At 48.9% G+C, this 69816-nt stretch overlaps 4 protein-coding genes across 6 annotated transcripts in view; 2 read left to right on the top strand and 2 right to left on the bottom strand.

Moving 5' to 3' along the window:
* The window catches only part of LOC125427957 (tetratricopeptide repeat protein 39A-like), a 27725-nt gene extending 6989 nt beyond the window's left edge, over positions 1-20736 (top strand). The window contains exons 3-8 of the mRNA XM_048487525.1: positions 8426-8557; positions 10359-10426; positions 11658-11725; positions 16951-17015; positions 17477-17576; positions 20647-20736. Coding sequence (XP_048343482.1) covers positions 8426-8557; positions 10359-10426; positions 11658-11725; positions 16951-17015; positions 17477-17576; positions 20647-20736 — 523 coding nt within the window. The remainder of the gene's footprint in view (positions 1-8425; positions 8558-10358; positions 10427-11657; positions 11726-16950; positions 17016-17476; positions 17577-20646) is intronic.
* A 2490-nt stretch (positions 20737-23226) lies between these two features.
* On the top strand, positions 23227-31838 carry LOC125430337 (UV excision repair protein RAD23 homolog A-like). 3 transcript variants are annotated; one of them, XM_048492281.1, is made up of 6 exons: positions 23227-23746; positions 24504-24538; positions 25887-26014; positions 29860-29935; positions 30185-30315; positions 31120-31838. In XM_048492281.1, the coding sequence occupies exons 1-6, from the start codon at positions 23715-23717 to the stop codon at positions 31642-31644; spliced, it is 927 nt and encodes a 308-aa protein (XP_048348238.1). In that variant the 5' UTR covers positions 23227-23714; the 3' UTR covers positions 31645-31838. The 3 variants fall into 3 exon arrangements, with proteins under 3 accessions (XP_048348238.1, XP_048348239.1, XP_048348237.1); XM_048492282.1 differs by having other exon boundaries at positions 24500-24538; positions 31120-31834; XM_048492280.1 differs by having other exon boundaries at positions 23230-23746; positions 24483-24538; positions 31120-31802.
* A 928-nt stretch (positions 31839-32766) lies between these two features.
* LOC125427956 (UV excision repair protein RAD23 homolog A-like) lies at positions 32767-43074 on the bottom strand. The gene is made up of 3 exons (XM_048487524.1): positions 42868-43074; positions 36060-36406; positions 32767-32770 (listed from the first exon to the last, which is right to left on the bottom strand). The coding sequence occupies exons 1-3, from the start codon at positions 42937-42939 to the stop codon at positions 32767-32769; spliced, it is 423 nt and encodes a 140-aa protein (XP_048343481.1). The 5' UTR covers positions 42940-43074.
* Positions 43075-44185: 1111 nt separating this feature from the next.
* On the bottom strand, positions 44186-58419 carry CALR (calreticulin). The gene is made up of 9 exons (XM_048490061.1): positions 58242-58419; positions 55323-55424; positions 53828-54031; positions 53079-53173; positions 52760-52969; positions 51628-51741; positions 49738-49881; positions 45706-45798; positions 44186-45268 (listed from the first exon to the last, which is right to left on the bottom strand). The coding sequence occupies exons 1-9, from the start codon at positions 58330-58332 to the stop codon at positions 45071-45073; spliced, it is 1251 nt and encodes a 416-aa protein (XP_048346018.1). The 5' UTR covers positions 58333-58419; the 3' UTR covers positions 44186-45070.
* Positions 58420-69816: the final 11397 nt, after the last annotated feature.

Below are 69816 nucleotides of genomic sequence, written 5' to 3'. Positions count from 1 at the left end.
TTGTTACCCAAATTAGTGGTCTGCTACCAAGTGAATTATTGTGGGGAATTTTCATTTAACCCAAAGGGCGGGTGGGGTGTAACAGCGAGATCTCCCCACCAATTTATACCAAGATCCTTCTATAGGAGTTTGGACGTTTGGAATATTGAGAACCATTTTGACAATAAAAGAGTTTTTATACTGAGTCTTCAAGAGAAATAATAAAAGATTATTACAATCATCTTAGAGGGATTAATTCATACAGAATCGAAGAAAATGATGTGTTGAATGGGGTTTGGAAAAGGAATAGTGATACTATCAGCGTAATATATGACCTATCCAAAAGTCAAGAAGCAACAGAGCTATGTGTGACCAGCGCACATAAGCTTGAAGGGGAGAGTGACGTTGGGTGAGAGCAGTGGAACCGCACAGGTGCGAGTCATTCTTATTTGAAGGGGAAAAAATGTAGCTGAAGTGATGCTGAACAATGCGTAGATTTCACGAGAACAATAGTTGTGTATTCTCATGAATACAGAATGTTCCATCAACTGTTTGTTCCCAGGAATTGATGGCCAGTTTCATTAGCCTTGATGAAAAGACACATGAAGCAGGTCATGAGTTTGTTAGAGTGTAATAGGAGACTCATGAGGTACATAGCAATGTATACCATTAAAGGGGTGTGTGTGTGGGGGGGGGTTGGGTTGGGTTAATGTTCTTTTTTTAAATTAATTTTTATTGTATCATTTGAATATTCCATTTTATATTAATACACTTCTTCATTCGTTTTCAAACAATACATTTTCCCCTTTTTCCCCTCCCCCCTGTATTTTCTTCATAGTTTTGTCAAACAAACAGCAGTAAGTTCATTCTTTGTAATCTCTTCTCCCATATCTCCTCATTGACTCCAGCTTCTTTCATCCAGTCCGCATATATAGTCCATATCTTCAAAATTTCGCTCTGTTTATCTTGCCACAGTTTATTTTTTTGTTATTATTTTGAAAATGTCCAGTGTCACTTGTTCCCAGATATATTCCAACCATTTCTGGATTGTCCATTTTTTCTTTTCTTTCCAGCCTAAAGCTATTGTTGCATGTGCTGCTTTGATCATTATTTTATACATATAGCTATATATTTTTATCTACCCTTCTATCCTCCATTACACCCATGAATATTAAATCATTATTTATCCCAATATTAATCTTCACCAGTTTCTCGATATATAACATTACAGTTGTCCAAAATTTTTTCACTTCTGGGTTAATGTTCTATGTCAGCCCTCCTTAACTGTCAAGCATCTGTCCAAACTCCACTTCTCTCTGATGTTGTCAAGTGAGACCACACATAGCCTTGTAGAGAGGTATAGCCATTATTGTGTACAGTTGTGGGCGCCACAATTCAAGAAGGATATTGACAAGCTGGAACGGGTCCAGAGGAGGGCGACCAAAATGATAAAAGGTCTGGAGTCCATGCCCTGTGACAGTGGTGGCGAACCTTTGGCACTCCAGATGTTGTGGACTACAATTCCCATCAGCCCCATCCCATCTCCAATTGGCCATGCTGGCAGGGGCTGATGGGAATTGTAGTCCATAACATCTGGAGTGCCAAAGGTTCGTCACCATGGCCCTATGAGGAGAGACTTAGGGAGCTGGGGATGTTTACAGTGGTGGGATTCAGCAGGTTCGCACCACTTCGGCAGAACCAGTTGTTAAAATGGTGCTTGTAAACAACCAGTTGTTAATGTATTGATGAAGACTTTCACGGCTGGATTCAACTGGTTGTGGTGGGTACAGATTTCCCTCTGTGATATACCTCTGAAGACACCAGCCACAGATACAGGCGAAACGTTAGGAACAAGATCCACCAGACATTGGCCACACAGTCCGGAAAACCCACCACAACCAACCAGTTGTTAATTTGTTGGAATCCCACCACCAGAACCAGTTGTTAAATTATTTGAATCCCACCACTGGATGTTTAGTCTGGAGAAGAAAAAGTTAAGAGGTGACATGATAGCCACGTTTAGATATTTGAAGGGATGTCATGTCGGGGAGCAAGCAAGCTTGTTTTCTGTTGCTCCAGAGACTAGGACCATGAGTAACGGGTTTAAGATGCAGGAAAAGAGATTCCACCTCTCTATTGTACCTCTCTATTCTGCATTAGTTAGACCTCACCTGGAATACTGTGTACAATTCTGGATACCGCAGTTCAAGAAGGATATTGACAAGCTGGAACAGGTCCAGAGGAGGGCGACCAAAATGGTCAAAGGTCTGGGATCCATGCCTTACGAAGAGAGTCTTAGGGAGCTGGGGATGTTTAGTTTGGTGAAGAGAAGGTTAAAAGGTGACATGATAGCGATGTTTAGATATTTGAAGGGATGTTGGTGAGGGAGCAAGCTTGTTTTCTGCTGCTCCAGAGACTAGGACCAGGAATAATAGGCTCAAGGTGAAGGAAAAGAGATTCCACCTGAACATCAGGAAAAACATCCTGACAGTCAGGGCTGTTCAGCAGTGGAACGCACTACCTCGGAGGGTGGTGGAGTCTCCTTCTTGGGAGGTTTTTGGAAGAGAGGGGGGATGGCCATCTGTCAGGAGTGCTTTGATGATGTGTTCCTGCATTGCAGGGGGTTGGATTTGATGGCCCTTGAGGTCTCTTCCAAGATTCTATTATTATAATCACAACTTAGGATCATGGGAGTTATCTGACCCACTAACACATTGCTGGAGTTCAGTGGAGTTCAGTCACTGTGATGCTGGCTTGTAACATCACAGTGATCCCTCAGCCAGGCTGGCCCCCGGAGCTGTTTTCACTGGCTAGACTTCTGCGTAGGAGGTTAAGAGCTCGTGTATCTAATCTGGAGGAACTGGGTTTGATTCCCAGCTCTGCCGCTTGAGTTGTGGAGGCTTATCTGGGGAATTCAGATTACCCTGCACACTCCCACACACGCCAGCTGGGTGACCTTGGGCTAGTCACAGCTTCTCGGAGCTCTCTCAGCCTCACCTATCTCACAGGGTGTTTGTTGTGAGGGGGGAAGGGCAAGGAGATTTTCAGCCCCTTTGAGTCTCCTGCAGGAGAGAAAGGGGGGATATAAATCCAAACTCCTCCTCCTCCTCCTCCTCCTCCTCCTCCTCCTCCTCCTCCTCCTCCTCCTCCTCCTCCTCTTCTTCTTCTTCTTCTTCTTCTTCTTCTTCTTCTTTATATTGTAGCTCCGATCCCTTTATTAAAATGTCCTCCTTTTGCAAACTCATGAAGAAGTGCATGAGCCTTCCTGAGCACATCAGGCTGGCCATCCCTAAGAGAGAATGCCCATGAATGGGCTATTACTGATCGTGCCCGTTTGCAGGATGGCACCCTATGAAGATACTGCTGAAAAGCAACTAACAGTCTGGAGAGCTTATTGGTGGACTATAGGGTTTTTAATTGACTTTGTTGAAACAGTATGGTTAATTATTGTGTGTTTACATTGATGTGATTCAAAAATATTGTTTTATGTATTGTCAAAGCCTTTCATGGTCAGAATCACTAGAATGTTGTGGGTTGTATGGGTTGTATGGTCGTGTTTCAGTAGTATTTTTGCCTGACATTTCGCCTGCATCCACAGATGCAGGCGAAACATCAGGAGAAAATAGTACAGTGGAATCTTGGATTTTGCCGATAATCCGCCGGGTGATTATTGCCGAAATCCGAAATCAGCGATTTCTGAAACTGCTCTGTTTGCGCATGCGCAAACAACGTAGCAAATTGGGTAAATTACACAATTTACGCCGGCGAAATCCGAGACTGCTGACGAAATCCGAGATGTTCTAATGGCCAGCGGCGATTGGCGAAAACCGAAACCAGCGATTTCCGAAGGTGCCGATTTCTGAGGTTCCACTGTACTGGAACATGGCCATACAACCCTGAAAAAAACACAACATTCTAAATGTTGGGGTGCTGTGTGGTTTCTGGGCTAATTCTCAACATTGTTTTGTTGTTTTGCATTAGCTGCTTTGAACTTAGGGAAAGCCCTGCGCAAGTGCCTGAAGTGCTATGCAGAGCGGAAGATAGATGGTGTGCTGTTTTGTTTTCATGTGCAAGTCGGCAAATCACTGCTCATGAACCCTCCTTGTGAGTGGGTAGTGGCAGGCAAAGTCCTGATCAAAGGCAGAGGATGAAAATGGGAGAAAGAAAAGAGCATTCTGTTGTTCCTGGAAGCGAGAGAACATTTAATACTGTTGCCATGGTTCCGCACAATAGAGAAAAAAACATTAAAAGCATGCAAATTTGCATCCTGGTTTGGTTTGGTCTTTTCAGAAGGCCTTTGACTGGGATATGTTTAATGCCTGGATTGATTTAGGCTTACCATATATGCTTGCATATAAGTCAACTTTTTCAGCACATTTTTGTGCTGAAAAAGCCCCCCTCGACTTATATGCGAGTGAGGTGTATTTTGAAAAATATTTTAGGGTTTTTACTTTGTTGGCCTCCAGGGGGCGCAGTTTTTAGGCTAGACTGCTTCAAGTTCTGCGTGCTACTGCTGAGAGGAGGGGCGTAACTAAGGCAAAAATCACGTGGCAAAATCACCAATTAGTAACCCCCTCTCGGCACACACAAATAATTAGTAACCTACTCTCGGGAACCTGTGAGAACCTGCTGGATCCCACCTCTGATTTAATTTGTTTTAAATGATGAGAACATCATTGAAAATTGTTGCTATGGCTTCATATGATTGTTAGGTGGCACAGCTGACATCAAACAGGGTCCAGGTTTCTGTCATGATAATGGGTTTTCTCTACTTTCAGTTTCCAGCCGCCTTTGTACTCCAGGGGTAGGGAACCTGCGGCTCTCCAGATGTTCAGGAACTACAATTCCCATCAGCCCCTACCAGCATGGCCAATTGGCCATGCTGACAGAGGCTGATGGGAATTGTAGTTCCTGAACATCTGGAGAGCCGCAGGTTCCCTACCCCTGCAACCTGTAGTAATGTGGATTGCACCCAAGCACCAGTTGGGCTGACAGCCCTTCTGATGGTCTTGAGAACTAACGGCTTTCACATTCCTGTTCTATAATGTCTCACTTTGATATTTCTGGGGAAGGAAAGGGGGTCACCTTGGTGGCATAAAAAGGGCTTGAGAAGTCTGGCTTCTTCTAAGGCCCTAGTGGTGAACCTTTGGCACTCCAGATGTTATGGACTACAATTCCCATTAGCCCCTGTCAGCATGGCCAATTGTAGGGGCTGATGGGAATTGTAGTCCATAACATCTGGAGTGCCAAAAGTTCGCCACCACTGCTCTAAGGCCATGCTGTCGTCTGTCAATAAAGGCTTTTGATTGAAATCACTGAGTCCAGTGTTGGCTACAGATCTGGGGCTTGACAATGATGTAGAAAGACGCTAAAAGCAGACTTCCCCTCAGTATTCTTCCATAACTACGTTAAGCTGTGGAATGTAGATATCAACCAGCATCTTCAGCGAAACAAAGCTGGTTTGGACCCACATTTATTTCTTATCTAAGAAGAGCCCTGCTGGATCAGTGAGGGCCTGTCTCGTTTAGCATTTTCATACAATGGCCAAGCCGTTCCTCTGGACATCCAACTACAGGGCATAGAAGCCAAGGCCTTCCTTGATCATGTCTCCTGGCATTAGGATTTGGAGGTTGACTACCTCTGAACATGGAAGTTCCATTTGGTCATCATAGCTACTGTTACTGCGCTGCTCTGGGTAACACTTTCCTTACTCAGAAGTGTCCCGCTCTCGGCAGCGCCCAGGAACCCAAGCAAGACCCGACACGGCTCGGATAAATAAAAGTGATTTATTGAGATGCTGACCTAATGTCAGCACCTCCGTTCCACACGACAACTGCGCTGCCTAGCAGCCTTACAACCCCTTAAGTACACTTTCTCCCGTCGGGAGCCCGGGAGAATGAAAGACAACCCACCACCATTCATTAACAGAATTCAAAACAACCAATCATTCATTTGCAACATGCAGGAACCAATCAGGGTCCGATAGGCATCCCCTCCTTGAGTTTCGCGCCAGAGTAGGGCGAGGCGATGATGCGTCCACTGGCGGGAAAACACAAAGGCTTCCCCAGATGTCCGAAGTCAGGAAGCGGAGAGAGATGACGAAAACCTCCTTATCTGCCGCTGACGGGATTAGGCAGGGCGAGGCGCTTCAGCTGAGGTCTCCTTTTGTCCGCGTGTATCAGGAACCTTTACACGTGAATAGGATGGGCCCAGGTGGAGCAAAGATGGCTTTCTGCCTTGGGCCAAGGAGGTTCCATACAGTCATAAATACAAAGAAAACTTACAAATCCTATCTTCCTATCTAATACAGTTGGTTTCTACCTAGCTAACACAGAGAATAAGACAACTTTAACCTTTAATTCGAACGCAATCCAGAAGTGGGGGAATTTCACTTCTGGCTCCGCTATCACTAGTAGCCACTGATAAATTTCTCCTCCAATCACATCATCAAGTTCTTTGTCTCAGTGAGGCAGATCGTCCAGGGCTGGAGGTAGAAAGTGGGCCTTCCCAGTAGCAGGTATTGTCTTTAGGAAGGGAGCAACAGGCTATTTTGCAAGGCAGATATGGGTGAAGGCAAGTCCAGACAAGATTTCTGTCTTTGTGGGTACACCAGTCAAGGATTGGCAGGATTGTTACCGCTGCTGCCCTTTGCATAATTTCACAAATCTCTTTACTATCTATATTCTAGACTGAAATCTCCAAAACTCTTAAGCCTTTCTTCATAGGAAAAGAGCCACAACCCCTTAATCTGTAATTTTCCCAATGTCTGTTTTGATAGCCTGAAGGGCACACAGTATTCCAAATGAGGCTGCACCATCGAATCTGTGCAAGGGTGTTCTAAATATTGGCATTTATACTTTCAGTCTCTCTCATCACTTCCAGCATAGCGTTTGCCTTTTACACTGTTGCTGCGCCCTGGATCAACGTTTTTGTGGAGCGGTCCACTCCAACCCAAAGGTCTCTTTCCCTCTGGGTTACTAGCTGGGGTATACAGTTTCAGCTAGGGGTCTGCCACTTGCGGCTCTCCAGATGTTCACGGACAATTCCCATCAGCCCCTGCCACCATGGCCAATTGCAGTCCATGAACATCTGGAGAGCCGCAGGTTGCAGACCCCTGACTAGGGGATTCTTTGCTTGGCCAAGGACAACCCAAAATCTTTTAACAACTCTTAATCTTTTCCAGCTTCATCAAAAAGACTCCCTTAGTTTGCAGCTGGGAATCTTTCCCTGCCCTGAAGATGAAATTCCAACATATTGGGATCAAACTGTTTAAAAAGCGCATGAAAAACGTTCCTGGTACATAGACTTCTGTAGGGTGGCAGTGGATGAGAAGAGCCATCTCCCCGACCATACATTGCTGGATTCTGTTTCTTTAATAATTTCTTTCGTACCTTCTGCTGGGGCGGCTTGGAGACAAGCAAGGCAAAGAAAGGGCTGAAGTGTGGGATCTTGGCAAAGTCTTGGGTTCAAATTCCCCTTCAGCATTGTTTTTCAGACTCAAAGGCATTGATTACAAAAAGGACATTATCTTTCACACGTCTCTTAGGAGCAAATCCTTTCTGTCTGATCTGCATGAATGAATTTCATTATATGTCTCAATCTTTTCACCATTATTGACGTGAAAGGTTTGTAACCCACATTTAATAGCGAGATAGGTCTTTATGATTGCAGCTGTGATTTCCCACTTTGTGAATCAATGTTGTATCAGCATTTTGCCACAAAGGTGGTCATGCTTTTTTACACCCTGCTGTTCCCTACCTTTAAGGAGTCTCAAAGCGGCGTGTGAACTCCTTTCCCTTCTTCTCCCCACAACAAACACCTTGTGAGGTAAGTGGGGCTGAGAGAACTCAGAGAGAACTGTGACTACCCCAAGGTCACCCAGGAGAAATGTAGGAGTGGGGAAACAAATCCAGTTGACCAAATAAGAGTCTGCCACTCATGTAGAGGAGTGGGGAATTGAACCCGGTTCTCCAAATTAGAGTTCACTGCTCTTAAGCACTACACTAGTGAGATTGAATTCTCTTCTAGACATTTATAATATTCCACTGTGAGTCCGCCTAGTCCTGGTGCTTTACCTTTTTAAAATTCCTTAATAGTTTGTGATATTTCTTAAATTATGATGGTTTTCTTTAGTAATTCTCTATGCTTGGATGAACTTTTCAGTAGGTATTATTTTTATATATTTGTCCACGACATTGTCCGATAAACTTTCTTTTCTATATAATTCACCAGAGAAGCGAACGAATTGCTCTTAAATCCACACTCATCATTGAAGTTTCCTGGTGGCTGTGAGCCAGTCAGTCACTCTCTCTTAGCCAAATCTACCTCGCAGGGACGTTATGAGGATAAAGCGGAACCTGATGTCTGCTGCCCTGCGCTCTTTGGTGGAAGGGTGGGGCATGCATTGTTTCCTTCTGCCACGTGTTCCTGTTGATCTCTTTGGCAGGACTGGAGAAAGCATGTACCACGCCTTGATCTACGCCACTATTCTTGAGATGCAAGCCATGATGACCTTTGAGCAAGAGGACATTGCCCACGCAGGCCACACCATGAAAGCGGCCCAGGAAATCTGCCAGAGGTGGGCCACGCTGGCGGGGGGGTGGGGGGAACCAACCCTGTTTCTGCTGTTGCGACGTGGGCCTCCTGTCCATGTTGTGGCTGAATATGTAGGAGTGAGATGATTTCTGTTCCCTAAAACCTGACTTGGAGGGAGTGTTGTGGGTGCTCCTTCCCTGCCTGCCTGCCTGCCTGCCTGCCTGCCTGCCTGCCTGCCTGCCTGCCTGCCTGCCTGCCTGCCTGCCTGCCTGCCTGCCTGCCTGCCTGCCTGCCTGCCTCCCTCCCTCCCTCCCTCCCTCCCTCCCTCCCTTCCTTCCTTCCTTCCTTCCTTCCTTCCTTCCTTCCTTCCTTCCTTCCTTCCTTCCTTCCTTCCTTCCTTCCTTCCTTCCTTCCTTCCTTCCTTCCTTCCTTCCTTCCTTCCTTCCTTCCTTCCTTCCTTCCTTCCTTCCTTCCTTCCTTCCTTCCTGTGACCCCCCAACTTGTGGTGACCCTATCACGTTTTCAAGGGTAGAGAGGTTCAGGATGGTTTTCCATTGCATGCCTCTACAGAGCAACCTTGGACTTCCTTGGTAGTCTCCCATCCATGAACTAACTGGGACCCACTCTACTTGGCTTCTATCTGATAAGATCAGCCTAGCCTAGGCCATCCAGGTCAAGAGAAGAGGTAGACAGAGGTGGCTTGCCCCTGCATAGTGAGCCTGGACTTCCTGGGTGGTCACCTATCCACATTCCAAAACCAGGGTCAACTCTGCTTAGCTCAGGGTCGTTCAAATTGTACCTTGGTTGTTGCTGGTTTTCTGGGCTGTGTGGCCATGGTCTGGTAGATCTTGTTCCTAACATTTCGCCTGCATCTGTGGCTGGCATCTTCAGAGGTGTATCACAGATGCAGGCGAAATGTTAGGAACAAGATCCACCAGACCACGGCCACCCAGCCCGGAAAACTCACCACAACCAGTTGAATCCGGCCGTGAAAGCCTTCGACAATGAATTGTACCTTGCTTCATTTGGTGGTGAGCCAGCCATTCTTTCCTCTTCTGCATTAGCCCAGTAAGACGGGTGTAGGGTTGATCAGATGAAGTTAGATTATAAGCAGTGGTGGGATCCAAAAATGTTAGTAACAGGTTCCCATGGGGGTGGGATTCAAACTGTGGCGTAGCGCCAATGGGGCTGGGCAGGGCACGACGGGGGCGTGGCCAGGCAATCTGGGGGGCGGGGCATTCCTGGGCGGGGCTGTGGCAAGGACGCAGCCGCTGTTCCGGTCCTTGGGCAGGAAACGAATGCACTCAGGCGCAGGCTGCCACGCACGCCGCTGCACCTCCTGCTAGACTGCTTCCAGTTCTGCGCGCTACTGCTGAGAGGAGGGGCGTAACTAAGGCAAAAATCATGTGGCAAAATCACCAATTAGTCACCCCCTCTCGGCACACACAAATAATTAGTAACCTACTCTTGGGAACCTGTGAGAACCTGCTGGATCCCACCTCTGATTATAAGGAAATGTTTGGTTACGCAGGGTAGGGTATGATGTTGTCTTTCTCCCTCTTTCAACATGCTGAATGGCTGTGGTGGCAAAATCTGGCTTGGTTCTCGGCCACGTTTGGGGAAATGTTTGCCGTGGGATCAACACGATTCCCAGGAAGCTGGAACGGCTGGGCAGGGAGAACATGAACAGAGAGGCTTGGCGGAGGACAGTGGGAGGAAGCTCCGTGGTGTTTGTTGGGGCTGTGGAAAGATAATGTACAATGTTCTTCCAGGCAAGGCGGAGGTAGGAAGAACGTAGGTAGAACAAGGTCTGATGGTGCTTCTGCTTCTGGTTCTCCTGACAGGTTCCGCAGGAAAAATATTACGTCTGGCACCTTCTCCGGTCGGATGGGCGGAGATACCTGCACAGAGGGTGAGAGTGCTGGGAACTGGGACCATTGAATGGGGCCTGATCCTTCACAGCCCCATTTGGATGGCTGCTCTTGTCAACAGGATTCTGGAGCCTGTGGACTTTGGTCTCAGCAGTTGTTACGTTGCCGTCTTATTTCAGAACGAGCACTGGAATATTTGTTATGTCTCATCTAGGGGGTCGGTCTCCTGTGTTGATTTTGGCGGGGGCAGGTAGTCAGAGGCCTCCTTTAGTGGGTCCGGGGTGGTGGGCAGTGGTGGGATCCAAAAATTTTAGTAACAGGTTCCCATGGTGGTTGGGATTCAAACAGTGGTGTAGCGCCAATGGGGCTGGGCGGGGCACGACAGGGGCGTGGCCGGGCATTCTGGGGGCGGGGCATTAATAATTTCTCTGTTACTGTAAAAAACTCTTACTGTAAAAAAAAAGTTCCTAATTTCCAGCTGGTATCTTTCTGTCCGTAATTTAAACTCATTATGGCAAGTCCTATCGTCTACTGCCAACAGAAACAACTACTTCTCCTCTAATTGACAGCCTGTCAAATACTTAATACTTTCAAATACTTAATTTTGTTTCTAGAAATCAAAAGAAGGATACTTTCCTTAAACAAGGAACTTTACCATAGTTCTAAAACATGTTTTTAAAACAGCCCAACAGGGAGAATTATCCCGTTTTCTACCTTCGCTAACCAGCCACATAGGAAACAACAGGACTTGATGATTTTTGGACCTAATGGAATTTCTAACGGAAAAGCAGACCCAATTAGTAGCCCCCTCTCCGCACACACAAATAATTAGTAACCCACTCTCGGGAACTGGTGAGAACCTGCTGGATCCCACCTCTGGTGGTGGGCCTTGCCACAAAAATTGCTGCTACTGGAGGTGGACCCAGCCGCGAGAAATGGACGCTGCATTTTAGCGTCAGTCGCATCGTGAAGATCCCTGTGTTGAATGGGCAGCTGATGCCAAAAGCAACGTTTTTAAAACTCTGCACGTCCACTCTTTCCAGTGGCCAGTCAGAAGGCTTGCTGGGCAGAAGCCCCACCTAGACCCATCCCCTTTTTAAAAACACTTGACAGGTGCCAGCAAGCGTGTCAGTGGGTGCCACATTGAGGACCGCTTATCCAGGAGATGTTGGATGGGTGGGTGCAAGGAGGTGCTGGAGGCCTGGCCGAGGGGAGTGCGGTTGGGAGTAACATGCTATCTCCTGACACACATCTGTCTCTTTCCTGTGGCAGAAGAGTTGCACGCAGAAGTGTGCTACGCTGAATGCTTGTTGCACCGGGCGGCTCTCACCTTCCTCCAGGTAAGAGGAACTCCTTTCCCTTAGGGATGTAAGCAGGACTCCCGTTCTTTTTTGCCCGTGGTCCTGAAAAGGGTTATTTTGGGGCTGACCCAAATATAGCAATGAGGCAGAAGGCATTTTGCCGCTTGCCATGTCTCGGGAACTGGCTGGTTATAAAAGGGAATTTGTGATGCTCTGTTCTCTCGCATTGCCAGTGATGAACCTTCAAAGACACATGTATGCACACACACGCACTCTACATATATGCAGCCACATGTGAGACTTGCCTGTTGGGATTTCTGAACAGTGGCCGAATCCCCACCGTCTCACCCCATATCAATTCAATTCAATTTCAATAAGCCTATATTGGCATACAGAACATACAATATAAATACACTTAAAATTACTAGATAAAACTTCACACTGGATCATAAGTTCAGTTCGCAAACCTCAGCCAGAAACTTTGCCACTGCGAGACAACAGTCAAGGTCATTACAGTTTAAGAGCTCTTAAACTCACTCCATATGTCCCAAGTCGCACCCTCCGCTCAGCAGAGGCCAATTTGCTGGTGGTCCCCTGCCCCTCCATGATGTGGCTAGCCTCCACGCGGGCCAGGGCATTTACTGCCCTGGCCCCTGCCTGGTGGAACGCTCTTCCCCCAGCGGTTAGGGCCCTGCGGGACCTTGGAGAGTTCCGCAGGGCCTGCAAAACTGTGTTGTTCCACCGGGCTTTTGGGGGGGCCAGCCGCTGAGCCCGCTCCCTTTTTGCTGCCCTGCACACTGGCTATATATTTGACCATCTGCCAGCCCCCTCCCTCCCAGGGTGTGATCACTGGGGTTTGATGCCAGATGTCTTTATTATTAATCACTTATTGAAAGTTACTGATGCTATAGTTTTAAGGTTTTGTATATTTTAAATGGGGTTATTCGATTTGTTTTATTGTGTTCTTTGTTGTTGTACACCGCCCCGAGCCCTCCGGGGGTAGGGCAGTTTATCAAATCGAATAAATAAATAAATATATAAATATGGATACATCCAGGTTTCAAAAGAGACAGTACCTTTTCATCTCACATTCTCCCTTCCCACTCCACTGAAGACCTCGGTTTCTATCAAGGATTCAAGTAATGTGGATTCAAGTAACATTCCCCTCAGACACACGATCCACTCAGCGGTCATGTTCTTCCTTGTCCCGATTGGCTGTCGTGTTGTGTTGGGGTGGGACCTTTTTTTAATTTTTTTGCGTGCAGTCACGTGGTGATGTCATTATGCCCCAACGTGGTGGCGCTGGGCATTTTCATTGGCTATTCGGTCAGAGCAGGAACATTACTCCTCCCCTAATTAAAAATTCATAATTCTTATTTTTGCTTTAATGTTCCAATGTGGGTACACATGAACAATATTTGGTGAACGTCTGGACGTGTGCATGTTTGCACGTCCGCTCATGCCCATTCATCCACATGTCCTAATTTCCACGTGGCTACATCCAGCACGGCAAAAAAAAAAGGCTGTGCGCGCATCGTGCACCGCCCACTGCGTGCTGATTGGCTGGAAAACCGTTGCATCACTCCCAACAGGACGAAAACAAATGCATATTCGACTCCTGTCTCTCTCCTCGGATCCAGGCTTGGCATGTGTTTTTTGAAAAGGTTCACATGGGTCAATTCCCCACTCACAATTAGATGCGTGCTCCTCACTCCAAATATCCAGTTTCCTGCAGAACTCCCCACTTCACCAGCGCCGAATGCACATTCATCCTGTTTCTGGCGTTCCCCCTTCCCCCCAGCATGTGTTATTTTAAAACCTGGAAGAAAGTAGACCTTTTCGAAAAACGCGTGGGAAATCTGGAGCAGTGGGGAAGTGGGGTGTGTGTGTGTGAATCCAGATTCAAACTACCCACCCTTGCGAGTGACGTGGAGCCTCCCATCCAATCAGGACGCAGTGGGCTGTGCGCGATGTGTGTGCAGCCTTTTTTAAAATTTTGCGGACTGGAGATCCATGTGGATACGAAGCAACATGGGCCGGTTTTGACTGAGTGACTGAGTTGAAGGCAATACAGAGCAGTGCTACACGTTGTATCCACATGGATCCGACTACAAGGAGGTGCACGGAAATAGGGCTTTGTTTTAATTGCCCGTTTCTTCGTATCTGCGTAGAGTTGTTCTGCGCATGCTCGCGCAGACGTGGATCCGTCAGTTTGAAAGTAAAAAAATTCCTGCCCCAGCACAACATAAGAACATAAGAACATAAGAACAAGCCAGCTGGATCAGACCAAAGTCCATCTAGTCCAGCTCTCTGCTACTCGCAGTGGCCCACCAGGTGCCTTTGGGAGCTCACATGTAGGATGTGAACGCAATGGCCTTCTGCGGCTGTTGCTCCCGATCACCTGGTCTGTTAAGGCATTTGCAATCTCAGATCAAAGAGAATCAAGATTGGTAGAGAATCAACGCAGCAGCCAATCAGGATAGCCCCTGAGGGGATTACCCGTTTGATCCGCTGACAGTGGGAACTCCTGCATGGCTGCTGCGTTTCTGGGAACAAGGGGGCAGAAGCTGCAGTGGGGACCATGAAACCGTGTTCAAAAGATCCTGAATCTTACCAAACCGGTTTGTATCTACTTTCGTTTTTGAAGTGGGGAATCGACCATTCATGCAGGTCCGGGAAAAACCCGTGCTGAGGGGTGGAATTAGCGACAGAACCAGGATGAAGACGGGTTCGGCATGTAAGCGGTGGGGAGCCCTTGCTCAAACTGTGTTTTTTGGCATGAATAATACGTGTTTTATTGACCGTAGGAATTCGGCCAGTATATTCAGAGAGATACTTAAGAAGAAGAGTTTGGATTTATATCCCCCCTTTCTCTCCTGTAGGAGACTCAAAGGGGCTTACAATCTCCTTGCCCTTCCCCCCTCACAACAAACACCTTGTGAGGTGGGTGAGGCTGAGAGAGCTCCGAAAAGCTGTGACTAGCCCAAGGTCACCCAGCTGGTGTGTGTGGGAGTGCCCAGGCTAATCTGAATTCCCCAGATAAGCCTCCACAGCTCAGGCGGCAGAGCTGGGAATCAAACCCGTTCCTCCAGATTAGATACACGAGCTCTTAACCTCCTACGCCACTGCTGCTCCTTACTTAAGTACTTAAGAAAAGCGCAGTGGCAAAATAAAGATATGCAGAGATACTGAGTTTGCTTTTTGTGTAAAGGGGATGGGGCGGTATATAAATACGATAATAAATAAATAAATAAATAAATAAGAATGTTTACTAGCTTAAAAAAGAGAAAAAGGTTACATGGATATAAAACAAGAAATGCTGTACTAGCCAATACACAGTTAAGACTACATTTTGCTTTCTGTCTAGCCTCGTGGCTAGCGTGTGCAATACACTCCAGTGCGAGAGTTCTAACAAAGGAAGTCAGGTAACTTTATAACCTTTGATAAACAGTGCTTGCTAACATGTCAGCAATGGTGATTTACTGACCAATGGCTGATCAATAGACTGGGTCATAAAACAGTGACCTCACAACCTTGTTTACATACAAACAGTTAACCTTTTAGTATCTGAGTCGTGACAGACACTTGCAAATGCCAACATTGCCAAACGGGTTGACTGTGGTGAGTGACAGCTGAGCTCAGAGAGGAAAGTAAGAGAACAGAGCCCTGAACAGATTTGCTCAGAATCCTTTTAACTCCTCAGTGGGACTTGCTCTCCGGAACATGTTCTTTGGAGGCACTGCAAGTAAAGAAAAACGGCTCATTTTCCAGTAGCCTTTCATCATGTGTCATGGCCTGTGATGTGCTTCATGGCCAAAGCCTGAGAGATTTGTCAGGCTTTGGAGAATGTACTTCAGGTGGACTTGGATATATTTAAATCTGGACTGTGTTTTTCTGCAGCATTTCCACTGAGGTTTGGGGTTTGCAGAAATGCATTTCATTATATATTCTGTGATCATGTTTGAAGAACATCTTTTTTTTCTTTGCTAGTGGAAAGGATTTAATCGCCACAAATCTTTGGAAACTGTCTCCCCCTCCCCGTGGTCTTAATTGTATTTGTTTGTTTGTTTGTTTGTTTATTTGTTTGTTTGTTTATTTATTTATGGGATTTTTATACCGCCCAACCCCCGAAGGGCTCTGGGCGGTGCACAACACAGATTCCACATACAAAATATACAGACAAAAACCCCATTAAATTAAAATTTAGATTTAAATTTAAAATTTTTAAAACACAGCGGTAGATTCAATAAAAATGGCATCAGCAATAACTCCTAATTAAACTCCACTCCCAAAAGAGGGGGGAAACGGGACAAGAATAAAGTCCCCTAGATGACAGGGGACTGTAAACCAACCAAGAGGGAATAGAAGGCACCTTGACTCAGCTGTCTGTGGACACTCCGAAAGATCCGGTGGAACAACTCAGTCTTACGAGGTCTCTTGAGAATTCACTCAAGATCCCAGCAGGGTCCGAACAGCTTGAGGAGGGTGTTCCACCAGGCAGGGCCAAGGCTGAAAAAGGCCCTGGCACTCGAGTGGGAGAGCCAGCCACATCATTGAGGGGCCAGGGAACCACTAGGGGAATGAGTTGGCCTCTGCTAAACGCAGAGGCCGAGTGGGGACATATGGGGTAATGCGGTCCCGAAGATACGAGGGTCCCAGGCTGCGTAAGGCCTTAAAGGTCAGTACCCACACCTTGAAGATGATGAAAATGATTTGAAAACAGATGAAAATGATTTGAAAACAGTCACATTGATAACGGCAGTTTGCGAGGAGAGTCGGGCTGGAGCAGGAGACAAAGAGATCTCTTGGGCTGCTTCCTTTCCTCTCTGAAATTCGCAGGGGCCTCAAAGGAGAGTGAACTGTGATGGATTCTTTGCATTAAGCCATCCCACACGCAAACCAGCAGCATTTAGATCAAAGGCCCCCAAGTGGTGCCTGCCAAGACCTGCGTTTTTAGGAAACAGTCACAGCCAGGCAGAAGTTGTGTTTGGCTCTGATTGGTTGTGCAAATTAAAAAGGCAATCTAGTTAAACAGATTTTCTGCCTTAAATATTGAAGAGCTACTATGAGAGTGGTGCGTCACCTTGCTCCCTGGAATTTTGTGGAAGCCTCCTGTGGAAACCATTTTGTTGTTGCGCACATCATCCTGTGTCAGAATCTGAAAGGTGCCCAAGAGGTTGGGGACCTCTGATTTAGATAAATGAAAAATGAAGAACTGAGGGTCCCCTCTTTGCTCAGGGACTTTCTAACTTCCCTCCTTACAGGATGAAAATATGGTGAATTTCATAAAAGGGGGGATCAAAGTACGTAGCAGCTACCTCATCTACAGGTGAGTAATGCGTTCAAGGTGCAAGAAAAGAGATTCCACTCAAACATGAGGAAGAACTTCCTGACCGACAGAGATATTTGACAGTGGAATACGCTGCCTTGGGTGGTGGAGTCTCCTTCTTCAAAGGTTTTTAAGCAGAAGCTGGATGGCCACCTGACAGGAGTGCTTTGATTGCGTGTTCCTGCATTGCAGGAGGTTGGACTTGATGGTCCTGGAGCCTCTTCCAACTCTATGTTGCTATGATTCTAAGAGGCATAGATGGCATGTCAAAAGAGCTGCCTGTGACTCACAGGCCACTGAGTATCACTGGGTTAGGTATTTGGCTTGAAGCCAGGAGAGGAGACCTGTAAAGGCTGCAAGAGTTGTGAACTTGGGCCTCTTGGTGCTTTCTCTCGCTTCAGCTGAATTAAGGGGTGACAGGCTTGTATCTGGGATTTCCTAACTTCCCTTGCTTTTCACAGGGAACTCAACAGTTTCGTTCAAACTCATCAACTGCTAGCCAGCTCAGTCCGTCCCCATTTGGAGGGGGGCATTGCACTGGGCATTGGTGCCTTCAACTTGGTAAGTTATCACGTATTTCTGCTAACAGTCATCTGGACAGTAATGGATTGAAATCAGGAGCAGCAGTGGCGTAGGAGGTTAAGAGCTCATGTATCTAATCTGGAGGAATGGGGTTTGATTCCCAGCTCTGCCGCCTGAGCTGTGGAGGCTTATCTGGGGAATTCAGATTAGCCTGGGCACTCCCACACACACCAGCTGGGTGACCTTGGGCTAGTCACAGCTTCTCGGAGCTCTCTCAGCCCCACCTACCTCACAGGGTGTTTGTTGTGAGGGGGGAAGGGCAAGGAGATTGTAAGCCCCTTTGAGTCTCCTGCAGGAGAGAAAGGTGGGATATAAATCCAAACTCTTCTTCTTCTTCTTCATCTGGTTTTTAGCCTCACTCCTTGAGTGGCAGGTCAGGAGTACAGCCGCATATTACTATTTTTTTTAATTGGCTCTATTAGGGACCCCATCTCCCCTGTGCTGCGCCAGCTGTATTGCTCCCAGTGGAATACAGGATCACCTTCAAGGTGTTGGTTTTGACCTTTAAGGCCCTTTGCGACCTGGTGTCCTCATACCTTAGGGACCGTCTCTCCCCTTATGTCCCTACTCAGATTACAGAGGCAAATTTGCTGGTGGTCCCTGGCCCCTCAGTGATGTGACTAGCCTCTACCCGGGCCAGGGCCTTTACCTCCCTGGCCCCTGCCTGGTGGAACGGTCTCCCTCCAGCCATCAGGGTCCTGCAGGACCCTGGAGAGTTGTTTTACTGGGCTTTGTAGGGGGCTGGTCACTGATTGCCCCCCCTCCACCCCCCCCCACACCATCATAACTGGCTGTTGTTGTATTGCACCCAGTCCCCTCCCAGGGGGGTAGGAGGTTTCTTCAAGTTGCCATCTGATGTTAGGTTTTCTGTTTTGTTCTGATGTTGAATTTAATTATTTTGGTTTTAATTTTTCTATTGTAATTATATCTTTTTAGTGGTTTTTTCTTCTGTACACCGCCCAGAGTCCTTCGGGGGTGGACGGTAAAACAAATCAAATAAATAAATAAATAAACAAACAAACAAACAAATAAAATTGGTATCCTGCTTTTCTGCCCTCACAAGAGCCACCAAAGCAGCCAAACAATGTAAAACATGCAGGATAAAACAACATTTTAAAGACACTGCTTAAGAGCAACCCCTCCCTAACACACACCATTAAAACGATAAAAAGAATTACAGTGGAACCTCGGTTTTCATTGCCTTTGGTTTTCATCGGTTTCGGTTTTCATCGATTTTTCAGTGAAAAATTTGCCTTGGTTTCCATTGATTTGCAGTCAGGTGCAGGGGTTTGTGGAGAAAAATCACCCGGGCAAAGCTGTCGCAGGCCGTGTCTGCAACTTGTTTAATGACAACGTTTTGCCCCATTTCAGACAAATCTTAAAGAGGCATCAGAAACAAGACCTCTTTGGACAGCTTTCTGGTGCGACATTGGTCCACTGGCTCTGAAGCTGGTCCTAGTGTTATTGTTTGTTACTGTTTTCAGCATGAAACACTATGTTTATTCACCAAAAATGTATTTTTGGTATGTTTTTTGGAGTGCCTAGAACAGATTAATTGGATTTACATTGATTCCTATGGAAAGGTTTGCCTCGGTTTTCAGCGGTTTCAGTTTTCATCGATTCTTTTCGGACGGATTACCAACGAAAACCAAGGTTCTGCTGTATAATATACACTAATATAAAAACAGCAATGAAAGCATTGATTAAGAAGGAGGGATCACTGAAGGAGATGGGTGAATCTCCCTGGAGAGTGCCAGAGCTTTGGTGCCCTGATCTGGAAAACCCTTTCTGGGTTGCTTCCCACCTAATCTCAGGAAGTGGAGGAACCCAAAATAGGGCCTCAAAAGATGGCCGTAGTGGTTGGGCAAACGCATGAGGGAGAAGTCTGTCACAGACTGAGCAAAGACTGGTGCTGAACAATTGTGTGAAAATGTATCGTTGAAGGCTTTCACAGCCGGAATCACTGGTGTGTTGTGGGTTTTCTGGGTTGTATGGCCGTGTTCCAGTAGCATTTTCTCCCAACTTTTTGCCTTCATCTGTAGCTGGCATCTTCAGAGGATCTTCGGCATGGAACACAGCCATACAACCTTGAAACCCCACAACACCCCAATCGTGTGAAAAATATCCTCATTTGCCAGCAAGAAGGAGACTTAGGGAAAGAGCAGCATGACAAGCTATGCTAAGAGATTTCCAGGGTTTGCTGATGATTTGCAAACGGGGAGCATTCCAGGTTGCTGCTTTCATTTTCTGTGTCCAGGAAAATTGGTTCCTCATTTTCTGTATCCCTGGGGCATCCTGAGAGACAGAGAGGGAAGGGGCTGCTTTTCACTCCAACCCTTCTGTAGCCCAGTTTGTGTTCTAGCTGCCCTCTCAGCTGTGGATTATTTTTCCTTTTTGGAGAAAGAGAGAATCATGTGCAGGTCAGCAGACAGACTTTGTTCTGGCAATGCTTCGCACAAGGCAGCCCACCCAGAAGATGAATAGAAGCTGCCTGAGACTCAGGCCTCAGCATCCATTAACCTTTGGCTTTAACATCAGGTTTACATGGGCCAAGTGTACAGGCGGTGTCTCCTCCTCCTCCCATTATTAGCCTGTTGCTTAATTTGCTACTCTTCATTGCTGACAGGGGCATTAGGGATCAGCTTTGATTGGAAAAGTGGTTGCTTCCACACTGAGGTTTTGATGTGGTTTGGCATCCAAAGCAGAGCAGCCCCCCCCCCTTTGGCATGTCCATATGATATAATCAACTCATCCTCTGGTTTGTTTGTTTGTTTATTCTCTCTCTCTCTCTCTCTCTCTCTCTCTCTCTCACACACACACACACACACACACACACACACACACACACACACACACACACACACACACAGTGGTACCTCGAAAATTGCTGATAATCTGTCCGGAGATTATCGGCGATTTCCGGAAACGACGTATTTCAAGGGATTGATCAGCTTTCGTTTGCGCATTTTCGCATCGGAGAACGCCGCTTATGCGCATGCTAAAGTTCTTTAGCGAAGATCATGCAACGGCATTTGGGTATGCGCAACAGCATTTGCGTACCCTCGGCGGCTGCCGAAAATCGAAGCGGCTGACGATTTTCGAGTGCGGAAATCGGCGCCTGGCAATCGTCGATTACTGAAATCAACAATTATCGAAGGTGTCGATTTTCAAGGTATCACTGTACGTCCGTACATACATACTTTGGATTTTTAGACTGCCCTCCCCCAAAGGGCTCAGGACAGTGAACAACATAAAATATAGTAACGTAATATAGTAATATAAAACCGTTATTAAAAAATTATCATTTCCCAAGCCTGCTGTGATAAGATCTTTCGGGCTGGGTTACAGATAAAAAGGCTTTGCCCACTGTAGGGAATGGAAGATGCCCATCCATGTCTGAACCCCTTCTCTTGCTTCAGCCTTTGGAGGGCACAGTTTCCCCACCACCATTGGAGGGGTTTTTTCAGACTTCTTAAGAAATCTGCATATTTTAGATTGCGTGGCACAGCAGTGTAACTGTCTAGTGCTGTGATTCACTATAAGGGTCCCCAGACTTTTTGAGTCTGTGGACAGCTTGGGAATCCTCTCACAGTTTGGTGGGTACAGCCACAAAATGGCTGCCAAAATGGCTGCCAACCACAGAAATTGGAGTGTGATTTACCATAGTCCTGCTGCGGACACATTTTCCCCCGCTGTTCCTGCAGCTGGCAGGGGGAAAATAATGAAAAATAATTGCCATCAGGCAACGATACCCCCCACGTTTCCCACCAGACCCCCATCAATTAACAGCTGCTGACAGGCAACTCTAGGTAAAGTGAACCACTTATTGTTTAAAAATGTTTCTTTGCATACACACAGTGTACCTCAGAGGCATAGCAAGGGGGGGAGAGGGCCCGGTGCACCGGTGCGTCCTCCGCCCCCGGAACGCCTCGCCGTGCCCACAGAACACCCTCACCACACCCCCACAGGGGTGCGCATCTGGTGCATCCCCCCCGGCCCCCTTGGAGCTATGCCTCTGGTGTACCTTTGGCCATACAGTGCTGTGACTAAAGGTATAATATCACCTTGAGCTGTGATGTCAGTTGCTACTGAAGCAAGATTTTTAAATATCTTCACAGCCAGTCAAATCTCCAGCGGTCCATCCAAAGCCTAGCTGTTCAGCAGCCCCACCTTGCTCTGCCGACTTTCTAAAAACACCTGGGTACCACGAAAGGTGTCAGCAGATGTCATGGCACCCCTTCTGAATTTTGAGCTTTCGTGTAAAAAGTCATTTTCTGGTTGACCACCCCCCCTTCCGAAGTTGGCTTAATCCAGTGGTGGCGAACTTATGGCACGGGTGCCAGAGGTGACATGCAGAGCCCTTTCTGTGGGCACGCATGCACAGAGTTCATCATGTGGGGGAGTAGAAAATCACCCCCCCACACACACACACCCCTAGGCTGGCCTGCGCATGATCCTTTACCTGGGAGTAAGCTCAGTTGCTGGCAATGGGGCTTGCTTCTGAGTAAACCCTCCTAGGGTCGTGATTCATCCATTCAAAACATTGCACGGTTGCTTCACCAAGCTTACTCCCGAGTAACATGCGCCTCGGAGCCAACTGTTTTTTCTAAAACCTCAGTATTCAGATTAAATTGCCGTATTGGCACTTTGCGATAAATAAGTGGGTTTTGGGTTGCAATTTGGGCACTCGCTCTCAAAAAGGTTCGCCATCACTGGCTTAATCTGACCATAGTTTCCAAGGTAGCTGTGGTTTGCAGTAAGATGACTAGATTCAGATCCAGTAGCACCTTAGAGACCAACCAGATTTTCAGGGTATGAGCTCTTGAGAATCAAACCTCCCTTTGTCATCTCTTTGGCTCTTGAAAGCTTATCTCCTGAAAACGTTGGCGATCTGTAAGTGTTAGGTCTTGGACCAACAATCAATAAGCGGACTCTGGGTACAGGATCAGTAGTCTTTATTGGGTTGGCATCAAGGACTTGGTTTCAGAAAGTTCTGGCAATCCTGGCTTTTACAATCATGTTTATTCCCATTTGTCTCCCTTGGAATCCCCCCTCCCAATTTCCCAGAGAATGTGAGAAAACAAGGTGTGAAAGACTTTGTTTTCAAAGACAGGTGTCCAAAGGCCAGAACAGCGATAGTCTCCTGCCGGGATCCACTACTCCCCACTCCCATCCAGAGTACCAAGCAGCCTACTTATCTACATGTCTAAGCACATGGAAACAAATCAAAGCAAGGAAGCCACATTAACGTATGGCAGGTGTGGGTACATGGAAGGCAGGGGCAGAGCGAGGGGGAACTGTGCCTGGGGCATGCCTGTGTCCTGTGCCCCCGCCTCGCCCCCTCCTGCCACACCACACTGCGTGCCTGGTGCTGTCAGGCTCTCGAACGTGGAAATAACAGAGACCGTAGGAAAGTCCTAAAGCAGTTTATTTCTACCACGTGTAGAGTAACAAAGAAAGCTGAATCTAAGCTCTCCTGCTTAGATCCAGCGATTATATCCTTCAATCCCCCCCCCCATTTGATTCCCACCAAATGTGTTTCACAAAGTGTATAACATTTGCACTACAGAGCTTCAAGAAACCTGGGAACGTTCGCACCTTCCCGCAGGAGGGCTGGCGCCAGGGAATTGCCAGGGAGGGGAGAGGGAAACAGGAAAGCCTTTACAGGAAACATTTGCAATTCCCACACAGCAAGACATCTAAGCACTGACAGTCATGGACCTGACAGGTAACACTGGAAGAAATTCTGGAGTAGGTGGGTGAACATCTCTATTTTGCTCTCAGGCCTTCAAGTTAGTTCTGATGTTGTGTATGTTATCTCAGGGCTTTGACCCGGGCAACGGGGTGTTGTTGCTGGTCTCAAGAGATACCACGGGTCTTCTGGCTGCTCCCCCAATACCCTGAAGAGGGATCCGGTGTACTTTCTGAACTCTGTGGCTTCTTCCTTCCTGAGAGTCCTTTTGGTTTTCCTATCAGAATAAAAGTGGCTCTGGAGCTCCTGTTCCATCCCCCAGTGACGCAGCACCCCCCGCAGATCCCGCCCCATCCTCTGGGCCGACCACGGTGCCTGCAGCAGCTACTGCTCCTTTAAGTGAGGAGCCCCCTCCCGAAGAGGCCATGACCGTTTCTCCTCTGGAAACCACAGTTGGGTAAGTCTTGTTTGTCCCCCTGCTCAACAGGTCTCCGTCGCTTCCCAGGGTGGTGTCTTAGCTCCTGGCAGCCAGTTCTGCAATTCTGGCACCAGGGCTTGTTCTGGGGCAGCAGAGCAAGCAGAACCGGAGGCGTAGACCGGGACACAGACGGCGCCTCCCATCTCAGTGGCCAGTCAAAAGCGAGCTGGGCGCATCCCAGGACATTAGCCCTGGCAGCAAAATCCTTGTGTTTGGGGACTGGAAGGCAGCCGAAGAGTCAGCCTACGTGGAGGGAGGGGTTTGGGTGCGGCTTTGTGCCTACAGAAATGCGGGCCTGCTTTGAATGGCCCCAGAACTTCTTGTCCTGCTTTGACAAGATGGCTGCCTCCGTGGTCCGTGAGGGACCTTTTGAGGGCAGCCAGGGTTTTTTTCTTGGGATTGGGTATGATGAAGTGCAAAAAAGGGGCGGCGGGGGGGGGGAGCACACAGTTTGGGGGTCAGCTGTCCTCTTGGGACCATGCCTGCCTCCTAGCTTAGTACCTGGAATCCCTCTGTCCCCCTTCCCCCACCCCCCAGGAGCATTCTGCAATGGAAGCCCCCCAGTTGTGGCCATGCCGAGAGCCACCAGCTCGTGGTGAGCCACGGGAGCCCAAGAGGAGCTGTGACTCTGAAGGGGAAATCAGCTGCTCTTTCAGTTTTCTTGGCCAGTGATCTGGAAGTACCCAGCTACTATTTCTCTCTCTTAAATTCGCAGCTCTGTTCCCTCTTCAGGTAGCATGGGACGCGAAGATGACGCAGCCTCTACCTTAGGTAGGTGAGAGCCTTTCCCTCACAGGTCGCCGTGAAGAGTGCTCAGCACTGCTTGGCTGCAGTGGGCCACCCTCCCCCTTTGCCTCAGCTCTGATTGGTAACTGTTGGGTGCCCCCCCCCCCCGCCCCCGAACCCACCTTTAGCCGGCTTCCCAGGTTCACTAAGGTTCAGGGTGGTGTAGTGGTTAAGGGCAGGTGCACTCTAATCTGGAGAACCGGGTTTGATTCCCCGCTCTGCCACTTGAGCTGTGGAGGCTTATCTGGTGAACCAGATTAGCTTGTGCACTCCAACACACGCCAGCTGGGTGACCTCGGGCTAGTCACAGTTCTCTTTGGAGCTCTCTCAGCCCCACCCACCTCACGGGGTGTTTGTTGTGAGGGCGGGAAGGGAAAGGAGTTCGTAAAACTTTGAGTCTTTGAGTCTCCTTACAGAAGAGAAGGGGGGGGATATAACTCCAGCTCTTCTTCTTCATTGGATGCTGCTGCTGCCCTCTAGTGGCTGCTGCTGGTCAAAACACATCTACTTCTGTTTGACGGATACAGAGCCATCTAGCATGCTGTGGGTCACTGGTTTTCAGCTTGGGACTCACAGGTGGGCTGTGTTTACTGGAGAGGTGGTGCTACCGTTTTCTGTTGTTTTAGGGATGGGGACACAGGAGGAGAAAGTTGAACCTGCTTGGTAAAGAAATTCAGTGAGCTCCACGGGGAAGACTGGGATTTAAAACGACCAGGCTGAAGAGTCCAGCTGAACCAAAGTCTCTGCTAACCATGGGGCTTATGCTGGGAGCCGTCCTGGGGTTTTTTGTTCAGGCCCCAGTCTTCACTGTTGCTGAGTTTTCTGCCTTAGGACTGAGGCATGTTTGGGGCAGCGTGCTTGCACTGAGCCTGCTTGTGTTTTGGGGGCCCCACCGCAAAAGCAGCAGGCTCTGACGCTGCAGTTGTGAGTTGTTGCTTCGTCTCTGTAAGAAATCTAGTGGCTAGAGCTCCGGAATCCCAATTGCCCCATCTCCCCCCTCAGAAGGGAAGTCTACAAGGTTTAGCAGCCAGATTCTGGTTCCTTTAGACATGGTGGTCTTCCTGGGGTTTGGAGATGCAAAGCCACCCTTGTAGTGCGGGGTGCTGGAGAGTTTGACTTCTAAATTCTGCTTCTGGCTCTTGGTGGCTCTTAAAGATTGGGGCCCCAGAACTTCCCAGGGTGGTGTCTTAGCTCCAGGCAGCCAGTTCTGCAATTCTGGCACCAGGGCTAGTTCTGGGGCAGCAGAGCAAGCAGGACTTCCCTCCCCACATGCAAGGATCAGAGAGTCTCGTTCTTCCCCTAACGCTAAGCTACCTTCTCATTCTTCCTCCAGTTACTGGCTCAGAATACGAGACGATGCTGACAGAAATCATGTCGATGGGCTATGAGCGAGAACGGGTGGTGGCAGCGCTCCGGGCCAGCTACAACAACCCTCACCGGGCCGTGGAATACTTGCTAACGGTGAGGAGACTTGTTAGCGCCTCTTCCAAAAAAGAGGTGGTTTTTGTGTCTTATGGAGCCCTGATCTCTAGGTGGTTTTCTGTAATCTTTTCTGTTTTCTAATTCTGTGTCCCTTCCTCTTGCTTTGGTGATTTGAAACAGGCGTGGCGACGTGCTTTCTGGGTCACACCCAGAAAGGAGCAGCAGTGGCGTAGGAGTTTAAGAGCTCGTGTATCTAATCTGGAGGAACCGGGTTTGATTCCCAGCTCTGCCGCCTGAGCTGTGGAGGCTTATCTGGGGAATTCAGATTAGCCTGTACACTCCCACCCACGCCAGCTGGGTGACCTTGGGCTAGTCACAGCTTCTCGGAGCTCTCTCATCCCCACCCACCTCACAGGGTGTTTGTTGTGGGGGGGGGGAGGGAAAGGAGATTGTAAGCCCCTTTGAGTCTCCTGCAGGAGAGAAAGGGGGGATATAAATCCAAACTCTTCTTCTTAAGGCTAGCATTGAAATAGGTATGGCAATGACTGGTACATCCTTCCTGCTGGCATAGCTTGGAGGGTCATGTTTCGCCACCTGCAGATGGGCAAGATGAGTTCTTGGCAGTAAGTCGGGGCTGAATATTTGGGTACCGGACTCAGCAAGGTAATGGGATAGAATCATAGCATAGAATCATAGAGTTGGAAGAGACCCCAAGGGCCATCAAGTCCAACCCCCTTCAATGCAGGAACACACAAAAAATGAAATGCACAAATATAGGATGAGTGACACCTGGCTTGACAGCACTACATGTGAAAGGGATCTGGGAGTCTTAGCAGACCACAAACTTAACATGAGTCAGCAGTGTGATGCGGCGGGCTAGAAAGCCAGTGCGATTCCAGGCTGTATAAATAGCAATATTGTGTCTAGATCGAGGAATGTAATTGAACCTACATTGGTTATTGTGTGCAGGAATATTGTGTGCAGTTCTGGGCACCGCAATTCAGGAAGGACATTGACACGCTGGAACGGGTCCAGAGGAGGGCAACCAAAATGGTCAAAGGTCTGGAATCCATGCCCTATGAGGAGAGACTTAGGGAGCTGGGGATGTTTAGTTTGAGGAAGAGAAGGTTAAGAGGCGACATGATAGGCATGTTTAGATATTTGAAGGGATGTCATGTCGGTGAGGGAGCAAGCTTGTTTTCTGCTGCTTCAGAGACTAGGACCAGGAGACATCGGTTTAAGGTGAAGAAAAAGAGATTCCACCAAAACATCAGGAAAAATTTCCTGACAGTAAAAGCTGTTTGAAAGTGGAATTCACTTCCTCGGAGTGTGGTGGAGTCTCCTCCTTTGGAGGTTTTTAAAGAGAGGCTGGATGGCCTTCTTTCAGGAGTGCTTTGATTGTGTGTTCCTGCATTGCAGGGATTTGGACTTGATGGCCCTTGTGGTCTCTTCCAGCTCTATGATTCTATGCACCTGACTATGGAAATGTCACAGCCTAGACTGACCAGCACAGCCAGACAGGGCCAGCACAGCCAGGCAACCAAAATGGTAACGGGTCTGGAATCCATGCCCTACGAGGACAGTGGAATTCACTACCTCGGAGTGTGGTGGAGTCTCCTTCTTTTCAAAGAGAGGCTGGATGACCATCATTCAGGAGCGCTTGGATTGTGTGTTCCTGCATTGCAGGGGGTTGGACTTGATGGCCCTTGGGGTCTCTTCCAACTCTATGATTCTTCTTGTCTCTCCAGTCTTGCAGCTGCTGCAACCAGCCTTGCAGAGCAGGCCGCATTGCAGACTGGGAGAGAGGAAGGGCCTCCGGAGCTCATACAGCTCCTTGCAGGACTTCCCAGGCTCTTCAGTATGGAGTAGTGGACATGAGTGGCAGACTGGGACCGTGGGCCACTAGTGTTCAAATTCCCACTTCTACCACAGAAGTTGACCTTAGGCCTATCAAAAATTCTGAGCCTGGTCTATCTCACTGGGTTGTTGTGAGAAAATGGGAGAGGAAAGATGTCCTGTGCTGCTTTGACTCCCAGCTGGGGAGAACTAAATAAATGCAAATGCATCCGCACGCTTGAGCCCAGGAAGGAGCTGGCTGTGCGTGAGTGCGTGCCACTGTCTTGCCTCCCCTTGAGCTGGCTCAGATTTGCTCGCTGGGTGCTGCTGCTGTTCCTTTTTGCACGGTGAGTTTCCAGAGGTTTGGCATCCAGGCCAGGCTGCCACTCACTACCTGACAGTAACATGTGGAAAGACCAACCTGCCTGCCAAGAGAAGCCAAACCCCAGCTGAAAGGGCCAGTGGTGTGATTTGGTCCTCTGAAGATGCCAGCCACAGATTCAGGTGAAACGTCAGGAGAGAATGCTGCTAGAACACGGCCCTACAGCCCGGAAACCACACAGCACCCAAGTGATTCCGGCCGTGAAAGCCTTCGACAATACATTAAAAACATCAGTTAAGAAAACATTCCAATCTGAATGAAGAATTAGTGCCTAGTAAATGCAAGAATACCTCTTTGCTTGCCTGACTTTCCATTAGCCATTTTTTTATTACTCCAGGTCCTTGTGTATTTCACTTCTGGTCCCAGGAATGCAGGGACTCAGCTGGCCTTCCTGTGGGGTTAGTGCCCTTTCAGGAGAAAAGGGGATGGTCGATGCTTGATCCAACCTCCAGTAAACTTACATTAATAAGAAATGTGATGCCTGTCTGTGATCTTTGTGCTTGGATCACAGAAATACTGGTAGAGAAGTGTGTGGGTGGGGTGGGAGGAACCTGTACTGGAGAGCTCCGTGGATACTTAAATCTAGAGACTGGGACCTTGGGCAAACAAACAGCTTTCTACAAGCCTGAGAAAAGTCCCAGGTTTGCAGAAAACCTGAAATCTCAATAAAAGTACACTGGAGGGGGCCCCCCCCCCCCCCCCCGAAAAAGAGTAGAAGCACCGCTTGTAGCTTTAAGAAGTGAATGACCTCAGTGGCAGGTGCTAGGCAATCGTCACAGTATTGCCAGTCCTCAAGCCTTGGCTCTGTTAGTAAAAAGTGGGGGGAAGAGCAGGGCACTCTCCAGGTTGGTTTTGGCCTTTGAAAAAGGACTTAATGAGGTGAGGCATGGGACCAAGCAGAGGGCAAGCTGCCAACCTGCAACTTGCATGATTTGCCATGGCCCGAACTGCTTGCTGCTTACTGTTCATCGACAGCCACCACACAGAAGTCAGTGTGGTACAGTAGTTAGAGGGTCAGACTCTGCGCATCTGGGCCCAGCCCAACAGCCAGGCTGACACAGTGTTACTGGGCCAGCCTTTTCATTGGTAGAGGCTGCCAAGGGGAGGGAAGAAGGGGAAGCTGAAGGCGGTGGGTGGGCGCGGCAGTGCAGATAAAGTTAGATTGGTTGGTGGGTGGGAAAGGGAGCAGGAAAAGGTGGCAGAACCTTTGGGAGCTTTCAGAGAGACAGGAAGTAATGAGGGAGGGAAAATGAGGTGTCCCCCACTTGTTTGGATTTACGTGAATGGGTATAAAACGTGTTCCAACAAATTTCTGCATCCAACAGCGGGCATGCGCACGCACACACACACACTCCCTATAGCAGGGGTGTGCAACCTGTGGCTCTCCAGATGTTCATGGGCTACAATTCCCACCAGCCCTGCCACTTGGCCATGGTGGCAGGGGCTGATGGGAATCGTAGTCCATGAACATCTGGAGAGCTGCAGGTTGCACACCCCTGCCCTATGGAATTTCTGCAGCAGGGCATAGATCCTGCTCGCCCGGGTCAATTCACACCAGCCGGCTGGTCATTTGATCAGTCGAAATGTGTCGGGGGAGGGGGGGAAGCCTTGGAAAGCACCCAAGACGGAAATGATTCCATCACCTCTGCTTCTCTTGCCATTGCAGGGAATCCCAGACAGTCCGGAACCAGAGAGCACTCCCCTGCAGGAGAGCCAGTCCCAAGAGCAGTCAGCCCCAGAAGGTGGGTGGCCTTTCCCTCACTTCCGTGCCGGTAGTTTTGAATGGGGGAGAGAGTTAAGCGCCAGTGACTGCTGGGATTCCAGCAACTGGAGAATACCTTCCCTTGCTCACCCCCGCCTGTGCTCCATCCCCCCCCCCCCCCCGGTTCATTTCCACTTTGCTTTGGCAAATGGGGTGGAGGTGTGATGCTTCAGGATAATGTGGACTCCTGCTGGATGCATTGGCTCTTAACGCCACCTGGGCCCTACAGGAGAGAATCCTCTTGAATTTCTACGAGACCAGCCCCAGTTCCAGAACATGCGGCAGGTGATCCAACAGAACCCGGCTCTGCTCCCTGCTCTGCTCCAGCAGTTAGGCCAAGAAAACCCTCAGCTGCTGCAGGTGAATGACTGGGGCGGGGGGCTGGGCGGGCGGGCTGCAGGGTCTGCTCAGCATTTCAGGTGTCTGGAGGCAGTGCTGGAACTGCCGTGGAGGCCAAAGTCAAGTCGTCTTGCCTTTGCCTGGTGTTTTTGCACAGATTGGGCGTGATCCTGTTCTTTCTGCCCAGAGCTCAAGGTCGTGTACGTGACCCTTTCCCTCCTGTTTTACCCTCACAACATTCCTGCGCGTTTGCATTTATTTGTGGCATTTGTGCCCTGCCTTCCCCTGCAGTGCAGCTGCCGTCGTTCTCCTCCTTTCCATTTTATCCTCTCAACAACCCTGTGAGGTAGGCTAGGCTGAGAAAGCGTGACTGGCCCCGGGACCCCCGGATCCTAGTCCGACACTCTCACCTCTGTGCCATCTGGGCTCTCAAGTGAGTGAGGCTGATCGTGGCCAGCCCAAAGTCACCCACGAGCATCAGGGCAGAGGATGTATTTTTGAACCCTAGTCTGAGAGGTCATAACCGTGGCCACTGCAGCATACTGGCTTGCCTGAACCAGACAAGGGCAAACTCCAGCCCTGACTTCTAGAGAAAACTAGAGAACCTGGCGAGGATGCCGATGGGAAGGCCGGGCAGGGCGGATTTTTGGACCCACCCAGGAGCCTTCCTGCCATCATTTTAAGTTTTTTCCTTGAAAGCAGATCTGTGTTACTTTGTGATATTGTGACAAGAGAAGGAACGGAGCGTGGTGTGTGGGTGAGTAAGAGAGAGAGGGTGCTTCAGAGACATACAGACCACTCCTCCTCCTCTTCCTCCTCCTCCAGCAAATCAGCCAGCATCAAGAACAGTTCATCCAGATGCTCAACGAACCCTTGGGCGAAATGGCCGACGTTGCAGACATAGAAGGAGAGATGGGCGCCATTGGGGAAGAAGCGCCTCAGATGAATTACATCCAAGTCACGCCTCAGGAAAAAGAAGCCATCGAAAGGGTAAAAATGCTGGGCTGGGAGAGGAGGAGGAGGGGCAGGCCAGGAGAGGAAGGCCCTTCCACTCTCCACTGGGGGCATGGCACAGCACCGTCTCCTGGCCAGAAGTGGGGCCTGTGGTTTAGGGTGGCCCGAGGATCATTTGGAGCGAGGGCTGCATGGCCTGGCGCTGGACGGCACTGGAGCTGCTTGGGAGGAGGTGGGATTGGGATTGTCAGCAGGGCAAGGGAGGCCGTGCTGCATCTGAAGCGGGGGTCCGCATCCTCCACACAACGCCTCAGCAGCCAGTCTGTTCCTCACCCGCCCCGGTCACAGAATCCCCTTGACTGGTCTGGAACTATATCACGCAAGTCAGCGGAATGACGTGGCTATACTTCTTTGCCGTCTGAGTACTCAGCTGGACATACCAGGTAGCTCTTGTAGACTCCAGAGGGTTTTTGCCAAGGAGTTATGTGCTGATAGAGGAGAACTAGGAAATGGGGTTAGTTGTCAGGTCTATGATTCATTCAGTGACAGATTCAGGATTTCCTCAATCCAAAGTCCACTGGAGCGAACATTGAACCCCTGGCTTTTGCAAAGCCAGTTCTGACCCAAATCCCCAAATGCCTGTAGCTTTATTACCTCTGGGGTGCTGTGTGGCTTCCGGGCTGTATGGCCGTGTTCTAGCAGCATTCTCTCCTGACGTTTCGCTGCATCTGTGGCTGGCATCTTCAGAGGATCTGATAGATGATCCTATCAGGTCTTCTGAAGATGCCAGCCACAGATGCAGGCGAAACGTCAGGAGAGAATGCTGCTAGAACAGTGGTGGCGAACCTATGGCACGGGTGCCAGAGGTGGCACTCAGAGCCCTCTCTGTGGGCACGCATGCACAGAGTTTGTCATGTGGGGGCTGAGAAGAACTAAAGCGTGATCCTTTACCTGGGAGTAAGCTCAGTTGCTGGCAATGGGGCTTGCTTCTGAGTAAACCCTCCTAGGGTTGTGATTCACCCGTTCGAAGTGTTGCACGGTTACTTCACCAAGCTTACTTCCGAGTAACACGTGCCATAGAGCCAACCATTTTTTCTAAACTGAAACCTCAGTATTTAGGTTAAATTGCCGTGTTGGCACTTTGCGATAAATAAGTGGGTTTTGGGTTGCAATTTGGGCACTCGGTCTCGAAAAGGTTCACCATCACTGTGCTAGAGCATGGTCATACAGCCCGGAAACCACACAGCACCCCAGTGATTCCGGCTGTGAAAGCCTTCGACAATACATTTATTACCTCTGTTGGTCACTCCCTCCCGTGCCCCCAACTTCGCAAAGTAAAAGCGGGAAAAGTGGAGGAAAGCGAAAGTCCTTTCCCAAGGTCTAAGGCAGAGGTCTGCAACCTGCGGCTCTTCAGATGTTCACGGACTACAATTCCCATCAGCCCTTGCCAGCATGGCCAATTGGTTGCAGACCCTGACTCTACCCCTCCCTTCCCGGAGAAGGCCAGTGAATACACTGTTATCTGCAATTGCAAGCACAGAGAGAAAGAAGAAATTAATGGAGAGATTAAAAGCCAAAGAGGCCCCAGACATTAAGCACACGCTGACGTTAACCTTAGGGTTTCAAACTCTGGGTAGAGAAATTCCTGGAGATTTGGGTTGGAGCTGGGGAAGAAGAAGAAGAGTTTGGATTTATATCCCCCCTTTCTCTCCTGCAGGAGACTCAAAGGGGCTGAAAATCTCCTTGCCCTTCCCCCCTCACAACACACACCCTGTGAGGTAGGTGGGGCTGAGAGAGCTCTGAGAAGCTGTGACTAGCCCAAGGTTACCCAGCTGGTGTGTATGGGAGTGCACAGGCTAATCTGAATTCCCCAGATAAGCCTCCACAGCTCAGGGGGCAGAGCTGGGAATCAAACCCGGTTCCTCCAGATTAGATACATGAGCTCTTGACCTCCTACGCCACTGCTGCTGATGGGATTTGTAGTCCATGAACAAGGCAGTGTTTAGAGAGGGGACGGATATCCGTGGGGAGGGTAATGTTGCCAACTGTGTCTTAGGAAATTCTTGGGAGATTAGGGAACGGAGTTTTAGGATGGGAGGGCTTGGGAAGGAACCTCAGCAGACTATGGTGTCCTACAGTTCCCCTCCAAATCAGCCATTTTCTCCAGGCAGGGGTCTGCAACCTGTGGCTCTCCAGATGTTCATGGACTACACCCCCCCCCCCCCCCCCCCCCCCCCCCCCCCCCCCCCCCCCCCCCCCCCCCCCCCCCCCCCCCACCCCCCCCCCCCCCCCCCCCCCCCCCCCCCACCCCGCCGCCCCCCCACCCTCCCCCCCCCGCACCCCCCCCCCACCACCCCCCCCCCTCCCCCCGCCCCCCCCCCCACCCCCCCCCACCACCCCCCCCCCCCCCCCCACCCCCCCCCCCCCCCACCCCCCCCTCCCCCCCACCCCCCCCCCCCCCCACCCCCTCCCCCTCCCACCCCCCCCCCCCCCCCAAACCCCCCCCCCCCCCACCTCCCCCCCCCCCCCCCCCCCCCCCCCCCCCCCCCCCCCCCCCCCCCCCCCCCCCCCCCCCACCCACCCCCCCCCCCCCCCCCCCCCCCCCCAGCCGGACTCCCCTCTAAGAGGGTAGCATAAGATGGTAAATCAAATATGTAAGGGGGGAGGCGCACATTTCACCGACTGGACACTCCAAAGGCCCGGCGGAACAACTCAGTCTTACAGGCCCTGCGGAATTCACCAAGGTCCCGCAGGGCCCGGACAGCTGGAGGAAGAAAGTTCCACCAGGCCGGGGCCAGGGCTGTAAAGGTCCTGGCCCGTGTGGAGGCCAGCCGCATCATCTAGGGCTCATTATTTTACTTATGGTTCAGCGGGGAAAGTTTAAACTGGTATTGTAACATGCCTTGAACCAAGAGCAAAGGCAGGATATAAATGATTTAACCAATAAAACAAAGGGGGGAAAAATAATTTTTGGGAGCGCTGAAAGAAACTTCAAGGAAATATGAGCTGTTTTAGAATGAGCAAAATGCTTTTTAAATCACTGTTGGACTTTTTTTATGTAAGACTGAGGATGCATTATTAAACTGAGGCTGTTGTATTTAGTCACGTAATCAACAGACAAGAGTCACTGGGGAAGACAATAATAATGTGAAAGGATGAAGGCAGCAGGAAAAGAGAAAGGCCCAGCATGAGATGGGCAATTGGCCATGCCAGCAGGGGCTGATGGGAAGTGTAGTCCATGAACATCTGAAGCGCCAGAGTTGGACACCTCTGCTATAAAGGAAGCCACGGCCTTCAGCCGGAAAAACCTGAGCACAGGACATTGTGGAGGAAACTGATCCGTAGGGTTGATTGCCACAAGCTGAAAGTGACTTGACAGCACAACACACACATGCAGGAAATAGTGTATGATTCCTGGATTCACACCATTCCAATCCAGAATGTCTTTCCACACTAAGAAGGTGCTCCCATCTCCCTGAGGGTCCTTCTTTGCTTCGGCCTCACTCAGTTGAGAAAGGGTGAGCCGGGCCCTTCAAGCTGCTGTCCACTCAACTCGGACACCAGCAGTCCACCTTTGTAGTCCTCATAGACTGGGACGCCAGGTGTTTATTGCCTCACCTTTCCTTTCCTTGCAGGAGGTAGTGGCAGTATGGTCATGGATCTGTTTATGGTCAAAGCATGGCTAATTTGCCCAGTGAATATGTTGTAACAGGTCTGGGAATAGTGCACTAATCTGTCCAGTGTTCACAAGTGCCCGACGAGGAGAGACTTAGGGAGCTGGGGATGTTTAGTTTGGTGAATAAAAGGTTAAGAGGTGACAGGATAGTGTTTAGATATTTGAAGGGATGTCATGTTGGTGAGAGAGCAAGCTTGTTTTCTGCTGCTCCAGAGATTAGGACCAGGAGTAATGATGGGTTCAAGGTGAAGGAAAAGGGATTCCACCAAAACATCAGGAAAAACTTCCTGACAGTAAGGAATGCACAACAGTGGAATGCACCACCTCGGAGAGTCTCCTCCCTTGGAGGTTTTTAAAGAGAGGCTGGATGGCCATCTTTCAGGAGTGATTTGATCGTGTGTTCCTGCATTGCAGGGGGTTGGACTTGATGGCCCTTGTGGTCTCTTCCAACTCTATGATTCTAACTTGGTATCCAAATATATAACGGGCACTATTGGGAATGCATGAGACTGTCTCTGTAACTTACTTCCTCTTTTTTTACTGCAAAGCTGTGTTTTCCACTTCCCCCTTCCCCTCCCTTTCCTGTCCCGTGGCAAATAACAAAGTCATATGTGGGAACAGGAGGGACAGTTTTGCAGCTGTCTTGTTAATACCAGGGTGCTTGTAGAAAACTAAGGCAACTACATTTTTAAATTTCATCAATTGAAAATTGTACAACTGTGTGCCCTGGTTACTTAACCAACACACCCTGTACATTACTATAGCAGTAACACAAATTTATTGAGGCAGCTAAGTGTTGTATATATTTCCATCCTCCCATCTCCATGTTTTTCCCGGACAGAAAAAACATGGCTTTAGAACGTCTGAAAATGTTACACCTCCAGCTGCTAGAAGAAGTAGAGGAGTTTGGATTTATATCCCCCCTTTCTCTCCTGTAGGAGACTCAAAGGGGCTTACAATCCTCTTGCCCTTCTCCCCTCACAACAAACACCCTGTGAGGTGGGTGGGGTTGAGAGAGCTCCGAAAAGCTGTGACTAGCCCAAGGTCACCCAGCTGCCGTGTGTGGGAGTGCACAGGCTAATCTGAATTCCCCAGATAAGCCTCCACAGCTCAGGCGGCAGAGCGGGGAATCAAACCTGGTTCCTCCAGATTAGAATGCACCTGCTCCAGATTAGAATGCACCGGTTCCTCCAGATTAGAATGCACTACACCACTGCTGCTCCTAGGAAGTCCTCTGGACACGGCAAGGGGAGACAGCTCAGCACGGCCACCTTCCTGCCTCCAAGCAGCTTTGTTATGAAGAGAAGTGCCCAGCCATACCTTGGTGACCATCACCACCACGAAGTTCTTCTCATCAATCTTGTACTCCTTGATGGGGACATCGTCGCTCAGGATCTTGCCAGCGTAGATGAGCTTCTGGCCCGACACTGGGAAAGCATCCTTGCCCTTCTCGGCCTCAATCTTCTCCTTAAGAACTCGCACCTGCAGACAAAGACCAAACCGGATCTACCATTTGCCTTGGGCTGAAGATCCAGGAGGCAAATCTTCCGGCTCCCACCAGCACTGAGAAGCACAGAGGCCCAACAGCCCCCTCCAAGTCATAATCCTTCAGCACTATGTCCACTCATAGGTAGGTAACTCACGCTTCGTCCCCAGTAATGACAGAACAAAGCTTTGAGTTCCACAAACATTTAAAGACAGCAAAACTTTGGCTTTTCGACCCTCTACCATTCACACCAAATGCTTATATTACCATTACCATTATCATTATATTACCATTACCATTATATTACCATTAGCATTATATTACCATTATATTACCATTACCATTATATTACCATTACCACTGCCGCTGACTTTTAAAGCTATTTGTGGCCTTGGACCAGCATATCTACGGGACCGTCTCTCCCTATATCGCCCTGCTAGGCCCCGCCGCTCCTCAGAGGCGGACCTTCTGGTGATCCCTGGCCTCCACAAGGGCCAGGGCTTTTACGGCCCTGGCCCCTACCTGGTGGAACAGGCTCCCAGGTGAGATCAGGGCCCTGCGGGACATGCAGAGTTTCCGTAGGGCCTGTAAAACGGACCTGTTCCGCCAGGCATTTGGCCAGCCGGGATAACACCACACTTCTGTGACAAATATCTGGCCTCCGTGGGTGCAAGAATGGGGAAGGGGAAACAATTTCAATCGCCATCTGAATTTTAATAATTTATATATGTTTTTAACTGGGATGAATGTGAAATGGATTTTAACTGTTTTTATATAATTGATGGACACCGCCCTGAACCCTTCGGGGAAGGGCGGTATACAAGTTTAATAAAAATAAAATAAATAAATTATCCCTTGTACTCCTGGAAGCCCAAAGAAACTACAGGAACAGCTGAAATCTTTTCCCTTGTAAGGGAATGCTCCTCGTTCCTGCACAAGCAAAGCCTAACCTACAGGAGAAACACTACGCATTGATACACCGGACAAACAGCAATTCTGCTGCACTGGAATGTAGGCTCGGAATTTGAAGTAAAGCCTTGAATTTGTTATCAGCTTGAATCTAATGCAAATTACTGAAGGAAACCGTGGTCCTTGCAATTTAACAGAGTGGAAATCAAATCTTGGATTTTAAAACAGAAACCTTCGCACGTTGCAAATACCAGGAAGTCTTGCCAAAATACTGGCAATTTTGAATTCTCAAAGGAAATGGGAGGTCAATTTGATCATGAGACGTTATTGCCCTTGACAATGTGCAGCACAGGCAGAGGATGGGGGTGGGGTGGACTTGGATAGAGCTTTTTGATGGCCTCTGGAACATAAAATCATAGAGTTGGAAGGGGCCATACAAGCCATCTAGTCCAACCCCCGTCTCAACACAGGATCAGCCCAGGCCAGTGATGGCAAACCTTTTCGAGACCGAATGCCCAATCTGCAATCCAAAACCCACTTATTTATCACAAAGTGCCAACATGGCAACTTAACCTGAATACTGAGGTTTTAGTATAGAAAAAACATTTGGCTCCGAGGCATGCGTTACTCAGGAGTAAGCTTGGTGGTAGTCAGTGGCTTTGCTTTGAAGCAACTGTGCAACTCTTCCAACGGGTGAATCACGACCCTAGGAGGGTTTACTCAGAAGCAAGCCTCATTGCCAGCAACCGAGCTTACTCCCAGGTAAAGGATCACGTTTTAGTTCTTCCCATGAAAATCAGTAGGGTTTAACAGCACTTAACAGGGTTACCTACACTGCTTCCCCAAAACTAGGTCTTAGGTTTAGTGCTAATAATCTCCCTGAAATAATTGCACTATTATCACATGACGAACTCTGCGCTCACAGAGAGGGCTCTGAGTGCCACCTCTGGCACCCGCGCCATAGGTTCGCCACCACTGGCCTAGGCCATTCCAAAGAAATGTTTGTCCAGCTGCTACTTGAAGACTGCCGATGAGAGGTTTCCTACGCAGTCAATTCCATTGTTGCACAACTCTTAGCGTAATTTCCCCCCCAAAAAATATCCAGTTGGAACCTTTTTGCCCAACATTTAAACCCATTATTGCGAGTTCCATCCTCTGTTGCCAAAAAGAGCAGCTCTCTGCCCTCCTTCAAATACTTAAAAAGGGAGCAATGTGGTTATTTAGTCCCTCCAACTACAATTCCATGAAAACAAGATTATACTTTGCTAGAATTTCAGCTGCAATCTATGCATCCATCCAGAGCAAAAATAGCTTGCTGGGTGTGAAGAAAGAATTCATGTTGCGTTAGTCTCAGCAGTAACTAACAATGCTGGCCTAAGCAGAGTTATTCTCTTCTATGTTCATGAGCTTAAAACAGTGTAACTCTGTTTAGAATTGTACTGTAAAAGCTGTAAACTAGGAGATCATGTTTCAGCCATGAAATGCATTGGGGGACCTTGGGTGAGACATACACTTTCAGGGTTGTCACCGGACAAGACACACAGCAAAGTAGCTTATAGATGGACAATCCACGTGCTGATCACAGTTCAGGCTGCTCATGTAAACCTCATGTAAAGGTCCCAGTCCACCTTGAAGGGACTGTCACTCTCTATTGCCCATACAGAAAGAATCAGTCTACCAACCTGTCTCATTTTATGCCTCCCTCCCATTTAGTGACTCATTTGGAAAGTTCAGAGGAATTGTATCTAGGTGGTTGAGATGCATTCCTAACTTGATGTAATTGCTTGCAACTACAAATCAATGCTGCTACAACATATATGTAACCAGTCTGCTATATGTAACCACTGCCATCCGGGGCATTCTTTCCTTGATTTTTACTTTATGGCTTCATACGCTTTGTAGATAATTGGGCTTCCCCGACACCCTGGTCCCATAAGAAACAGTATGATTTCCATTATCTCATGGGGGCAGGAAGCCAGGTGGCTTTCTATTGCTATCTATCACCGCCCTTGACTATCTTTAGTCAAATTCCCACTGAGAAATTAAGCTGGATACATCCCATTTCCAAAAGAAATTTTCATCACAGTTTCTCCCTCCCCATTGCAGCGTGTGTCTAGTGAAGACCTCAATGTCTATCGTGGTTTCAAATGATGTAACACTCCCCACAAACACGCGATCTGCTCGACGGGTCTGTTCTTCCTTCTCCTGATTGGCTGTTCTGTTGGGTTAGGGCGAGAACTTTTTTTAAAAAAATTTTTTTGCACAACTACGTTGCCACATAGATGCGTAGGCAGAATTTCCCCGCCTTCTGATTGGCTATTGTGCTGGACCAGGAATGCTACTCCGCCCCTGATTGAAAATTCATGTTGTTCTTCTTCTCGTTTTTACATTTGAACGTAGCCACGCATAAATAATTTATCAAAAATCATTGTACAGTAGTTTCATATTTACGCTCCTTCATAGCCACACTCAGTGCACAGACTGTATTAATTGTAATATTGTAGTAATTGCTGTTTTAATGGATCTTATGTTTTTATAGCTATAGTTCGTGGAGCCTGTGCTATTTATTTGTAATCTATTCACTTGCTTTATTTGCTCCACCTGTTTTTTGGGTTTGGCTATATTTTGTGGGGAAATCCTTGTGTTGTACACTGCCCAGAGCCCTCAAGGGATAGGGCAGTATATAAATCTGAATACTAAATAAATAAATAAATAGGCTGCGTGCGCTCTGCACACAGCCCACTGCCCTCTGATTGGCTGGAAATATCGAAGGGTGGGAACAATAAGCAGTGTCTGTCCCGTTTCTCCCCACCAATCCGACTTCAGACTGTGATTGGGAAAAAGGTGCACTTCAATGCAGGTTCTGAAAAAACGTGGGATGGGCGGGGGGGGGAGAGCGCGTGCCAGAACCAAAATGAATCTGTGTTCGGCACTTAAGTGGTGGGGAGCTCTTACTTAAACCATGCAGTGGCGGAGCTCCCAGGGGACGGGGGGTGCGCCATGCCCCGGGTGCACGCCTAGGGGCGTGGAAAATCGCCCCCAGGCCCCTCCCGCAGCGCCCACCCCACCCCCTTTCCCACACTTACCTTAGTTCCTTTCCTTGTTCAGAACATTTTCAGGCTGCAAAAGGCCTGTTTGCAGTAAAAATGGCCTGAGAAATTACAGTTCCCAGGAGACCTTGGGGCTCACAAGGTCTCCTGGGAAGTATAGTTCCCATCAGGCCGTTTTTACTGAGAACAGGCCTTTTGCAGCCTGAAAAAGTTATAGAAAAAGGAAAAGAACTAAGGTAAGTGTGGGAAGGGGGGGTGCTATGGGGGTGTATGTGGAAAATATAGAATGCGTACCGGGCACAGTTTGGCCCAGCTACGCCTCTGAAACCATATTTTTTCGCATGAGTATCACACGACAAATTGTCCATGGGGAATCGACCTTTCACTACTTCTTGGGAAAACGGGAGGGGGGGACTGACAACAGGGATGAAGGCGATGGCAAATGCCAGGTTTGTCAGAAACAGCTTTGGTGTTCTGATGCTTATCAATAAATGCTACTGATCAACACTACAGCGTCACTTTATTGGCTTCAGGTTCGAGACCTATCACAGGATATTGTGAACTGACAATTCACTACCCTGAAATGCAGAACTAATGCATCTATCCATACATCATGGCAAAGAACAAAGTCCTTGAAACAGAAACACTGCGCGGAGTGCAGCCAGAATGGTTCCCATTCATCATGTTCTCATTCTCTTCAATATGACTTCCTGTCAGGATGCCAGAAATCTGCCTGAAGCAAGACTCTGCATCCATAATACTAGTCTTATGTCAGAAGATATTGCAAAGTAAATGACAAAACAAAGTCACACAACACACAAGGAATCCTGGAGGTCTCTACAAACAGGTTTGCCATTTAAACCAAGACACAATATTAAAAACAAGCTGCATTAGCATTGTGTAAACCCTCAGGATTTATTCATTTACAAATGAACCTAGAGAAGAATACAAACATTTTCTTTATTCAAAGAAAATTAACCAATTTCCCCAGACAACCTGAGCATGAGAAAAATCCAACAACAGCCACCTGATGCACTTCTCAGAGCACTCCACGCTTCAAACTTTAAATCAAAAACAGGGGATGGGGCGGTTTATAAATCGAAACAATAAATAAATAAATAAATTACAAAATGGTTGCCATCCCCATCACTTGCATCCCAATCTGGCACTATAGTCTCAGTGCAGAGTTAAACCAGAACAATGAATTCTGGAAGATGCTAAATTGCTGGTACTAAGAACAGGGTGTGTAGCACTAGTGTGAATGAGCAGTGCACTCTTTGCAAAGACAGTAATCCTAAAAACAGTTAATCCAGTCTAAGGCCACTCCTTTCAATACACTTAGATGGCCGGGACTCTGCATACCCTGTTTCCCCGAAAATAAGCCCTAGCCTGATTTTTCAGGATTTCTGGAGGATGCCTGAAATATAAGCCCTACTCCAAAAATAAGCCCAAGTTACAGATTCCCCGATCATGTGGGGGGTGGGGTGCACGCAAAATCACCATATTGTTCATGGGGAAAAAATAAGACATCCCCTGAAAATAAGCTCTGATGCAGCTTTTGGAGCAAAAATTAATATAAGACCCAGTCTTATTTTCAAAGAAACATGGTAGGAGTGTGCTGACAGACATAAAGTCCCACTGGCACAAACCCCCAATGGTGCAAGCTCGCCCAAGGCTAATAAGCATATCCAAGGGGAGGGAAGGACACAAGCAACATGTTCCTGGGGTATGGCCAGAGAACAACTCAGGCTTGGGGAGAATTCCTGTAGATTTGGGGGCTCCTTTGGCAGAGAAGAGAATCCCACCTACAATGTATTGCTGAAGGCTTTCACGGCCAGAATTACTAGAGTGTTGTGGGTTTCCCAGGTTGTATGGCCTTGTTCCAGTAGCATTTTCTCATAATATTCGCCTGCATCTGTGGCTGGCATCTTCAGAGGATCTGATGGTAGTAAAGCAAGTGGAGTGTTGCACCCTTAACACTTTCAACCAATGCAAGTAATTCTTTCTCCCACCCTGGGCATTCCGCAGGTAGATATACTCCACTTGCTTTACTACCATCAGATCTTCTGATGATGCCAGCCACAGATGAAGCGAAACGTCAGGAGAAAATGCTACTGGAACACGTCCATACAGCCCGGAAAACCCGGAATGGACCCACCCACAACACCAATCCCATCTCCAACCTGCGGGGCTGCTCTCGGAAGGGGTCCTTTTCTCCATGGGAACGGAGGGCGGCAGCCTTCGCGGGCAGATCAACCGGTGGCTCCGCAGAGGGGGCTCCTGCCCGCCCCCGCATTATGGCAAGACCCTTCCCTCCATCTTTTTTGGGGAGGGGTAATAACAGGAAAGGACCAACAGACTGAAAGGGAGGCGGTCCAGCGCACGAAGGCGAGGCGGGGAGCCTGGTCGACTGACACCCCCTTTCCTCCCCCCCCCCCCCCGCAACCGTGTCTCCCGGAGGGCGGCAGTGCCTCCTCCGCCCAGCCCGGGCCTCTCACCGTCTCTTCGGGCTCCATGCGGATCTTGAAGGTCTGCTGCTGCAGCGTCTTCAGGGTGACGGTCACCGCCATGGCGGGGGGGGGGGGCAACTGGCGGTTCCTCCCAACGGACTCGGCGGGGCCCCCACAACAACATGCAATTTCACGCCGCCGCCATTTTAATCCCGCCCGCGCGCCACTTCCGGCCCCGGCCTGGCCCTCCCCACGTGACGGGGGACGGGGGCGACGCCGCCGGTCAGACGCGCGGCACCGACCATGGAGACAGAGGCCAGAGCGGCCTCGACTTCCGGTTGTGGTGCGAAGTGGAGGGGCGGTGGGGTGGTGCAGTGGTTACAGCGTCATGGCGTGGAACCTGACTGAAGCCCTGGACCAGCCATGCGCTCTGCTTGCCAAGCTCTAGGTGGGGCCTGGAGAACTCCCAGAAAGGACCCTCCCCACACCTGGAGTCGGACGGACCATCCAGGAAGCCGGATTCTGTTTGCCAGGCTGTTAACAAGAGAGCATTTGGGAGGACGTGATTCACAAGAGGGCCGTAAATTGGGAATCACTTAGGTGCCAGCCCCTCAGACAGATACCTGAGTAGATTGGAGGGTCAAACCCAGCCTGAAGTCAAGACCCGGACGGATGGACAGAACCAAGAGCCCCAGCCCTCCATTTGCAAGACCACATCAGCACTGGGGAAGGAGGGGTCAGCCCTTGACAGCCTAGATTGGAACTGGTTCCCCTTCTCCCACCCTCCCCAGGCTCACCAGCCCAGAATGGCACTGGGGAAGGTGGTCAGCACTGGGGGGCAGGTGGCTACCTCAGCTGGCAGATTGGCACTTTGGGTGATTCACCAGGTCAGATTGGAAGCAAGTGGGGGTGGTTGTGTGGACGGTTGAGCAAGCAGCGAACTTGTCAGCCCAGAACAACACTGGGGGAGGTGGTCAGTTCTGGCACAGTGGCTGCCACCATTGATGGGCCTGCAGCAACCCTGCTGGGATGGGAGTTGCTTCAGCTATCTCAGGGGCACCATAAATCCTTTCAAGGGGCCAAATAGCTCTTTTGCATGCCCCATGTCTGCTGATCTCGCAAGGCATATTCTAAACATCCTTCGTTCCTTTTCTCAGGGTCTCAGCCTCAAGTATCATTGGGGGGAAAACAGAAACACAGATGGAAGAAGTGGAGATCCCCGGTTTAAACCACCTGCAATGTGAACAAATGGGTTTCTATGGCACACACACTCTCTGACATTGGAAATACAGTTGTGTGGTTTTAGGTAACACAAGCCCCCTTGCACAGCCAAACCCCCACAATAAGCCACACTGGAATCAGAACATGGGCCAGACATGAAGTTTAATTTAATAGAAATTTTTTTCATACATTCAAGTGTGAACTAGTGATCCTCCTCCCTCCAGCAGCCTTTTCTGCTCCTCCGCCTAGAAAAATGTTCTGCTGCCAAGAAAGAACATTTTTCATCCTTTCAGCAGCTCCAGAATTCCCACATCTTTTACTGTCACTTGCCAATCTCCCCTCTACCCCCTTCCAACAGGGAAAGTTACCATATGGAATAGCCAAGTGGCTAGAAAAACAGGGCAGAAAAGGTAGACCCATCTTTACACTTGGCTTTTTAAAAAAGCGCGAAATAATTTGTCTGATAGGCAAAGCAGCCCCCCCGGGGGGGGGTGTGTGTGTTTAAAAATAAAGGGCATTTCTGCTCCTTCTTTCCAGTATTTCAACACTACTGGTCTTCCCTCCCTCATGGCTGAATACTGCTTTCGATTTTCCCAGGCACAGAAGCCGCTCTCCCCACACCCTATTAATGGAAATACGAAAACACCGCTTCGAAGGACGAGCGGACAGGCAGGTGGAGGCAAGCTCGGAAAAGAGAGATGTTTGCTTTCCTGGAAGGCCACTGGAGGCAGCAGCTTTCAGTGACAGGAGTGGCCACGTTCAAAACGGCATGCGGATGGTATACGGTCCCCCAAAGACTCTATGTCCCTCTGATTAGCCTTCTTAGGATGTGGTTTCTAGTTCCCCTCTACACACATGAATGGACAACTGATGGCATCTGGGAAGGGGGCCAAGACAAAACAAACACACCAATAAAAAAAGAAAGTTCTTGTGTCTCATAGAGACATTACTGTTATCCCCCTCCTTAGTTGGGTTCAACCAAGCGAACTGCATGGTACAGGCCCAGGGCGAGGTGCAGCAGACACCCCCCTCACAGCTCGTCCTTTAAGGGGCTCTCTGTGTCCTCCTCTTCCTCCTTCTCTTCATCTTCCTCGTCGTCGTCTTCCTCCTCATTGTCTTCACCCTCAGCCTCTTCTTCTCCTTCCTCCTCTTTCTTCTTTTTGTCCTCCTCCTCCTGCTTCTTCCGCTGCTCCTCATCCTGCTGTTCCTTCATTTTCTTCTCAGGCTCCTGAGAAAGACAAAGGAGACAGCTCAAAACGCGGCTGGAAGAGTAGACTGCGACAGGAGCCAGAAAGAGATACGCCTCTCCCTTGGTACAAAGTAGCTCAAGAAGCCTCAAGGATCTCTGACTTCAGAAATTCCCTACCCGAAAATGTGGCAACGCCTGCTAGCTCGGGTGCCTTTCAACAGGGGACTTCATGGATTATTAACATTAACCAGGTTTTGCAGACAAAACCAGATCTAGTACACAATTTTTTATGCCATGAAATTTTCGCCAGACCTACTTAGCTAACTTTGTCTACTGTAGCTTCTGAATCTATCAGTTATTAAGTTGCTTACAATCCCTTAACAAAATACGTAGAATGCACTGCAAAAGTTAAACAGAAGCAATACCCAGGTAGCACAGTCCCTTTGCCACACAAAATACAGATAAAAGCATCTCACCTTAGAAGCCCCCCAGGTTTCTTTGCCAACTTCTTCCGCATATTTCTCATCATCTGTGACCAGGAAATTGTCAAAGATTGTGCCGGATTTAACCTGAAGCAACAGGAAGAACAGTGAATTCCCAGCTCCCTACCATGTCCTGAACAGTTCCTACAGCTTTCCATACAATACATAATCCTATGTATTGTCGAAGGCTTTCACAGCCGAAATCACTAGGGTGTTGTGGGTTTTCTGGGTTGTATGGCCATGTTTCAGTAGCATTTTCTCCTAATGTTTTGCCTGCATCTGTGGCTGGCATCTTAAGAGTACATATAATCCTACTTCTACTCTCACTATTGGCAGGTTATTTTATCCACCACCTTCTTCTACAACCCACAGCTCACTCTAGAACAGTGATGGCGAACCTTTTTAAGACCGAGTGCCCAAATTGCAACCCAAACCCCATTTATTTATCGCAAAGTGCCAACCCGGCAATTTAACCAGAATGCTGAGGTTTTAATTTAGAAAAAAAAAGTTAGCTCCCTCTTCCTCAGCCCCACCCACTCGAGCAGGGGCCAGCCTGCTCTGGCCTCCAGCAAGTCCCGTGCGCACCGCTCTGTGCCTCTCTAGCATCTCTACTTCCTCTGCGCGCCCCCCCCCCTCCTTGGGCAGCAGCCACTTGGAGCACAGGCACCAGGCCCACCAGCCGAGTCCTCATTGCGATGCGTGCATGTCGTGCTCAGTGGCCCAGGCCAGCCTAGATGTGTGTGGGGGGGGAGGGGGTGATTTTCTGCCCCCCACATGACGAACTCTATGTGTGCGTGCCCACAGAGAGGGCTCTGAGTGCCACCTCTGGCACCCATGCCACAGGTTCGCCATCACTGCTCTAGAATCTTCAAACATTTACACTATTTTTTTGCCATTAAATGTCAGCATATAATAGAGGGGAAAGGATCATTGTCGGGCCTGCTTTTGGTGGGGGTTGTTTCGCTCTGTGTGAATTCCTGTTTTAGCTAGCTCGCAGCCTGCCAACAACCAGGTGCGTTATCTAGCTATGCCCTGGCCTCTTGAAGGCCACATTCTCATGACTGCTCTTGACAATCATATTTACAGCCCCATCCAAAAGACACCCCCACGTTCAAATTTGGGGTGGGGAGGTATGCCCAAATATCCTTGATCCAAGCAGTGTGAGATTGTAAAGGCTAAAGCCCAGCTCCCCAAAACTTGACCAAAGAAACTGGCAACTAGTGAAAGATACAAAGCTGTGGGATGAAGTCACTACTTGAGCACGCCAAAGAAATTTAGTTTGATACTTAATCAAACTCTTCCTTTATTTCACTAAGAATAAAGGCTGACCACAGAACGCAAATACAAAGCAACAACATCTCATTAGAGGCGTCAGGGATGCTATCAGAGACGAATTGGGGGAGATGGCGCTCAGAGACATCACCTGCTCTGGGCGCCCTCCACTCTCAGGGGGTGGGGATTGGGGGCACCGCAGTGGCAAGCCACCCCCCCCCCCCAAGCCAGCCCACTGGCCACCTCCTGCAGAAGCCAAGCCACACCCCCACCAAGCTGGTCTGCAGGCCACCTCCTGCAGGGGGAGGAGGGGGCGATTTTGCAACCAACCAACCCCCCCCCCCCCCCCGCCATTGCGTCGGGATCATTTCACACACAGCAGGCCCCTGGATCCTATCAACATATGTTCTCCTATGCTCTGACTGCCAGCATAGCTACACCTGTAGACTAGACTACTGGCTCAAACTCCACAGGGATCTGCCCTTGAAATCAACCACACCTCGTGCAGAAGGCAGCTGCAGTGATGGCCACTTTACGCATAATTCCTCTAATTCTAAAGCAGATAAACCTGTTCTTGGGCTTCCACTCAAAGCTTTGTTTTTTTAAAAAGGTTTAAAGCTCTTTTAAAAAGGTTTAAAGCTCTTGGGCCCCAGCTACCCGAAAGGACTGCCCCTGCCCTCCCAGGCACTAATCGTGATCCTTGCAGTAGTTGTTCGTCTCATTCCTGACCCAGTCCCTCCTTGAGTGGCCCACTCTGCCTTGGTTCTAATCTCAGGGCCTTTCCTAACACTGCCCCTTTATTATGGAGGCGGCTGCCAGGAGGTCCAGACAGCATCAACATTAATGGTCTTCTGCAGGGCTTGCAAGACTGTTCTGTCTAGACAGGGGTCTACAACCTGCGGCTCTCTAGATGTTCATGGACTACAATTCCCATCAGCCCCTAGGCTGATGCGAATTGTAGTCCATGAACATCTGGAGAGCCGCAGGTTGCAGACCCCTGGTCTAGTAGACTAAGACAGGACACAGCGCTGACTCTTCCGATGGGCAAAACACATTGCCCTGAGTCTTTTGGGCCTACATAGCAATTCTCTGTACTTCATTGTATCGTTGAAGGTTTTCACAGGTGGAATCAAGTGGCTATGGTGGTTTTTCTGGGCTGAATGACTGTGGTCTGATAAGTTTTAGCCTGTGGGTGAAATGGTAAGAGCTAACACTACCAGACTATGGCCATACAGCGCAGAAAAACCACAATGGCCAGTCTCATAGAATCGTACTGTTGGAAGAGACCCCAAGGACCATTAAATCTAACCCTCTGCCATGCAGGTCTCTGTACACCTTTCTTTTGGAAATTGCCCTGGATTGAACAGGAGAGTCACAATGTGCTTTAAACATTTTCAACATCATTATAAAGGTTTTGTCAATTAACTCCAAAGATCAGCTGAACTCCTGTGTTCTGGATCAGAGACAGTATTCAAAAGGCAGCACCACAACAGTCAAGCCATTATGCTGTTCGGCGCAATGATAAATATATTGTGCAACAGCATTTAATTATGATTTTGCTAAGGTGTCCAGTTAAGAGTTCAGTTGAACTAGAGCAGTGATGGCAAACCTTTTTGAGACCGAGTGCCCAACTTGCAACCCAAAACCCACTTATTTATCGCAAAGTGCCAACACGGCAATTTAACTTGAATACTGAGGTTTTTGTTTAGAAAAAACAATTGGCTCTGAGGCATGCGTGGTGGTAGTCTCTGAGAAAGCTTGGTGGTAGTCGGTGGCTTTGCTTTGAAGCAACTGTGCAACTCTTCCAATGGGTGAATCATGACCCTAGGAGGGTTTACTCAGAAGCAAGCCCCATTGCCAGCAACTAAGCTTATTCCCTGGTAAAAGATCGCGCTTTAGTTCTTCTCCTGAATTAACAGGGTTACCTACACTGCTTGCCCAAAACTAGGTCTTAGGTTTAATGCTAATAATTGAGCCCACTCTTTGCGCGTGCCCACAGAGAGGGCTCTGAGTGCCACTTCTGGCGCCTGTGCCATAGATTCGCCACCACTGAACTAGAGTGAGCAGAAAACACACACTTCCAGGAGATTATTAGAAGAAACTATTTTGTTAAAGGCATTTGCTACACTGTACTCTGTTGCATAGAAGGATGACAGTTCGATCTGCTGAAGTGCAGCGGTTGAGAAAGCTGCATGCTTCTGCATTAGAATATAATCCCAAATGAGTATTTTTACACACTGCCTTGGTCAAAACTATTATTTTGTGCATTACTGAACATGGTGCTGGTACTTTAAGACAACAACATTCTTGCCAAACGCATTTTAGCTTCAAACGGACCCGAGAGCAGGGTTAGGTAGGAACTAGGACCCAGGCAGGACATTCTACATCAAAGAAGCTCCAGCATGCTGTGGCCGGGGAATATACAATCTTCTTTATATGGAACAGAGTAGATCTTTCTATACCACCCCAAAGTGATGTACGTACAATGACCCCACATCACAATGGATGTGCAAGAAAGGGGATTGTCAGCCTGCTTTGACATTGGGTATTCTGATTAACTACCCTGTTTTGCAAATGCAAGGTTAGTATCTGCACAAGCAAAGACTGAAAAGCGTTAATAACTGTGACAATTTGCATCCTTGGATGGTACTGCTAGCTCTCCATTAAAGCAGAGACACAGAAAAGTTTAAAGCATGCCTGGACATCCCATATAAAAATCAAGAAAGAATGGTAGCCCTGTCAAGAATGACTTACCTGCCACAAGTCCAGGCCAATGACAGAGATATCATCAAACTTGTACAGATTGGAATCTGGAGTATACTCGGGATTATCTATCTCAGGATGAATCCATTTCCCTTTGTAATTGGGGTTGTCAATCTGACGAGGTTTCCATTCTCCCTGGGAAGCCGAAACGTATGAAGTGTGAAATCAAAAAGGTACTACAAATGGCTCACAAGCTCACCTGACTTGTAATAAACTAGACATTTGTTAAGCTCAAGCATATGAAAAAAACGAACAGAAAAGTCCACCGTCATAGCATGTGGCTCCGATACAGCTTCCAACACATGTTTAGCATTAACTGAAGGGAATACTAATATAATTCCACCACACACACTCTCAGAGAGACAGAAGGGTCACTTCATTTCCTTTCCTGCTTCTACCTGCAACCACCAACCCATGTGTGTCCTGCAATACTGGGCAATGAATTTTCCCAGGGTCAGAAATGGCTGCCAGGGGTGGGGAGGAATTTTCTGTACGTCAAGCGCTGCACCAAAGCACAGGACAAAGGAACTAAGGTATTAGGGTGGCTTCAACTGGCATTTCCACTCAAAACTTGCTCAATGTCCTAACGACACCCTCTCTCCCCTACGACTTTTATCTGTACAGGTTCCCCTGATATGCAGTGTAACTTTCAGGGCTGATCTTCGCTTCTCAACAACAGTAAAGGAAGCAGGATCCACCCTATACTCTGCTCCTAGTTCGACTCCACACTTCTGATCTCCAGTCTGTTCAATTACGGCCCAAAGCCATAATAAGGATACTTCAAAACTGCCCCCCAACACGAGCTCCCTACTGCAGAGCCTCTAACTGGCTGCAGTTTGCTACAGCGGCTCTTTTGCATCCGTTCCAACTCGTCTTCATGGTTCTTCAGGACAGACACCTCATTCTACAAAGATCCTCAGAACTATCTTGTACAAGGACACTAGTTCTCACCTTACCAAGGCATCCAACAAACTGTTTCTGTTTCTTGAGCATGCATTGTTCTTCTAACAACTACCAACCAAACACTCCCAATTCAATTCAGCCAGAAACATCCACAGTTTTATATGGAAGTTTGAAATCCAGTTCAGGGACAGAGCCTGAATGGTCAAGCTAATGACAGCTTGGCACCCCTGCCCTTTCTGTACCAAACATCCCTCAGAGGCTACCAAGTAGACTTTCATCTAGTTATGTCTGTAGGTTTGCCTATGAACCTTGCAGCTGAAAAAAAGAGCACAATCTGATGAACACATACCCTGAATAGGGTCATGCCTCCAGGGAAACATAACTCAGCCCCCTGAGCAGCATGTGGGCTGGGATGGACTGTGACCATGAACACCTGGAGAGTCACAGGACCTCACCAGCGGAGGAAGAGAGGCTTTGTTAATATCCCACTTTTCTATTTTTGAACTAGAGCTTAAGAACGCCTCCTGCCTCCTGCATAACAGACACCTCCAGAGGTAGGTGGGGCTGATGAGAGCTCTGAAGAATTGTGATTAGCTCAGGAGGACCCCACCTCCAGGATGTTAAGATGTTATGGATTCAGCCTCCCATCAGCCCCTGCTGGCCATGCTGGCAGGGGCTGATGGGAATTGTAGTCCATAACATCTGGAGTGCCAAAGGTTCGCCACCACTGGACTAGGCCAAGGTCACCCAACAGGCTTCATGTGGAGCAGCAGGAAAGCAAAACCCAGTTCTCCAGTTTAGAGTCCATGGCTCTTAACCACAACACCACCCAGGCCACCATTTCATCTGAAAGGATGGATGCCACCCTCCCGTTTTTGTCTGGCAATTTTATTTTTCAAAAAGTTAAGGGGAGGTGATCTGAGTCACTGAAAAGACTGTAAAGAAATTCAGGGAATACACAACTGAAACCATTGTTACCTTGTATTCCGGATTCTGGATTACTGGCGGTTCCCACTCCCCGTCCATCTCTTCATCCCAATCCTCTGGCTTCTTGGCGTCAGGATCAGGAATATGCTCTGGTTTATCCCAGTCCTGTTAAGAAAATGGGAAACAACCAGAGAAATTAAGGAGCAGGTTTGGATTTATATCCCCCTTTCTCTCCTGTAAGGAGACTCAATCTCCTTTCCCTCCCCACCCCCCACAACAAACACCCTATAAGGTGGGTGGGTCTGAGAGAGCTCTGAAGAATTGTGACTAGTCTAAGGCAGTGGTGGCGAACCTATGGCACGGGTGCCAGAGGTGGCACTCAGAGCCCTCTCTGTGAGCACACGCAAACAGAGTCCCCCCCACACGCATCTTGGCTGGCCTGGGCTCCATTATTATCATTAAACCTAAGACCTAGTTTTGGGGAAGCAGTGTAGGTAACCCTGTTAAGCGCTGTTAAACCCCACTGATTTTCATGCAAAGAACTAAAGCGCGATCCTTTACCTGGAAGTAAGCTCAGTTGCTGGCAATGGGGATTGCTTCTGAGTAAACCCTGCTAGGGTCGTTATTCACTCATGTGAAACGTTGCACGGTTGCTTCAAAGCAAAGCCACCGACTACCACCAAGCTTACTCCTGAGTAATGCATGCCTCGGAGCCAACCGTTTTTTCTAAACTGAAACCTCAGTATTCAAATTAAATTGCCGTGTTGGCACTTTGCGACAAATAAGTGGGTTTTGGGCTGCAATTTGGGCACTCGGTCTCGAAAAGGTTCGCCATCACTGGTCTAAGGTCACCCAGCTGGCTCTTGTTGGAGTGCACAAGCTAATTTATTTCCCCAGATAAGCCTCCACAGCTCAAGTGGCAGAGTGGAGAATCAAACCTGGTTCTCCAGATTAGAGCGCACCTGCTCCCAACCACTACAGCACTGCTGCTCTTGTTCCTTAGAGTGAGATCACTACTGTTATCTTCCTCATCCACCTACAAGAGACACTGCTGCGTACTGGACTGCTCTGCTGTCTCCTCCACTGTCAAGCTTTTTGGAGTAGATAAATTTTTCTGCTGCAGCCTCTCTTAAGTGCCATACAGAATAATGACTATGTATTACCATAACTGCTGCCCACTCACCTCTGGTTTTGTGTCTTCTGGATCGTCTATCTTTGCCCTTTCATCCCAGTCATCTGGCTTCTTTGCCTCTGGATCCTTAATTTTTTGGGGGGGCAGGAAATCCCAGTCATCCTCCAAGTTACCCGACTCCACTTTGCTGTTGTCAATCTTCACTTCGTACGTATTGTCAGGCCGTACAATGAGGGTGTAGAGATGGGTGAACTCATCGTCCTGCCAAATGAAGTACAATAATTAGCTTACAAGAGGAGCCATTTCCACCCTCCAAGAAAACCACAAAACTTCAAGCACTGGTATGGAAGACATTCCTTTAGACACTCACTTTGCAACGGATGTCCTTATTGATCAAGACGTTTTTGCCTTTGTAATTGAAGATCACGTGAACTTTCTTGGTACCTGGGCCACAGATGTCAGGACCTGCAGTGGAGACAGATGCTCTGTCAGGAAACACCACTCGACCAAGAAGGATACTTCGGACTTACTGTGAAGAACTGATCTTCAGGAATTGGTCTCCTACCCCCCTCTGACAAGAACGGTCACAGTCTGTCCTCAGATATCCAGCCTGCCCCCACCCTGACGCAGGAAACCCCACAGCACCTTGAGTGCTGAATGCCCTCAATACAGCTTGTCTGTGGTCTTTCTCCATCTCTATCCATTGGGAACATGCCAGGAGGCAATATCATAAACCTCACACATGTATTTAAAACCCCACTCCGACCCACCACTGCGTAACCACAGTGACTTGTTCAAATCTACTATGTGTCCTGTGGCCACACCATGTAATTCTACCTCAAAGCAGAACAGGGTTACCAATTCACTACGGCACAACCTCATTTGTTATTATAAAAGGCAATTGCACTCCCAAAGCTAGGCCATTGTTCCAGACTAACCTTATGGGCTTGTGTGCAGTGTCTTGCACCATACAAGATGGGAAAGTCTGCTCTCCTCTCACCCATCAGTCGACCCACAAGTGAAAATGGCAGTAATCAACCCATCTCTGACCGACCCTTCCGTAACAAGCAGGCAGCACTCGACATTCTTTCGATCAGAATCCTCTGGCTAAAAACTCACCAAACATGATGTTGTATTCAGATTCCCCGTGCATGTCCTCCTGGTTCAGGCTGGACGGGAATAGTTTCACGTAGCCACCTCCACAGTCAATGTTCTGCTCGTGCTTTACGGTGAACTGCACCACCATAGTCTTGTCCTTGTTGCCAAAAGGCTCAAATCGAGCAGACAGAGCGTAAAAACGGGCATCCTGGCTTGTCTGGAGCCCTGAGAAAACAACAAGTACAAGGAAAGTCTATCTGAGGGACCAGGATACTGTTACCATCAACTTGAAACGTGATCAGAAGCAGCTGCGCCAAAGGGAAATATTATCTGTATTTTTACAGATTTTTTTTAAAAAATAAGGCTCATAATTTTCTGTAAGTGAACCTAATTTTCATTAATTCCAAAATTCCATTAATCATCTATAAAACCAACCCATTCTGTACTATGTGACCTGAAAGTTACCTTACCACTTAACCAAGCAGGCTGTCCTTACCACTACATATTTCTAAATGAACCAGTTATCCATGGGGGGGGGGGGGGGGGCCCCACCATGAATGCCGCCATCATGGACATAGCTGGGAAGTCATAATCCCACTGATTTAAACAAAATGCAAGCTATTTATTACAAAATATTCCAGCCTTCTTGGCATATTCAACCGGTGCTGCGTCACCTGCATTGGCTCCCAGTTGAGTTCCAAATCATCTTCAAGGTATGGGTGCTTACCTTTAAGGCCTTACGCAGCCTGGGACCCTCATACCTTCGGGACCGCATTACCCCATATGTCCCTACTAGGCCTCTGCGCTCAGCAGAGGCCAATCTGCTGGTAGTCCCTGGCCCCTCAATGATGCGGCTGGCCTCCACTCGGGCCAGGACCTTCACAGCCCTGGTCCCTGCCTGGTGAAACACTCTTCCTCCAGCTGTCCAGGCCCTGCGGGATCTTGGTGAGTTCCGCAGGGCCTGTAAGACGGAGTTCTTCCACCAGGCTTTTGGAGTGTCCAGCCGCTGATAAGTGCCCCCTTTACTCTCCTGTTTTTAGGGTCCCTTATTATCTATGGGACCCATCTTTCTTTCTCCCCTCTTGGGAGGATTTAATGAGGATTATTGCGGACATTGTTTAATATGTCGATTGCTGCATTTTAATTTAATTTATTTAAGAGTTTATTGTATACCTGTAATCTTATGTTGTTCACCGCCCAGAGCCCTTCGGGGGTAGAGCGGTATATAAAACTGAATAATATAATGTAACATAATGTAATATAATGTATAATATAATAAGCAAGCAAGCAAGCTGGGGATCCCACTGCAGTTTACCTGAACCACTCTGTGACGCAGGTGAGGTCAAGAACTAGTCAGGTCTGCACTGGTAAGAGTGCATCTGGGGCTGGGACTCTGCAATCCATGTGCCACCAGATTGACTCTCAGTCAATTTCAATAGGTTGCCTAATCTCAACCGTTGCAATCTCCAGGACTTCAGTAAGCAGCCAACCATGCTCTAATACGTCACATTATTACCTTGGTCTTTCTCTGCATCTCCGTAGAATTTGCCAGCAGTAAGTTTGAATTTCCCATAGTCTGATTTGTGCTTTGACTCCAGCCAGCGGCTTGTCCAGGCATCTGGGCGTGGTGGGAGAGAAAAAGACCACAGTTTGAGTCTGAGGGGCTACAACAATTCACCAAGTGGTTAACTCTGGTGTACCACTGCTTTGTAGGAGGTTACTGAGCGACAAAGTTCCTCTCAAGTGTCAAATGTAATTCAACCGTTTTTGATCCATTTGAAGGGGACATTTTTCTGACATGCTTGCATTTAGTATAGGCATCCTTCCTGGGAATGCAGAAGGATGGAAACAAAATCTTTCCTTTACAATGTCAGCCCATTAAAAATTCAGGCCTCATTTTGATTTATTAAAGCAAGTGCACTATAATGGACAGTCTGCAATTTAACTTGAGACCCAGGGCTGGATCCAGACCAAAGTGGTAGTTCCACAGAGATGTCTCTCTCACATACACACAAAATCAGGGTCTCCACCTCCACCACTGCCAGCCCCAAGTGGGGGGTGTTTGCTGATGGAAAATGCAATCTGGATACAAATTCCCGCTCAGCCATTTATCCAAAAGAAGCCCTGGGACAATTCATGCTACGTCAGCTAACCCGGAGAGAGATAATCAATACAACTGCGATGACCAAAGCTGGTACAGCCAAGCCCACCCATGCAGAGCTGTAGATTCTTCATTGAGGGGGAAAAACTGGTGAAATGGAAACTTCCTCCAAGAACTTCAAAGACTGCTTGCTGAAAGTCTCCTAAACAGAACTGGTTCCCCCCCCCCCCCCCCCCCCCGGCAATGGATCAAAACATCCATGCCTTGCTGTTCCTGTTCCAAAGTTGGAAATGCATGCACAGCTTAAGCACACTATTTTGGTAACTCTCTTGCTTTCAACATGCCCGCTTTACAGGATTGTTGTACAGGCAGAGTGGCATAGGTTTGGTGGGGATCCAAAATGCACACACTCCAGCCCTTACAACCTTGGCCCAAAGTTGGCTTTGCTCATTGTGAACATGGTGGAGGATAATGCAGTCAGACTGAAGATAACTTGACTCCTCATGGGATTTTCAAGGCAAGAGAGAGGTGGTTTGCCGTTGCCTGCCTCTGTCTAGCAACCCTGGACTACCTCCCATCCAAGTTCTAACCAAAGCCAACCTGGCTTGGCAGAGATGGAGCTATTTGGTTTAGGGCAGTGGTGACGAACCTTTGGCACTCCAGATGTTATGGACTACAATTCCCATCAGCCCCTGCCAGCATGGCCAATTGGCTGATGGGAATTGTAGTCCATAACATCTGGAGTGCCAAAGGTTCGCCACCACGGGTTTAGGGCGTCTGGGTCATGACAGTGAGTTGTAAGGACACCCAGTCTAATTTGTAGTGTTCAGGCTCTCACAGTTTGAGTTGCACCCATCTCAAGTGACCTGCCCAAAACACTGCCAAGTCTGAGCCACTCTCACGATGGCAGAGCATCGACCCACTCTTGACTGTAACGCCAGAGCAGCATTAGCACAGCTCCTCTGCAGGGAACAGTACCGTGACTACCCAAAAACACACATGCCTTTATTTGATCATACAATGAAAAAATGCTCAGGTTTTTAAAAGGAAGGGCTCATGCTATCACCACAGTCAAAAGTAGAACAGCTGCCAGAAGCTCCCAGACCAGAATTTCCAATTCCATCGGAGAGCTTCATGATTCCATCACGCACATCCCAACAACTTGAAATGCACCCAGTTACCCCACCCAGCTTATTAACGTGACGCCAATCTCCAGGACCATCTTTTTAGCCGTGGGCACGCATGATTGGGCAGGCGCTCAGTCTTTGCATATGAAGGCCCTGGCAGACCCAGGTTGTACCTGATGGAGCCAAAGAGCAGGCAAATCTGTTCTGGGCGCTGCTGGAATTTGTCGGCTGGGATTCCACAGCAGCAGTGGGCGTTGTGTGTGTGTCTGCAGCCATCCCCCAGGTTGCTACTTAGTCCACCCGCTGGGCCTCCTGGGCCCCAGATGACTGCAGATTAATTATCAACTCCCGGCTGCATCAAAGGTCTAGACCAAACACAGGAGCCACCTCCTGACACACAGGCAGTCAACCAACCGGTGTTCTGAACATCAGTTTTCGGGCCACAACCGTTGATGGTCAAAGAAAGCTATTAAAAGCCACATCTCAACAACCTTGAGTGCAAAATCATTGCAGAAAGCCTAGAGACACGTGTGAAGATCACCCTGGAAGCAGGCATCTTCTAAGTGGCAGCGGGTCCCCTCCCACGGCACAATCGCTCATGTCCTTTTCACACTTCTCCCCACTGTGTGGCACTCACTGTGTGAAGCCTGGCAAATGTGGGGGCTTGTTTACCCACCCAAAGTGAAGCGCAGCCGGGCAAGGGTCCCCGTGCCACCTGAGAGCCAGCATCGGACTGCCTCACCAACCTTGAGCCCACTGGGCCAGCCAAGCCCCCTGAATCTCCTCCTTCGCCTGAACCAGGACACGGGTCCATCAAGGTCAGCGTTGCTTGATCTGACCGGCAGCAGCTTCCCAACTGGAGATGGTGGGGAGAGAACCGGGGACCTCCAGGCAGGTGAGCCTCACTCACCTCCAGCCTGACCAGGGACCCACCAAGCTCGGTATCGCCTGCTCTGGCCGGCAGCGGGGGGCCAATACAACAGCCCCTCGGCATTGTCCACCCAGACCAGAAGCGGCGGCCCAAGGGGGGCGGGGATCTCCCGTCACCCCGGACCAGACCCCTTCAGTCCGGGACCACCGGCGGAGGCGAGGCCTAGATCCAGAGAAGAACCACGGCCTGCCGCTCTCTCCCCCCCCACCGCCCAGCAGAAGGCGGACGCCCGCCCCCCCCCCTTCCCTACCCTACCCTACCCTACCCGCCCCTCACCTCCGTCTCCGAACTCCTCCCGGAAATAGGTGGCGGGGCCGGCCGAGGCCAGGCCCAGGAGGCAAAAAAACAATGACAGGACGGGGCTCATTTTCCTTCCTCTAGCGGGGTACGGGCGACAGCCTCCCTCTCTTCTCGGTGGGACACCCCCAGCGACTGCAGCCCGGCAGGCGGGTTCGCCGCCCTTTTATAGCGGGCCCCCGCGGTGCGCCCTCCCCGCCGCGCTCTTATTGGCTGCCTCGGCTCGCACGCGCGCCCCCATTGGCCCGGCCGCGGCACGGCGCGCAAGGCGGTACCCCGGAACGTTGGCGTCCCAGATGGCCGCCGTCCATTGGTCGCTACGCCCGGCCAATCGGGCACGACCACGCGTTCGGGGGGAGCCGCCCCCTCCCCTCCGCCGCGGCGGCGGCGGCATCGCTGCGCTTCGCCCTGCCCACGTGACCCCGGCGGGACTTAAAGGGCCAGCGAGAGACCACGGCGACCCCCGGGAGAAGGGGAGGGGTCGCCGCTTGGGCATCCCACTGGTGCACCCCTCCATAACAACCAGGAGTGCCCCCTTTGCTTCTATTGCAACAGTCAGATCTCCCTGCACGACCCCCGCCCGCCCCCTAGCCACCCAAGCACCGTTCCCCCGGAGCACGTTGCAGCCAGATGCAACTGGAAGCAGTTGGGTGGGGGATCCCTAGGAAACCTTGACTGGCAGGGGCTGGGCTCGAACCATTGCGCAACTGCAAAAGAGCATTGCTGGGCGTGGGTGGAGACGGATGGTCGGACCCAGTTTAGGAGGGGCTGCTGCTGGTGCTGGGTGGTCGCTGTTCTCCAAGGTCTCGGGCAGAGCGATTCCCCAGCCCCGCCACCTCTGTGCACGCCCTCGCCCCTCTGTGGTGGATTATGCACACCATAACTACAATGGCTTGAGGATGTTATGAAAAGATCTTTTTCCACAGTGTGGGAGAACACAAGCGTTGCCAACCAAAGCGAACTTTTTCCCCTGCCTGCAACATGGAGGTCTTGTCAGTTTCCCAGTGACGCCCACCATTTGGTGTAGTGCCACAGATTCTCTGTGAAGATTCCTGCATTCCAAGTTTGCCCCTTGGTACAGCCTCATCAAAAAAAGACCGTTATAGAGCCCCTTATCTTGTTGGCATAACTCAATATAATATAAGAAAGGCTCTGACAGCATTACGTTTTTGGTCAATGCCAACAAAGTATTTAGAAGGCAGATACGCTCAAACACCATTGGAGCAGCAAATTTGTATTTGCAGGCATGACGTAGAGTGTTGAACTGCCCCCTGTATGAGCCAAGGGCCAAGTTCCTTCTCAGCTTTATATTCATGCCCCAGATGTATTCTGATGCAGATAAAATATATCTCCTCCTCTCGGACTCGGAATCTTTTATGTCCTTTATAGGGTTGGCCTTTTTGCACTGGCAGTCTCAAAGATTTGCTCTAAGACTATATGGAACAAAATAGTATGATTGAATTTTGCAAAAGATATGTCCGATTCTAGCTCAGATACATTGGAAACGTGGATTGAAAGGGTCTGAGGGTCCATATATTTTATTTTTAGTTGGGGAAACATTTATTTTATGCTATATGTTAATATTGTGTGTTGCCATCAGTTCTCTTGGATGAGAGATTTAAACATATGGAATGTTCTAAAAGGCTTTGTTCTTGTGATTTGGTTACTGTCGAAACACTTGACCAAGTCGAAACACTTGACCAAATATAAAATATGGATGAAACATATGAATTCCATTTTTCTGCAGTGTTCTCAATGGCACGAGTGTTACAACATTCCCTATCTCCTGAACACCTCTTTTGTGAAAATGTTGCAAATTTCATACTTGAAATTACCGTAATTTTTAATTGTGTTTTATCTTTATTTTTCTTTTATTATACATTTTTTTGTTTTGTAATTATTCTTGCTTTTGCATTGTGAAAGGTTTTCATGGCCGGATTCAACTAGCTGTGGGTTTTCTGGGCTTTTGTGGCCGTGGTCCGGTAGTTCTTGTTCCTAGCGTTTCGCCTGCATCTGTGGCTGGCATCTTCAGAGGTGTATCACAGAGAGATATCCAGTGTATAACAGACAGAGAGAGGAATCTGTTATACACTGACACAGAGATAAGTCTGTTATACACTGGACACAGTGTAGAACAGACTTCCCTCTGTGATACACCTCTGAAGATGCCAGCCACAGATGCAGGCGAAACGTTAGGAACAAGATCTACCAGACCACGGCCATGCAGCCTGGAAAACCCACAACAACCATTCTTGCTTTTGTATCCCAATAAAGGCTGCTGTTGTTGTTATTCAGCAGGCTTCAATAGGTCATGAAGCTGCCTTAAAATGAGCCAAGATCCCTGGAGCTGAGGGATGGATGCCTTCTGGATGGGTCTTGCCCAGCCACACTCCCTGCGATCCATTTTTAACTGAAGATTCAAAAGGTATCTGAAACCATTAAAAATAGCTGAACTGATTACCAAACCATTTTTCATCAGTTCACATAGCACACACAACCAAACCAGAGAGTCATAAAATATCAGTCACCTGAAAGGTGGGCTATAAATGACATTTAAATAAATAAACTCGATGCACACTTCCTTTGTGATCTCATTTGCACTTCTCTATAAAATGCCATGCTAGAGGTGTAATAATCATAATAGATGGGTGATGATGATGATAATGATGAGGAGCCCCATGGCCCAGATGGGTAAGCGGCTGTCCTGTAGTCCAAGTTGTGCTCACAACCTGACTTCGATCCCAATGGAAAGCAGCTGGCTCAAGGTTGACTCCACCCTCCATCCTTCCAAGGTCAGCAAAAAGAACATCCAGCTTGCTGAGGATAAAGCATAAATGACTGGGGAAGGCCATGGCGAACCAACCCATACACAAAATCTGCCTAGGAAACGTCATGGTGTGACATCACCGCATGTGCAGTGGCTGCACAGTGTCTGTACACGGGACTTTTACCTTTTAATAATAACTGTTGTTGTTGTTGTTATACACATAACAACACAGCACAAGTATAGGCCCCAAGGACCTAGGATATTAGAGGTATTTGTGTAGCAGTTCCTAGAAGTGCTGCTTTCTGCAGCATGTAAACTGATGTTCTGTCCAAGTTCAGGCTTTCCAGATGCTTTTCAGGGTTTCTTGGGATTCCACCTAGAGCACAAACTACTATTGGGATTACTGTTGTTGTTTTTCGCCACAATCGTTCAACTTCAATTTGTAGGTCCTTGTATTTCGTGCTGTTTTCCAGCTCTTTGTCCTCTACCCTGCTGTCAACTGGCACTGCAACATCTATGATCCAAATAATAATAATAATTATTATTATTGTTGTTGTTGTTGTTGTTGTAGATTTCACAGCTGCCAGATCTTTAGCTGGTTGTTGGCCTTCCACCAGGCTTTTGGAGGGGCTGGCCTCTTTTACTGCCCCCCACTGAAGCTGGAATTGCAAGTGAGGCTGTCTGTGTCCATCCTTTTCCATCCCGGTTGGGCCTGTTTCTCTGATACCATCACAGGCCCTCCTGCTCCCTTCTCTTTCTGGCCTATAGATCGGGCGCCGATTTTAACTTTTTAATTTTAACTTAATTAATGATTTGATCAACTGTTAAATTATTTCTGTTGTTCAATCTTAGTTGTCGTATATAATTGCTGCTTAATTTTAATTGGCTAATAGGTTAAGTTTTATGTGATTGCTGCTTGAATAACAGCCGGCGGTTGTGAAATTCCGCCTTTGTGCCCTTTGAGGATGGGGCAGCAGCCTATCAATCAATCACAATCAATTCAAATTCAATCAATTGTTCAAATCAACTCAAAATCAATCAATCAATCAATCAATCAATCAATCAATCAATCAATTGCAATTCGAGCCTCACCCAGAGGCCTAGGAAGTTGTAATGTATAGGCGAAGTATTCATGCGGATCCCAGCAGGACTGCCTTCTAGGCGACGGGCGGATTTATGCCCGCCCGCGGAGACTTATAGATCCTATTGCCGATCTCCTAGAATGCTCTAGCGTGGACCTTGAACTCTACTCGGCACCACCTCGAAAGGCGCGGTACACTTCAATTCCCAGCCTTCCGATGCCATCGAGGTTATTAGCTGCCTCGCGCCTCTGCGCTTCCCGCCGTCGCTGCTTAGCCTCCCTTGGTACACTGAGGAGCTGCGCCATATGAAACGGGAGCTCAGACGGCTAGAGCGAGTGTGGAGGAAATCTCGTGACGGGGCTGCGCGAACATCTTATAGGACAGTGACGGGCTAACCTTTTCGGTGACCGCATGCGTCTGAAACTGCAAACCCAAAACCTGTCCACTTCTATTTATCGCGAAAGTTGTGCATGGCAATTTAACCTGAATACTGAGGTTTTAGTATAGAAAAAACGGTTGGCTCCAAGGCGCGCATTACTCGGGAGTAAGCTTGGTGGTAGTCGGTGGCTTTGCTTTGAAGCAACTGTGCAACGCTTCGAACAGGTGAATCACGACTCTAGGAGGGTTTACTCAGAAGCAAGCCTCATTGCCAGCAACCGAGCTTACTCCCAGGTAAAGGATCACGCTTTCATTCTTCCCATGAAAATCAGTAGGGTTTAACAGTGCTTAATAGCTTCCCCAAAACTAGGTCTTGGGTTTAATGCTAATAATCTCCCTGAAATAATTACACTATTATCACATGACGAACTCTGTGCATGCGTGCCCACAGAGAGGGCTCTGAGTGCCACCTCTGGCACCCGTGCCATAGGTTCGCCACCACTGTTATAGGACGTTTATGAAGGCCTGTGAGATGGCAATGAAGGAGGTGAAGAGGACAATCTTCTCCTCCTCTCTCGCATCTGCTAGCTCTCGCCCGGCACAATTATTTCGTATCATTCGGTCACTCACCTCATTGTCTGAGGGCTCTACAAATCACCAATTGGCTATTAGCTGTGAGGCATTTATGAGCTTTTTTGCGGATAAAGTCGCGTCACTCCGCCAGGACCTTCCTTCCACCTTAGAGACAATAAATGAACTGGAGGCTCCCTTTGCCATCTCTATTGCTTGTTTGACCCAGCTTTTCCCTGCTCTCTTCTGAAGCCGCTAAGCTGGGACAGGGTCCTGGCTGCTGTTAGACCTACTACCTGTCCTTCTGATCCGCGTCTCCTCCTGGCTATATTACAAGCATGCCGGGCTTGGAGCTGCGACCTTTTACCTGATGACACTCAGCTCATTCCGCGAGTTGATGGAGAGGGGAACTGGTCATTGCCCCTGCGCCTCTCCAGCATAGTTTGGAGCGCGGTTGCTGGTTGAGCTGAAGCAGAGCTAGGTTAGCAAACTGAACCTGTCAAAGGCATCGGAGATCCTTCTGGCTGGAAGCGGGAAGGAGGGGTGGGGATTTCCAGCCGCCGATATGGCAGGGGGCTACATTGGCACCGGCCTTCCAAGCCGCTCAGAAAGCCCGTGGGGTCCAACTGGATTCGCTTCCTCTTTCTAACGGGAGACCCAGGTGGGCCCAAGTGTAACCCGGTTGCATTTTTTTCCATCTGGTCGCCGCAAGCCCAGCGGCTGGCCCCTTCCTCTCTTTCTGCACCGGACCTGGCACATCGTTGGATCCACGCAACGGTCAACTTCCAGACTGGATTATTGCAACTCAACTCTACGCGAGGCCTGCTCTTGCGACTGATTCGGAAATTAAAATTGGTCCAGAATGCCGGAGGCATCGCTTTGCTCACAGGAGGTGCCGCCAGAGACCATATCCCGCCTGTGCTGTGCCGCCAGCACTGGTTACCGCATTGAATTCCTAATCAAGCTTTCAAGGTGTTGGTTTTGACCTTTAAGGCCTTGGCGCTGGCCTGGCACCCCTGTGACCTACGGGACCTGCCTTTGCCCCATATGTCCTGGAATTGGCCTCTGCGCTTCAGCAGAGGCAAATTTACTGGTGATCTCTGGCCCTCAATGATGCGCGCAAGGAAAGCCCACCTCGGGCAGCAGAGCCTTGCCAGCTCTGGCCCCTGCCTGGTGGAACGCTTCACCTCCAGCTACGTGGTCTCTGGGCGGGATCTTAATGAATTCCCCTGCAGTGGCCCTGCAAGACGGACCCGTTCCCCCGGGCCTTTGGGGAGCCCACCCCCTGATGCCCCCCCTCTTTCTAAAAAAAAATCTGTGGACTCCTGCCGTTCCTCCTCCCTCTTCTTTTCCTCCCCCCCCCTTTCTTAGGGGTGCACCAATGCGAGTAGGATCACTTAATCGGTAATTTTGATAGATGCTGCATTTTAATGGGGGTCGATTTTAATATATAGAGCCATATTTAATAACTATTTAAAAATTTGATTTTATTTGTGCTCTATCTATTTGTTTGTTCGCCGCCCTGAGCCCTTCAGGGGAGAGGGGTTTATAAATATAATAAATAATAATAATAATGTTAATTTTGTCAATTCAAAGATGTTTCAAGTGCTGCCCTAGTGTTTTGGGGATGGCGTCCAGCGTGCCGATTACCACTGGGACGACCTCAGCTGGTTTGCCCCATAGACGCTGAACCTCGATTTTCAAATCGCGGTATCTAGTGACTTTCTTCTGTTCTTTTTCAATGACCCTGCTGTCACCGGGGACTTTTATTATTGTTGTTGTTGTTGTTGTAGATTTCACAGCTGCCAGATCTGTAGCTGGTTGTTGGGCTTCATTGGGCTTCGAGCCTCACCCAGAAGCCTAGGAAGTTGTAATGTATCGGCGTAGTATCTGTATGGATTCAGTAGGGCCATTCTCTGAATTTCAAGGATGTTAATTTTGTCAATTTGGAAGATGTTTCAAGTGCTGCCCTAGTGTTTTTGGGATGGTTTGCATGCCGATTACCACTGTCCTCAGCTGGTTTGTGCCATAGTAGCTGAAGCTCGATTTTCAAATCACGGTATCTAATGACCTTCTCCTGTTCTTTTTCAATGACCCTGCTGTCACCGGGGACTGCTATGTCTATGATGGTCACTTTCTCGTCCTCGATCACGGTGATGTCTGGTGTATTGTGTTTCAACACTTTGTCCGTTTGGATTCGAAAGTCCCACAGGATCTTGACCTTCTCATTTTCAATTACTTTCTCTGGACAATGTTTCCACCAGTTCTTAGCTGTTCTTATGATGTAATTCTTGCATAAATTCCAGTGGATCATCTTGGCCACTGAGTTGTGTCTCTATTTGTACTCAGTCTGGGCAATCTTTTTGCAGCAGCTGAGGACATGATCTACAGTTTCATCAGCTTCCTTGCACAATCTGCATTTTGCATCATCTGAGGATTTTTCGATTTTGGCCTTGATCGAATTTGTTCTGATAGCTTGCTCTTGGGTGGCTAAAATCAGGGATTCAGTTTCCTTGTTCAGAGTTCCAGTTGTTAACCATAGCCAGGTCTTTTCGTTATCCACCTTGTCTTTGGTAGTTCCCACCAGCCCCAGGCAATGCAGGCAGGCTTCTTTGGCCTCCTCCTTTCCTAAAAGTAAGTGGAATGAAGTGCCGCGGGGGGGCTGCCGCGGGAGGAGCGGGGGTCGTGGGCGCCGCGCGGGGAGCGAAAAAGCCAGAGTGTGCACCGGGCGCACTCTGGCCTAGCTATGCCTCTGTCTGTGATACACCTCTGAAGGTGCCAGCCACAGATGCAGGTGAAACGTTAGGATCAAGATCTACCAGACCACGGCCACACAGTCCGGAAAGCCCACCACAACCAGTTGCATCTTTCCGTGAAAGCCTTTGACAATACATTCAATTGTGTTGGTTGTCATGGTGAAGGGGCTAGAAAAGTTCCAAACACTGACCAAATTACATTTATATCATATCTGGCCCTCACAACAAATGAGTTTGACACCCCTGCAGTAGCCTCTCTCAGTTTACATTCGCCCATCATGATGGACACCGCTTGGCATCTATGGCCATCCACTCTTCAGCAAGCTTCCTGCTGACGTCACCAGGTGAAATCAGGCTGGAATTCTTCCAGGCAAAAGGCACAGCAGGTAGCCAATTATGGCAGCACCTGCCAATTGTGAAATATGACCTTGAGTGGCTAGCAGACAATTCCCGGTTCAGAAGGGAAGGTCTAAGAAAATGCAGACCTTTGATTTCCCAGCCAGCTGCAAATATGCCAGAACCACAGAAGACAAAACCATCAGGGCTGCCGCCACCCCAGAAAAGGTTTCCAAGCTGGCTTTGTGTTGCATTTGGATTCAGCACAACTCTTCCACTGGGGCTGTGACCATTCCACTTGGATTCTATGGGCACCTTCTCCACCCCTTGGCCCTGTGACCATCCCCCTCTTCTGCCCTACATGGGACAGGGCAACACACACCCCACACATAAAGCAGTTTGCAAGAAACCTTCTTTGGTCTCTACCTAGGGCGCTTTGCGGAACAAGGAAGGGGATGAGTTGAATAGAACAGGTAGGAATAGAACAGGTTGCTCAGGGGTACTGAAGATGCCCTATCTACCTTGCCCAATGCTGACGAGCCCAGAAGTGGGAAGGCTGGCACAAAAGTGAGCTCAGAGGAAATCACACTCTGGCAAATAATGACGCCATGCATTCCTCATTAAACATTTAACAGTCAGACCTGTTTGAATGTGACAATCAGATACAAGCTGATCAGCCAGTCTGTTCACCTTGAATGGCTCAAATTCCTGCTAGGTACCTTTCCCCCCCCACCCCCCAACTGAGTATGTGCCAAAACACTCCAAGTAGACTTGCTGCCAGAAGCATCTCTGACTTCAATGAACACTGAACAGTATGATTTCTTTTTCAGAAACCCATTTATTTATGACTGTTTTACTGTCTGTGCTGTATCAAAAGATAACACCATTTACTGCCACAAGAGGGCTTTTAATATAAAGAAGGAGGAGGAGGAGGAGGAGAGTTGGATTCATATCCCCCCTTTCTCTTCTGTAAGGAGGCTCAAAGGGGCTTACAAACTCCTTTCCCTTCCCCCTTCACAACAAACACTGTGTGAGGTAGGTGGAGCTGAGGAGTTCTGACTAGCCCAAGGTCACCCAGCTGGCATGTGTTGGAGTGCACAAGCTCATCTAGTTCACCAGATAAGTTTCCACAGCTCAAGTAGCAGAGCGGGGAATCAAACCCGGTTCCTCCAGACCAGAGTGCACCTGCTCTTAACCACTGCACCATGCTGGCTCTCCTGCTGCAAAACAGCTAAGAGTCAAAGTTCCCCTGATACCTGATGAATGGAGCTTTGACACTTGAAAGCTTATACACCCCCCACCCCAAAAATATTTTTTGTTGGTTTCTAAGGTGCTCCAGGACTGGAACCCAGGTGTTCTACTCCAGACCAACATGGCTGCCCTTTGAAACGAGCTTGAGGATCATCACAGGAAGCTTTCTCATTCAAACAAGCCAAGCTGTCAGTTGGGGGCACCAGACGGCAATTAGATCCCGCATGGTCTAAATATGAAGGGCCACAATGGAAATATAACAGGCAAACAATGCTAGTGAAGCATGATATTTAAGTTTAAAGTGTTCAAATTAAATAAGATTTCTTCGTAGCCCCAAGGCAAGACAGTCCATCTGAGGCAGGGATCCTGAGGCACTGTTGTTTCCACAGTCTGAGGTGGTCCCAAGGCTGCCCGTGTGCCCCTGGACCTTCCGGAAGTGTTCTGTGACTACCTCAGTGGCATCTCCTGTAGGGGTGCGCCAGCTGACCCAGTAGAGCCTCAGAAAGTGCACAGGAATGCCTGCGCCATCTGTCCCCTCCTGGGCGCACACGCACACCCATCACAAGACCCCTCTGACTCATGGGTCACAAGATGCCCCAGACAAAGGGTCACAAGACCCCCAATGTGGATTCGACCCAGACAGGAACGTTTCCTCCCGCACGTACGCAGCCCCAATGAGTCATGAATTGTGCAACCTTCTCCCGCTCTCCCACCTTCCCAAACCCTTAATAAAAGGTGCCAGGGACCCCAGCTCGGCAGATTAGCCAGACCCACAGATCACGCTAGATTGCCACTGGCTTCTCTCCACCGGATCCTGATATCGCTGCGTCTCGTCTCTTCATTGCATCGTCCGTAACGACTTCTATCTCCTCTGCCATATTTCTTGGCCTGAAAAGAAAGGCTTCCTAGATGGATGGAGTATGTTGCAACATCCAGGAACTGGTGTTATAATGTGTATATTACTGGCAAATCCTGGCAGGATGGATCGGGCCCTTCACGTTAAATGACACAGAAAGAGCCTGTCAGACATGAGTGACAAGTGGGATGAGGCTGCCAGACAGCACAGGTTGCCAGTCTTCTCAGAAGTGTTGAGCTTGCAAGAATCTCAGAGTGTCTGTGTTTACTTTTGCATATGAGTGTCTCTCTCCACTTTTTGCTTTCTGGGAAGACGCACAAGCAGTCCTTGAGGACCACTGTAAGGGACTTTGGCATCTGTGGTCCTCAGCCCTTCAGCTTGCTGTATCATTTCAGATTTACCTTATATACTCGCATATAAGTCTACTTTTTCAGCACATTTTTTGTGCTGAAAAAGCCTCCCCCCTTGACTTATATGTGAGTGAGGGTCCCACTTAATTCTTGTGTGGCGTTCCCCCTCTCCCGTCTTCGCTCTCTCCTGCCTTCTCTGCCTTCCCCTTTCAGCCGCTTTCTCTGCCTCTGCTTCGCTCTCCTCTGCCTTCTTCTCTGCCTCCCCCCTTTCAGCTGCTTTCTCAGCCTTCCTCTCTGCTTCGCTCTCCCCTGCCTTCTCCTCTGCCTCCCCCCTTTCAGCTGCTTTCTCAGCCTTCCTATCTGCTTCACTCTCCTCTGACTTCTTCTCTGCCTTCCCCCTTTCAGCCGCTTTCTCTGCCTCTGCTTCGCTCTCCTCTGCCTTCTTCTCTGCCTCCCCCCTTCAGCTGCTTTCTCAGCCTTCCTCTCTGCTTGGCTCTCCTCAGCCTCCTTCTCTGCCTTCCCCCTTTCAGCCGCTTTCTCAGCCTCCTGCTCTGCTTCGCTCTCCTCTGCCTTCTTCTCTGCCTCCCCCCTTTCAGCCGCTTTCTCAGCCTTCTTCTCTGCTTCGCTCTCCTCTGCCTTCTTCTCTGCCTTCCCCCTTTCAGCCGCTTTCTCTGCCTCTGCTTTGCTCTCCTCAGCCTCCTTCTCTGCCTCACTCTCCTCAGCCTTCTTCTCTGCCTTCCCCCTTTCAGCAGCTTTCTCTGCCTCTGCTTTGCTCTCCTCTGCTTTCTCTGCCTCCTCTGCTTCACTCTCCTCTGCCTTCTTCTCTGCCTCCCCCCTTTCAGCCGCTTTCTCAGCCTCCTTCTCTGCTTCACTCTCCTCTGACTTCTTCTCTGCCTTCCCCCTTCCAGCCGCTTTCTCTGCCTCTGCCTTCTTCCCAGCTGCAGCCGGCCCCTGGCTCTTGGCGGGTGACAGCCAGTTGACCTGGGTGAGCTGGACAAGCTGCGGGATGGAGAGGTCGGTGGCAGAGACCTTGGGATTGGTGAGATGGGGGGTCAGTGGCAGAGACCCCCAAATAGCACCCGACCGTATCTATTTTTATTTTTGAAATTTACCAGTAGCTGCTGCATTTCCCACCCTAGACTTATACTTGAGTCAATAAGTCTTCCCAGTTTTTTGTGGTAAAATTAGGTGCCTCGACTTACATTCAG

This window comes from Sphaerodactylus townsendi, linkage group LG03, assembly GCF_021028975.2.
Source record: "Sphaerodactylus townsendi isolate TG3544 linkage group LG03, MPM_Stown_v2.3, whole genome shotgun sequence".
Classification (NCBI taxonomy): domain Eukaryota; kingdom Metazoa; phylum Chordata; class Lepidosauria; order Squamata; family Sphaerodactylidae; genus Sphaerodactylus; species Sphaerodactylus townsendi.
The sequence above is the reverse complement of the archived record's forward strand: the minus strand, read 5'-3'. Positions and strand labels throughout refer to the sequence as shown.

Bases quoted from the DNA above. Each gene is read 5' to 3' on its own strand.
- LOC125430337 (XM_048492280.1), top strand. From the start codon at position 23,715: ATGACCGTTTCTCCTCTGGAAACCACAGTTGG. The intron at 26,015-29,859 runs GTGAGGAGACTT...TTGCCATTGCAG, and splicing joins CCGTGGAATACTTGCTAACG to GGAATCCCAGACAGTCCGGA. The intron at 29,936-30,184 runs GTGGGTGGCCTT...TGGGCCCTACAG, and splicing joins AGAGCAGTCAGCCCCAGAAG to GAGAGAATCCTCTTGAATTT.
- LOC125427956 (XM_048487524.1), bottom strand. From the start codon at position 42,939: ATGGCGGTGACCGTCACCCTGAAGACGCTGCAGCAGCAGACCTTCAAG. The intron at 36,407-42,867 runs GTGAGAGGCCCG...CTTTGTCTGCAG, and splicing joins GCATGGAGCCCGAAGAGACG to GTGCGAGTTCTTAAGGAGAA.
- CALR (XM_048490061.1), bottom strand. From the start codon at position 58,332: ATGAGCCCCGTCCTGTCATTGTTTTTTTGCCTCCTGGGCCTGGCCTCG. The intron at 53,174-53,827 runs GTGAGTTTTTAG...TCTCCACTGCAG, and splicing joins TGAATACAACATCATGTTTG to GTCCTGACATCTGTGGCCCA. The intron at 51,742-52,759 runs GTGAGTGGGCAG...TTTTCTTAACAG, and splicing joins CAGAAGACACAAAACCAGAG to GACTGGGATAAACCAGAGCA.